Below are 60,948 nucleotides of genomic sequence, written 5' to 3' on the forward strand. Positions count from 1 at the left end.
ATTAGCCACAAGGGCATGTTATTATATATATATATATATATATATATTACACACTCACTGGCCACTTTATTGGACCCCTAAAAGGTGCTGGAAACACTCCTCAGAGATTTTGGCCCATATGGACATGATGGCATTACGCAATTGCTGCAGGTTTGTCGGCTGCACATCCATGATGTGAATCTCCCGTTCCACCACCTCCCAAAGGTGCTCTATTGGATTGAGATCTGGTGACTGCGGAGACCATTGGAGTACAGTGACCACACATTTGTGACATGGTTCATTATCCTGCTGGAAGTAGCCATCAGAAGATGGGTACACTGTGGTCATAAAGGGATGGACATGGTCAGCAATAATACTCAGGTAGACTGTTGCATTTAAACAATGTTCAATTGGTACTAAGGGGCCCACACTATTACACACACTATTACACCACCACCAGCCTGAACTGTTAATACAAGATAGGATGGATCCATGCTTTCATGTTTACGCAAAATTCTGGCCCTGCCACTTGAATGTAGCAGCTGGAATGGAGACTCATCAGACCAGGCAACGTTCTTCCAGTCTTCAATTGTCCAATTTTGGTGAGCCTGTGTGAATCGTAGCCTTAGTTTCCCGTTCTTAGCTGACAGGAGTGGCACCCGGTGTGGTCTTCTGCTTCATGGTTCGACGTGTTGTGCCTTCAGAGATGGTATTCTGCATAACTTGGTTGCAGGGGCGTAACTAGACGCCTCAGGGCCCGGGTGCGAGAATCTGTTAAGGGCCCCCCCCACCCCCTCACCCCCCCCAAAAACATGATTTTTACCCAACAATTTTTTTTCAACAAATTCAACAAATTAAATTTACATATTGAATCATATCTGTAAAAAAATCAAAGAAAAAGGGGCGCATGTACAAAGGGCATAATCCAGGGGTGTCCAAGTTTTTTCTGCAGTGGGCCACTTCATCAGAATTGTATACGTGCGCGGGCCGCACTCATTTTTCACTGTGACAAAAAATATGGCCTTTAATAAAATATGCAGATTAAAATAAAGTAAAATGACACAAAACCTTTACTCTTCCTCTCACTGATTTCTGGGCCTTGAAAGTTTTGCGACTACAAATTCAGGATTCCCTAGATTTATTCTAGGGATGAACTAAAATGAAAATTCTGGACCAAAACATTCAGGGTTCACTTAGCCAAAACCAAAAATGACCCCCACCTTTAAAAATAATAATAAAAACTCACATGTTTAATAAAAGTAGGTAACACACAATTGGACAAAATTAGCAATATGACTTGGCATGATAGGAGTGTGATTGCTAACAGCAATCACACTCCTATCATACCCAGGCAACCAGTAAATGCTGGTACCTAGGCATGATGGGACTGTGCTCGCTGTGATTGCTGTTAGCAATCACACTGCTATCATGCCAAGTCAGCCAGTACATGCTGGTACAGGGTGGCTGTAAGTGATGTGCAGACCCCATACTGCTGGCAGCATCACTACACAAGGGGGGCAGCTAGCTAGGTTTCAGCATGTACTGGCTGACTTGGCATGATAGGAGTGTGATTGCTAACAGTAGTCACAGTCCCATCATGCCTAGGTTCCAGCACTTACACATCCATCCAGTAAATGCTGGAACCTAGGCATGATGGGACTGTGATTGCTGTTAGCAATCACACTCCTATCATGCCAAGTCAGCCAATACAAGCTGGTACAGGGTGGCTGTAAGTGATGTGCAGACCCCATACTGCTGGCAGCATCAATACACAGGGGGGGCAGCTAGCCAGGTTTCAGCATGTACTGGCTGACTTGGCATGATAGGAGTGTGATTGCTAACAGCAATCACAGTCCCATCATGCCTAGGTTCCAGCACTTACACATCCATCCAGTAAATGCTGGAACCTAGGCATGATGGGACTGTGATTGCTGTTAGCAATCACACTCCTATCATGCCAAGTCAGCCAGTACATGCTGGTACAGGGTGGCTGTAAGTGCAGACCCCATACTGCTGGCAGCATCACTACACAAGGGGGGCAGCTGGCCAGGTTTCAGCATGTACTGGCTGACTTGGCATGATAGGAGTGTGATTGCTAACAGCAATCACAGTCCCATCATGCCTAGGTTCCAGCACTTACACATCCATGCTATCACACACACACACACTCATTTATTCATATAATCATTCATTCACAGATTAATTCCCTCAATCACACACACTCATTCAAACACCCTCCCCACCCCCTTACCTGCACTGCAGCTCCTCGATGCCGCTCACAGACTTCAGCAGGGGGCGCGGCCTCCCTCTGCCTTCTCTGCTAAAGCACAGAGGAAGTAGGATGTCACGTGAACTCGGCTTCCTCTGTGCAGTCCAGAAGACCCTCCCACAAGTAAGTAGCAGGGCTTGAGGTGCGGCTCGCGTAAGATCGGTTGCCCTGGCTGCCGATCTTACGCGGGCCGCACCTCGAGGTCTCGCGGGCCGCATTTGGCCCGCGGGCCGCATGTTGGACGCCCCTGCCTTATTTAAAAAAAAAAAAAACGGAAAAAAGATTTCGGGCGGCCCCTTGGCTTGGGCCCCCCTGCCGCCGGGGCCCGGTCGCAGTCGCGACCCCTGCGACCCCAGTAGTTCCGCCACTGCTTGGTTGTAATGAGTGGTTATTTGAGTTACTGTTGCCTTTCTGTCATCTCGAACCAGTCCGCCCATTCTCCTCTGACATCAACAAGGCATTTTCGTCCACACAACTACCGTTCACTGGATTTTTTAATCTTTTTTGGACCGTTTTTGTAAACCATAGAGATCATTGTGAGTGAAAATTCCAGTAGATCAGCAGTTTCTGAAATACTCAGTCCAGCCCGTCTGGCACCAACAACCATGCCACGTTCAAAGTCCCCTTTTTTCCCCATTCTGATGCTCGGTTTGAACTTCAGCAAGTTGTCTTGACCCTGTCTACATGCCTAAACACATTGAGTTGCTGCCATGTGATTGGCTGATTAGCTATTTGTGTTAACAAGCAATTGAACAGGTGTACCTAATAAAGTGGACAGTGAGTGTATATACACTGTATACAACGTATTCTTAAAACAATCTTTACTTTGGCAGTGATAAGGCTGTTTCTTAAGTGTAAGTAAAAACCACTTGGAGACTTTCACGTGTATAGAGAATGGGTCTCCCTGGTGTAACCCCTGCTGATTTACTGAAAATACAATTTGTTGCAGCCTTGATGGGTTTACTATATACAGTAAGCTGACTTAAATTGACAGTCTAATTTCCCTGTGACCTCCTCTAAAGAAGAATACATATTAAGGCACTCTGTGAGTACTTTAATATGCATCTCATACTCTGTGGTCCAACATTTGTTGCCACTGATTGGCTGCTTGACGCTGGTTGATTAAAAGTAATTGGTTTGCTGGCCATGCATGTGCAAAGGGGTCTGACAGGACACCTGACTCAGGGCCGGCCCGACAATGGAGCTGAGTGGGGCAACCGCTCCAGGCTCAAGCCCCTTTTTTTTTAAAAGCGAAAGAGAGAGAAAGGGGCGCAGAGTGGTTTTCGCTTACCAAGCTGTCAGTACCCGCTCTGCGCCCCTCTCTCTCTCTCCTCTGCGGCGAGTCTTCCTGTTCGGTCTCGGTGCCGGCTTGTAATGCTGAGTGCCGGAAGATTTCTGGCGCTCAGCATTACAAGCCGGCACCGAGACCGAACAGGGAGACTCGCCGCAGGACTGCTGAAAGGTAAGTACAAGGGGGGGGGAAGGGTAGATAATGGGGGGGCGGCGAGGAAGGGTAAATAAGGGGGGGGGGCGGCATTTTAAAATTTGCCCCAGGTGGCATTTTGCCTTAGGCTGGCCCTGACCTGACTGCAGCTTTCCCCAAACCGGCCCTGGAGTTGGCTGGAGGTGAGTATATCACATGCAAGGAGAATACATCTCCTGAACAGAAATTAGATGGGGGGGGGGCAGGAAAAGGGGCAATGCATATAGGGAGGATTCTGTAGAATTCCCATACGTTTGTGGAATGGACACCATGACAACGGGATAAAGGGGCTCTGCAGCTATCATATGCATTAAAGTGGCTGAAGTTTTTCTTTAAATACTCCTATAACTAGAAAAGGCAAGTTATTCACTTGAGGCCAAATCCCAATGAAGCCTGAGGCAAGTTTTCAGTCATCTTTGGTTTAAATGCAGAAAACAGTTAAGGAAATGGACCTCCTTATGTTTTATTTTTTAGTTTTTACAATAGTACCAAAACATCAAATATCTGCCTTCAGAGATTGATCCAAAACATTTAAGGACCAGACTATTTAAGGCATTATATGCATACAGACACCTTCACATCAAAAGACCACATTATGGACATTTCATGTAATCATAGCTGTAATGTAATGTAACCCAACCTAAATTTGGGATCGTATATTTCAATGTTTACATTATTTTCCTTTGTTTAGTTTTTTTAATACACAAGATATTCTAGTTTAATTTAATTATTTATCCATGCCACATTGCCCTGTGTGACACCCCTTAAAACTTTACTTTGGCGTATTTTCTGGCAAATTCTTACTTAAATGCCATTCAAAAGACCAAAATATAAATTCAATAAGTAGGATTTGACAGGTAATTCAGTATGTAGGGTTACCAGACTGCTCATTGAAACTAGACCCCTATGATTCTGGATGGTATGGCCCAGGAAGCCCTTGTAAAAAGCTTTTGCCTTCTGGTATGTAGGATGCCTAGACCCAGTTTTCAAAGGATTACCTGGAAACCCTGCTGAGAAAATTTACATTTCTTAAAAAAAAGTAACTGGTTGGCCCACCTATGATGATTACATCACAAACAAAAATCTACCATGGAATCACTTTGCTATTTACAGATCTAGAACAAAATTGTGATGCATTATTGTTGTCAAAGACAGACACATGCCTTTAAGATATAGCTCCACAGACAGAAATTCTCTGACATGTTAAACCATAAAGAACAGATCACTCACTCTTTTTTTTTAACCGTGATTTCCAGAGCACTGGCAAAAAGAGACTATGACAGGCTCCACTTAAGCACAGAACACAGCATTGTATTGTCATTATGTTGATCTGGTGCCAGAAGGAAACAAGTACGTTTTAAAACCACAAAATTTAAGATACAATGAATAGGTGATATGGACCCCAAGAGCAGTGTGCATTGTTGACTCATATTAAATGTTTTCCCTTTTAAAAGCCTATTCTAAGAAAATCAACTCTGAATATACTGCTGCAAACCCTTAGTGCATACAAATCACCACTTGAAATGCATTTGCGTCATCACTGGTTGATATATTATACAGAAAATTATTACAGCGTCTGACAAAAGATTTTAACCTTACCCTGTACTCACCATCTAACTGAAAAAGAGAGATAATGGCAATACAACAGTTCTTATTAAAGACAGTAAGCTCGCCCTCGCCTCCTTTTGTACCAATATGTCTTAAGATGTGTTAATGTTATTGTCAATCCCGTATAGGGTCAAATTTAATGTCATTGTTAAATATTTTCACTGTTCTCGATTGCAACAGCACTAAGAAATCTGCTGGCATTATATAAGTAAATGTTATATACATTTTAAAAAGTGTTCCATTCCCAGATAACTCTGGATTTGATGTTAACTATTTGATTGTCTCTGAGGTAGCGTCTCACCATATATTCAACTGTTACCTCCCATATAGCAGATACCTGAATTGTATACAATACACTAGACTTGTGCATTCGTATTTGGGCGATCATGAAAACGAACACGAATAGTGTGCTTTTGTTGTTCAAACCAAATACCGAAGAAACGAACATGGTGGCGGCAAAACAAAGATTCTTCGTTTCTTCGCGTTTGTCTTCGTTTTCACGGCGCGCCCCCCAATTTTTCCAAGAAGAGGATTGATTGAGTGAGCGGATCTTCGTTTGTCCAATCAGCTCCCTCTTGTAACATCATGCTGAGGGCTCGTCCAATGTCTGTGCTGCTTTTTTTTTGAAATAGGAAACAGCCTTTATAAGAGCAGAGCTTGCATGAGATCCATTCATTTTCGCTGTGACTGCTTTTGCAACACTCCTATGCTGCATCCGAGCGTTACAGAGAGAGGAGAGATTGTTCTGTGTGAGACTGGTAATAGCCTCAGCCTGCCATTTCTCACAGAGTACTTTACTGAAGTAGGATTTTTTTCCAGTAATTATGTGAAACTGTCAACTGTGTAGTGCTGTTGAGCTGACAGTTTGCTGCACACAGTGCCTCACTGGCACTGCAGTGTCCTGGCCCTGGGCTGACCGTGCCCACGGCCTACTGCTTGCCTACTGTCTTCCCTTAGTTTTTTTAAATCATTTTTAAAACTTGATTTTGTAATTTCAGTTCAATTATAAAAGGGTTTGTACCGTGTTAGCTGTTGAGAAAACAGGAGAAAAGTATAGTTAAAATGATACAATATTGGCTAACTGAGAGTTTAATTGCAAGCTTTCGAGACCAAGTTGTTAGGTCCCTTCCTCAGGCATCAATCTGTGTAAATTTAAAATAAAAAATATTGCTAATAGCTTTACTAATAGTTAGTGTATTATAATAGTTAAACTTTGGTTAATAACTAATAACACCATTTAGTGGCTTTAGGTAAACAATGGTAAATAACTCGAGCACACGACAGAACAGTGCAGTTGTGCATAGTTTTTCATCAGTAGCACTGAAGAGAAACTTCCTCTAAATTTTTGGGGTTTCCATATTTTTTCCTTCTTTCTTTTCTTTCCTCATATATTTCTCAATTTCATTAATAAACTATTTCCCCAGGTCCCCTACTGTTGAACACAACATAAAATTTGAAAGCACAAGTACCACCCTCGAAGTTAAAGGGTAGCACAACTGTTTAGACAACAAACTGGGAAACAATGTGCAATCTCAGTCAGCAGTTGCTAAGGCCAGTATTGGCGGTATTGTCATGTATAAAAAGGGCATCAATTTGCGGGATAAAAATATAATTTTGCCCCTTTATAAATCAATGGTAAGGCCACACCTTGAATATGCTGTGCAATTTTGGTCACCTATTCTAAAAAAGGATATTATTTGTTTGTGTGTGACTTACATAATGTAATGCACAGATGGATACAGAAGGTGGAGACAGTCACTATTGGAGTGTCTCCACTTCCTGCGATAGTCAAAGGTCCAGTAGTGACTCCACCTCCTCTGACTATCGCCTGGTTCCACTACTTCTAACTGTCATATGGGGCAGGCCATGAAACAATCTGGGAAGCAAAGCTAGCAAGAGACATGTGCATGCTTGGCCAATAAAAATAAATTGTGATGCTGTTTCCAGTAGTCAGTTATTTGGTTTGGTTGCACTAGTTCAAGTAATCAGCTGTTCCAGGTCAACCTGGCAAATGCCATTTTAAGGATTTGGTAGGTTAAGTGGACTTAATTCATAGTATGGTCAAAATGTATAGCAGAGTTCCTTGTTCTTTTTCCAGCAGGATGAAACTTGCATGTGCTCGTAATTAAAAAAAAAAAATCAAGTGCTTGAAAGCTTGTATAAATATAATATATACAGTATATATATATATATATATATATATATATAATAAATCTTATAATAATGCACATTCAAACTCTAGTTGTTTAAAATAAGGTGATTTTAAAACTTGAAGGTACTAGTAACAACTTTAGCCCCTTGAGAAGCTATGATTGGTTATGATCTTTAGCTTTCTTTGAGTTGTGTTTATAAATTTTTTTTCTCTCAGCACAATATATATTTTAATATCTTTTTTTGAAAGATATTTGTGAAGGATCTGTTGACAGTGCTTGTGTTAAAAAGAAAATGAAAAACAAAACAAATACATCATCCTAAGTGCTAAATGCATATTGTGAGCTGTCTTTTGCCAATCTGCTGATAGAAAGCGATGAAGGCCTTCCTTATGTGAAGACAGTTTGAGAAGAACATATAAAACAGGATAAAAATAAACAAACATTTTTGGTTTATTCAAGAGCCGGTGAAAAACACAAGAGGAAAGGATTGCAGAATTTGAGGGCCCAACAGACATTAAATGGACCAAACCTGGACAAAGTTGGCTGAACTTGTAGAAGCAGCAGATGCCTTAAGCATTAAACTGGTGAAATATATATATATTCTAAAAACTTTATACTGAGTAACACCTAGTCAAAGGGTGGAGGAAAGTTTTGCATTTGCTCAGTTACCCTGCAGTATGTGGGATATATAAACTCACAGAAGAGAATAATGGGGATTTATTTAACCCCTTAAGGACAATTGGTGGTCCCTAAGCCCATAGAAAACAATGCATTTTGAGCCCCTACATGTACAGGCTTTGTCATTAAGGGGATATGCTGATCAACAACACGTGAATTCTGTATGGGTTCCAAAAAATGACCAATGTGATCACCCTAGCAGAGACAAATGATTAGGCAGCATAGTGAGGAGAAATGGGTAACTTTTGTTGTTACAATTAAAATAACAAGATGCTATAGCGCTCCTTAAACTAGGAACACCGCCAGTATTGAGTACTCATTGCTACACTGTACTTAGGAACAAATGTATATGACATCTCTGATTCCAAGTATTCAATACACAAAGCAAGTACAAGTCACAAAACTACGTGGCTAGTTAAATGAACTCTCAGGAGTAATCATTCCAAGGATTGCAATCAGCACAAGAACAAGCAAATAGCCCAGTTCCTGGCAAATACATAAGGGAGAAGGGAGAAGAATATGGACAGCCCATGGCAGGAGATTAGGAGTGATGTCTTTATTACTGGCAGTCAAAAGAAAAAATGAACCTATGACAGAAGGAACTAGAACACATAGTTCCAAAATCTAGAAAAGATCACATGGTAGAAGTATGGAATAAAGAGTAAAGTCTTAAGCTTTCTAGAAGTGCAAAAGCAGACATTATGCACAAAGCTTTCTATCTGAGAATAACATTGTTGTTGTGGAAAAAGTCCCAATTTGCAAGTGGTCTGTGTGTAAATAAATGTCTGAAGTGTGTTTGCTTAGTCGAGCTCTACAGATCAAACATTTCTAGATAAAAACAGCTCTGTCTTCTACAAGCACCCTGAGAATAAATATATGGAAAAACAGGTGGAAATGGTAGAGTAAGCTTTAATGGAAGGAGAGTGGCAATTACAAAGTAAGAGAAATATGTTACAGGAGTCACTTATATCAAAGGGTGAGAAATATGGGAACTGAAGCCTGGAAAATATTCCAGCATAAGCAAAGAAAGAAGCTGTAACTACTGAGGAAAACTTTTTTAACATGACCATCTGGCAGAAAACAATTCTATGGTGTGCAATAACATGCTATAAAAAATAATAAATGGAGAATATCAAAAGTGATACAAGATACCACGACTAGACATAATATTTCTGGTCATAGATGTCACTATGGCTGGTGAAACTGATTTTAGACAAAGAAAGGGCCCTTCAGCAAAATAAGTAGAGCCAAAATCCACATACCTGTGAAAGTGCTTGAGCACCTATCACTTATGATAATACATCCACAAAGGCACTGTAAAGATACTTCTTTAACTAATAGAATACATTACATCCCATTGACCTGGTTTTCAGGCACTTTTCCACTTTCCTGGGTAGCAAATGCTACCGGAGCTCCAACTTGACCACTTCCTGACACTCTGCAGCAGAGAGTGTATGGTGGGCAGGTGATCTGCCCCAGACCCTGTGTCCTCCCACCTCCTGCTACACTCCAACACTCCCAATTTGAAGAACTGCAATGTAGGACAGAATTCAAAGAAGGGCTACTAAGACGGTTAATGGTTTGCAGAATAAACATGATTAAGGAATCTTAATATGTATAGCTTGGAGGACAGAAGAGAAATATAGGAGGTGTGATAGAAACATTTAAATACTTTAAGAAATTTAAACTATGAGAAGAGAGTTTATTTCAGAGATATAGACTAGAGCTTTTAATTTGAGAAACAAAGAAAAACTGTTGCTGCTATTAAATGTCTGAACATTCAAAGACAACAACCATTGTTAATTATCCTAATTGTACATGATTTCAAAGGACAACTGTGAAAAATGGAATGGAAAAGAACTCAGCATCAAGGAACCATTTAGAGGTATTAGTCTCTCATGGTTAAAATCTGATAAACCCCTTATCCAAAAAATAACATATTCATTCTCCATTTAATGGGTCAGAGTACTATGTACACACATAGCTTGGCCCACAGCCATCCTCAACACTGGTCCATTCTGTTAAGTGGAGTTGGGAATTAGAGTCATCTTGATGCCATAATTTGGATGCAGTTGGCAGAGTACAACAAAACAAGCCCGAACTCCTGCATTTCACGTGGATAATCCTCATTACCTCATTACCTGTATCCGTGTTTCATTTATTTCTTATAAATTATTTGAATGTCACTAAAGAGATCCTTCAAATAAGAATTTTTTATATATATTTAAAACTTAAGCAAGTTTGGTCTGATTCTGACAAAATGCTACTGGCAAAAAAATCTATCTATTCACCACCATGCTATAAGTAACTTAGATTAGATGAATCAGATATCTACTGCTTTAAGGGTTTCCTGAAATGTTCTGTTTACGATGTGGTTACAAGAGTAAATTGTGAAGACCTCTAAAGATGGCTTTAACTGACTAATGCCAATAGATCAGACCAAAGGTATTTTTAAGGTTGTCTGGACAAGTTTTACACAAGGAATATGCAGATGGGAATCTGAGAATGAAGCTTATCCTGGTGATGGGCAGCTGGGATACAGAATACGATTATAGTTCTAATGTTACCTTCAATGGCAATCAACACTTCATTAAATATGCTTTCGGATGGATATTAAATCTTTTTATTAAGTTGTAGAGTCTTCTTTTATTAAGGTAGGTGATACAATTTTAATTGCCATATGATTTCTCAAGAGAAGTAAAATAAAAAAATCTAGTAACCTAATTTAGTCTGCATTTACAGATGATGTAAGATTATATAAAATAGAGCCGGATTATTTACATGATTGGATTTACATTTTTGTGGTAGTGTCCTTTCCTAAGTCTGGTCATCCAATCCCCCAAAAGCAAACAATATTTTTGGGGAAATACCCTGATTGAGCCACTTGTGCTTTAATGAGGACATTCAAAAACCTACACTGCTGGGGTTATTTATTAGTGAAAGTTGAAAAGCCTCTGGTATATGCCCACCAGAAGTTGTGTGAAAAGTTTCATGCCAGGGTGAAGCCAATCCAAGTGGACCAGCGATAAATATGGCAAATAACAGTTTTACCTACATAGCTAATCCAAATTTATTGTGTCTGTCAGGTTCATAAAGACATGGCTGGATGAGTCTGGTGCGGTAGAATTTGGGATGAACTGGATCGGAGATTGCGAGCCAGATCTTCTCTTCCAGTACCTGACCTCACAAATGCTCTTCTAGATGAATGGGCAAAAATTCCCACAGAAAATCTTCCCAGAAGAGTGAAAGCTGTTATAGCTAGAAGGGGGGGACCAACTACATATTAATGTCTATGTATTTAGAATTCGAGATATATATATATATATATTGTGTGTGTGTGTGTGTGTGTAAAGAGAAATAGATTGTCTCTGCAATTGTTACATCACAATGGGACACCTTAAAAAAATTATAATTATAATGCCTTGTGGTGATGTCATAAACTGGGTCACTGCAAAGCTAAAATGTATAGATTTTGATGTGTACATTTGCGTTAACCTAACTATATCCCTATGCATCAACATATACTGAGATTGTTTGGTCATGAAAATCTGTCATTTTTTGGCTCTCATATACTGTCTATTTCTTGTGGAACAGCAATAATGTGAACAACAGGCGGTGATCACAGAATAAAGCACACCATGAAACTTGAATTACCTCTTTAGCAACAGTGGTTATTACAATTATTCAGTATGACATATGCTGTGACATGCTATAGTGATGTCTTACAGCAAAAAATACGGTAATATTTTTTTTAAAAAACCATGTCTAGTGTGGGAGGACAAGGAGGCCATCTTGTGGTAAGTGCTCAAACCACATGGAAAAACAATACATGGTACTGGAAATTACAATAGCAGGTTTTCCTAAAATGTCTAAATTAAAACCCCCTTATACCAATGTGATGATGGTTATCATTTATTGTTTTATATAGTGCCATAATATAACGCTGTATAATGGGTAGACAGGACATGATAAGTAGTCTTATTTGTCTTACAGAAACAACAGGTGAGGAGGGCCCTGCTCAAACGAGCTTACAGGCCTGAGTATATTTGTCTCTTAGGTGAATACACGCAGTTTAGCTACTCACTGTTCCTACTCAAATTGTCATTATTTTATACATTTTGTAGCATATTCTAAGGGCAGCATAAGTAATTTTTGGAATCTTACAAAACATTTGACCCCATCAAGTTTTAATTTCGCACTATGATGTCATATCTGCTTCTGGAAGAGGAGAAACACACAAAGAGACACAGGAGGTAAGTAGATGGTCTTCTGCATTTAGTCGTCATTCTTTCGCCACAGTGTTAAAATGGCAGTAAGAGGTGCAGGCATAGTGTTTAGTATACCCCTTCTATTTACTACACACACATTTAGATCATCTAGACAGAATTGTGCTTTCTGATTGTAGATTTTTAATTGAAACATTTTTGAAGATGGTCCTTGGGTCTTCCCAACAGTGAAATTTAATTCTGAATACAGATTTCACCAGCACAGAAACTCAAGTGTTATCAATGGTGCAAACATTTGCTAAAATCTGTAGAATTGAAAGATCCATCAGTTATTATGCCAGGTACCCTCCACAAACTGCAATACTTGTGGGTCCTTAAGACCAACGCTATTGTGAAAATCAATATCCTTTTGTACAATGGAAATACCTAAGGATCATTTTGTTTGTCATGAAGCTGTAGGGGACATAATTCAAATAACTGTACAGAAAGATATTCTTGTTTAACCAAGTAATAAAAACACAACACATAAATTGGATGAATGAGGCCGTGGACTTTTATTTAGTTTTACCATCACATACAAATAACTTTCATTTATAACTTGAAACTTTATAACTGATACATATATAAACAACTCCAGCCCTTGGCATAAGCCCCAGAGCACATCTTAAAACACATCATCTTGCCAACTGCCCTATAAGACAGCTGGCATAACTCAAATATCAGTTCACCCCATAAAATTATAGGGTAACCATACTCCAATAAAAGCCACGACAAATAAGTTTAACAAAAAACAATTATAGAATATAAGGGAGGGTGGGCGGGCGCATCTTCATAAACTCATCCATCTTCAGCTTACCGCTTCGCCACTGCTCACCAGCCTCAAGGACAGTGCAGTATCGGCTAGGCGGTTTGCCAGGTAAGTAAACTAGCCCCCTCATGAGCCCTCTATTTATACTTAGTTTTCCCGCCCTTAGCGCAGTGCGAGATAGGGCGCGGCACACCTAAACCCAGTGCGAGGCACCCACGAGACGGCTCGAGGGGGCCAAAAAAGGCGGCAAAGCGCTAGCGCAGGGGCAAAACACAATTTCCTTATATAACAATTTTTTTTTTTTTAAAACACTGACCTTTCCATGACCCTATTTCCATTAAAGTCAATGGAATTAAAACCTACTACCTTGTCCCCACATCTTCATGTCACCCTGCCCTATTTGTGCAGGCTTTATCATTATTAAAGAAATAACAGATCTGTGAGATGTCATGGTTTATTTAAAAGTAGAATTATTGTAATATACAGTGTTCTGTGGCCATCAGATGAATAGTGCAATAGCCGTCAGTGTGGTTCTTGGTTCCACCATGTTCAGCAAGGTTTCCAACACAAATGGAAATGGAGTCATTTGATTCATTAGGAGCTACTGGGTGTTTGCATTAAACAACATGCCTGTGGCTGCATCAGATGAAAGAATGAACACCTTGGACCTATACGTTTTCTGTTAAAATTAAAGAACAAATATAAACACAAAGGTTAGTTTATAGGTTTTGTTTGTCTCATTGTCAGCTATAATGTCAAACGTCTCCCCAATAATGTAATAAATGTTTTTAAATATGGACTATTAAGGGGCTACTACATATTTATAAAAGTTGTGCTTAATGAATAACAATTTGGTTCTTAAGCTGTGACCAATATTATAACAATACAGAGAAATATACTAAGGTCTGATCATTGGGGTCTAGGCTTGTTTGTATCCCCGGCATCCCATCTTCTGGCAATCTATTCTAAATTATAAAAAGAACTGCTTGCTTGGTGGTCTTCGGTTGGTTGTTTAGAGTAAGTATTCTTGTCTATGACTTCATAGGATTGAATCAATGACCCACCTACCATTAAGCAGTGTTAAAAATGCTTGATTTGCCGTTCAGATCCCTTACTAAACCCTTATTCTACAAGACAACCACTAAAAACTTAATTGGATATAATTTTACATTTACATTTTAGACCATGAAGGTTGGGGCTTGATTCAGAGGAGTTCACAACAATATAACATGGGCAATATAATCCTTTGAACGTCATATTAAATTCATTAAGTACGTATAAGCATTGAAGGCACTAGGGGGCTCTTCGTGTTCGTCTTCTTGCTCGTCTTCGGGGTGAAAAAAATCTTCGTATTCCGCGAATATTCGCCCCTTCCCGTCTTCTCTTCGGGCCAATATTCGTGGACATTCTTCCTGTTCGGTTTTTCTTCGTTTCCCCGGTTAAGTGGTTAATACGGGGTTAACGCAGCTCTGGCGCCAGGAGTTTAAATGTACGTATGAGCAACTCTATTGGTCGTCAGCAGGGGGCTCATCTGCCATTGGTTGATGGCAGACGAGCCCCCTGCTGGGGACCAATAGGGTCGCTCGTACAGACTGTTAACTCCTGGTGCCGTAACTTACCCGGCACATCCCACTGGTCTCCCTCCCTGTTCAATTAGTTAAATGTACGTACGAGAGACCAATAAAGTGATTTGGATGCACTCATTAAATGCATATTAAACATAGAAACATAGAATTGAATGGCAAATAAAAAAAATTGCCCCATCTAGTATGCTTATACAGTATATACTGATCTAGAGACTCACACCTTAATCAGTCCTTGGTCTTAGATTCAGGATAGCTTTATGCCTATCACATCCACGTCTAAATTCCCTCACTATATTAACCTCTACAATGTCTGATGGGAGCTTTTCTGTTTATCTACCACTATCTTGGTAAAGTAGAACTTCCTTACATTGCATCTAAATCTCTGACCGTCCAGTTTTATTCTATCGAATCTCCCCTCTCTTTTCTTTGATTCAGGCTCTCCATATTAGGAGCCTTTAGTCTTTCCTGATTTTTATCCTGCAAACCACTTATCATTTTTTTTTATCCCTCCTCTGAACTATCTACAATATGTCAATACCGTGCCGGTTTGGGGTCACCAGAACTGTACGCAGTACTCTAGGTGAGGCCAGAGATCTGTAAAGTGGGAGAATAACCTCTCTCTTTCGTCTACTAATGCCTCTAGGTTTTTCCGACGCCTTATTGCATTGTTTGCGTACCTTTAAATTCTGAAAAAATTTGACCAGTTAGCTGATTTGAATCGCTTATAAGTGAGTATGAGTTTAGTGTACAATTAGTTTTATTAGAAACAGACTTGGTTTTAGACTTCATAGAATTAGCCCCATCTGCAAATGTTTAGACATGTCTACAGAAATGTAGCTCATCATTAAACGCTGAAATAAACACCCTGCAGAGAGAGAGAAACACAGCATACCAGTGACAATTTAACCCTCTTAATGTCATAGCATTATAAAAGAGCCACCTTGCTACTACTGCATATAAATATATGCCACGGAGTCACAAAAACGTATTTATTACCGCAGTACATTCACAGTCACTTCCTTGTGGATAATTTCTTATCTAATTACATATTTTCATCAACATAGTTAATGCATAACTATAATTGTTTTTAGAACATAACTATATTGGTTGATACATTTTATTAGCTGCAAAAGCAAAACAGGTATATTCATTTAACATGAAATGATTAGACATCAAACATCAGCTAACATCATCAAGCACTAGAGTAATCACACTACTGGCTGTATCACATTGGTTTTAATGAGCTTCATCTGTGACAACTACCTGTGCTAATATCATTTAGGTGCACAATGGTTTAGATGTATAACCACTGCATTGGGCTGTGATCATGTTTTATTTTTGGATTTGTGCCCAGAGGGTTGACTTTCTCCCTTGTGTTTCATTTAAGCATGGTATCTTAATTTCCATTAAGCATCTGGTTGTAACCTAGTGTAGGTGTGCTATGGAATCTTCCAACATTGTATAAATAAATGTAATGTAACAGGAACCCAGGTTACAGTCAGTTCCTCTCTTTGATGTACTACCTATTCACCATTATTCAGTAAAGCTGTAATTTACCACCACTGATCCTGGGAAATTTACTCTGGGATTAAGAACCGACATTTATTGTAGTCACGACCAGACTGGGGATAATAAGCTAGTCAGTTGGATATGTACAGCCACACATTATGTTTTTATGCGCATGTAGTAGGTGTCCGAACATATCCAGCCAGCAGGCCACACACTGTAGCCCCCAATTTAGTTCTATTCATAGACATTTTAAGGGCTGCCCCCATCCTCTGGAATGCTCCTCCCTGGCTAATTCAACTATCCCTTTGCCTTTACTCCTTCCTCTCCTACTGTCGGTCTGTACGATTGTCCAGCAATATTATTTATTTAGTGTTTACAACAAGATAAGCTTATTTGGCTAGGACTTTTGCCTCTTGTGTTATACTCCAACTTCTTCTAGACTGTAAGCTTGCAGGGCTTGTTATGCTATGGAGTTTATGTTATGCACTTTCTTATGCCCTGTTGACTCATTGTACAGTTCTATGGAATGGGATGGAGCTTTATAATCAATAAAAAATGATAATAGTAGTATATGCCCATAAATATTGCCAATAAATCTGTAAACTTTTTTGTCTACTGTAACTCCTGGTGTTTCCTTGTTGAATGCAAGGTTATTTATAGACATAACCAGGACAATACAACAGCAAACATATTGTTCCATGTTTCTGCAATGTATGTCTGTTGTATGACACAGTCTATTCGCTATACGACTGGCCCGAATTTTCTTAATAGATAAAAGTGTGACAAAATATGCACATAAAATGTGTTCTATTGCTGTTTAGTGGCACAATAAATCTCAGTTTTACTAATATAGAACAGTTTCATCATTAGTCACAACAATGTTATTTGTTCTTCTGCATTCCCTATATTGGATTAAAATACACTTAGTGACTAAATACAGAGAGTTTTATGATACGGATATATAGCCTATATATTTATTGTGGTAAGGTTGCCCTTGACCCCATAGTTCAAATCAGGACATTTGTCTATGATGTTCAGCAGATACCTGTGGGTTTGACCATTATCATGGAGTGAGAACAATCTCCACTGCAGACAGACTTCCAGTTGATGTAGCCCTTGGCATTCAGATTTACAAGCTGGCAGTTATCATACCACCATCCCCCGTAGCTGCTGGCACAGTGAGAGCTGCTTCTATCCTGGTCCTTGTCTTTGGTTGAGAACTTCATGTTATCATGTATATTACCTGAATCATAGGTGGTGAGATAATCTGGGGCTGTGCCTGAGTATCGACCCAGACGAAGGGAATATCCGTTAACCTCTTTGTCAATGCTGAATACATCGTAGTCCGCATACCACTCTTGATCTGTCTTATCTTTCAGCAAGAAGCGTACCATGTAAACCCGCTGGGAGGTAAGAAGGTGGATATATTCATTGCCCAACCAGTAATCCTGAAGCACATTGCCAAAACCATATTTAAAGGTGGACCAGGACTCCAGCCAAGTGAGTTCAGTTTTCAGGGAGTTCCTTTGCACCACAGTCCAGCGGTTACCATCTTTATCAACTTCACAGTGGACTACTAAAGGTGGTGAAGAATTGGGCTTGATCACATACACTCCGCTGGGACTGTCTTTGGGGAGTGCATCACAGTCTACAGGGAAAACTATACACCACAAATAATTTAGACAACAGAACTAAGAAATTATACCCTCATTACATAACTTAAATGTTCTCACAGGCTCACTTTTGAGCATACAACTAAGGACTCTCAGAAGCTCAGGCACAGCTTTTAGGGGGCTAGAAAACAGGACAGAGTCCCTGCACAAACCTGTCACCCTGTTGGAGGAACCGGGGAGAGCCTGTCCACGTGGTATGCAAAAGGACAGAGCCATGGCATGCACAACGTAGTCAGCCTCTCCCCCATTCCTCCAGTCTGGAGAGAGGGCTATGTGGAGGCTCTGCCCTTTTGGGACAGAAGGAGACATGGGCGTGGAAGTGGTCAGCAGATAGAGAGAGTGTTAGACTGAATGAGAGTGTGAGAAAGACCCTATGATGCCTATCCAGCCATAAGTAGTTCTTAGCAGCAGTATATCGATTGAAAGCTATGCTGTGCAACTATTTGTCTGACTCATTTTATAGTAATGGAAGTTATGCTATATCTAGGTAAATGTCTGACTCAGCATTTAGTGATGGGAGTTATGATGTACTGCCATCAGTGCCTGGCTCAGTATATCGTAATGGGAATTATGCTGTACTGCTGTCTGTATCTGGCTCAGCATATATTGATGGGAGTTATGCCATATTGCTGCCTGTGTCTGACACACTATACAATGATAAGAGTCTACCACCTCCAGTGTCTGTATAACTATATACTATGAGTGTCTAGCTCAATATATATAGTAATGGGATTTACGCTGTATAACATATTTCAGGATCACTATGTGCTTATGCTCACTATGAGCTGCACTGCATTATATCTATGTCTGACTAACTGTATACTGAGGAGGGCTATGGTATAGCACCTGCAAATGCATAATGGGGATTATAGTACACAACCTCTAGAGTGCCAAAGGTTACTTTATTATCCCATTCTCCCTAATGTCCCATGAGGCTCATGCAAAAGACTTTCTCAGGCCTCAACCAGCACAAAATATGACTAAATCAATGGGTTTGGAGAAGTTTGTTTTAGTATTTTTTTAAAATCCTCTTAAGTTCTAATATTATTATTTTCCATGTTATTTACCTATTTTTGCTAAAACAAAAAACCTCTGTACAAATATAGCGGGTGGCACATTTTTCTCCTCTCTTAAATTATGACCTTAAGAATATTCAAATAATAATACATTAATAGTTCGTCACAAATATTCTATTGATATTCATGGAAACATTTACGAATAAGGAGGTGAATACATTTTGTATTAAATGACATGTTTCAACTGTAATATAACAATAAGAAATGCATCTTTTGGGAGATGATACCCTGGGACTCAGAATCAAGTTCTGATACATATCAGATAGAATGTTAAAATATCTTAACGCATGGTAAAATTATAGGTATAACATAAAGGATAAATATAACACAATGTTTACATATTATGCATCTTTACACTCAAATTACCCTTAATTACAATACCATGGGATTCGTTCTGTGGCAAATGTTGTGTATGGTGCTGGGAAGTCAATCACTTATACTCGGGGGATATGAACCTGAGTGCATAAAATGTATTTCAATATGTAGGTGCCTATTATATTCATTGGAGAATCACTTTTCAGGGATATTCTGCGCCATTATGAAGGAAAAAATACTGTCTTCAGTTATGGTACTTACTTAATTCACAGATCTATATACACTTCTAAAGCTTGTTTCCAAAGCAGACAGTTCGCTTATTTTACAATGCAATAAATTAAGAGTAGTGGAGCTTAACATTTAGTGTGACGCTGGGCCGACCGCTAATAATATGACCCTTACACTGGCAGTAGTTGGCTAAAATTAAAAACATGCATGTATTTAACACAGGCTTTCATTTAGACATTTTGGTTTGTGCTCACATTTTTCAGGAAGCTCAGGAACATTCTGTTCTTCATCCACTGAGTCGACTGGTGCCACAAAGAGGTATACAACGGATACTGCCAAGACCCAAAATAATGCCAACAAGCGAGGGTAAGCTAAAAAGGAAGCACAGTGAGATAAATGAAAAGAAAGGCAGAGGTGAGAAGAGAAAATGCTACTGAGGCTGGGAATCTCAATTTGTTCACAAGGTGATCTATATTGAACCTCAGTGTGTTGAAGGACTTTCTAAGTATCTCACCCATTGCCTGTTCTGGGTAAATGTAATGTAACCAAGCAATGTTGATCCATATGACACTGAATAGTTTACCCCCCTTCACCCCTGCACCTACACCCATGAAAGTGCACACACAAACTCAAAGAGAAGAATCATGGGGTTATTTGCAATTAAGTTGTCTCAAAGTCCACTGTTTGTCTCCAGTTTATGGAGTTTACTCTTCTAACCAAAGGTTATGAGGCTTACTATTGTTGGGAAATGTTTAATAAGTAACATCTGGCACATGGTGCTTTATAACTTGAGATATTAATTATGTTGTGACTAAATCTGTTTATAGCCAACCATGACCTTAATTAGTCATTTTAGGGGTGAATCTAGGCATGGGGACTCTCATTTGAAAGCACTTTTGGACAGCTTTTGTTCTTCTTAGGTTTAACCTTTCAGCACACCCCAAAGTGCCTGTTACCAAAATGTCATGAATGATGAGCTATTATAAGCTATTATATTGCGTTTTGCCCAGTTTTTCTGTAAGTAGCATTGATTACAGAGCTGTCACTTTCATGGTTTTTAGCATAAACTACATGGAGCTTGCGTTTTTTTTCCCCCCAGTTGTAATTACTTATAAGATGTTTCCTTTCACAGTTAACCTAATGGAAGTGGAGTTCTGTGACTCTGCTAGTTTAACCTAATCACTTTGCAGTCCTCAAATCATCCCCATTCTCATCCCATCCATACAAAGGCAGCGCAAAGTGTGACATGAGCCTGAGTGACATCACCAGGGGTGCTCTGGGGACAGGACTCAAGCAGGATCCAGGGGATGTCTGCCCTCCAGTTAATCTCTGCAATAAACAAGTGTTGAAAGCAGCCCAGTGTTGAATGCATTTCATGACACAAGCCAATCAACAACAACCACCAACTTAACAACAGGAGATAAGTTAATGGGGAACAATACATCTGTAGATTCTTGAGAAAAGCTTTATTGAATACAAAAATTTGAGAAATGTAGGCTCTGGGAAAAGTGAGAGTTCTGGCAATGTAGCCACAAAGGCCCAAGATCCTGGTGATATAATGACCAGTGGGTTATATGTATTTATCCAATGGAAATACACACATTTCCCACCCATCCCCTCAGCTAAATAATTTATTATATATTTTCGTGTGACAACACTGAAGAAATGACACTCTGCTACAATGTAAAGCAGTTAGTGTACAGCCTGTATAACACTGTAAATGTCTTTGTACTCCTCACCCGGTTGCCACCACACACACTTGACACCATCTTAACCAAACAAGTTTATCTTGGTCTCATCGGACCACAAGATATGGGTCCAGTAATCCATGTCCTTAGTCTGCTTGTCTTCAGCAAACTGTTTGCTGGCTTTCTTGTGCATCATCTTTAGAAGAGGCTGACGTCCTGGCCGCATGCGGATAGCCGGAGCCAAGAAGTTCCCAGGTATGATTACTTTGGTGCATTTTAATTTATCTCTACATTTTATTATAAAAGAGGCAATGATAAGGAAAAACATTGTTCCTCAACATTTGAACTGTAGCTAATGAACTTGTATCAGTGGTGTAGTTTGTTAAATGGAAATTATAAAAGGTAATAAATGTTACATTTTTAAAGAAATCCCTTTCTTTTCAATTTAGGTTAAATTATACCTAAATATCGGCCATGATGCATTATTTAAATATTTGCTTCATGCTCACCTATACAAAACAGATATTTTTTATATATATTTTTTTCATCCTGTGTTTACTTGTAGATTTTTTCTACCTGGGAAAAGTAGAGAGAAGTAAATTGGAAGTGGATACACCCTGTGGTGTACACAGCTATCGTAGCAAGGTCAGCTGAAATGATAAAACAAAACAAGTGTTTATGGGCTTTGTAAATACCTTAAATCTAGACTTTGCACTGATTTTTTTTCTTTTGAAAATCGCAATAGTTTCTCCAACAGTGATAAGGAAATCGTAAGGACAAGTGGATTGTGTTAAATGGTAAGACTTCTTATCCAGACATTTCAGTGCTAAACAGGGACAATGAGCTTCATCAAAATGGGTAAGTGCTCTAATTTGGTGAGAGATCGACATATCCCAAAGTTTGCAGGCATTGCGACAATTCATTCTGCTTTATGTGCTTTTATAAAGTTCATGGTAGGAAAATATAGGCACATTTCTGAGTCGCTGTATGATCATAGAGCTTACTTTGGGCTGCTAACATCATGTTTTCCCTAAAGCATGTCTAATCTTACATGTATGTTGTATGTTGGTGTGTAGGTATGCGGTGGTGCTGCAGATAGGTTGTTCCCTGTGTTTGCAAGCAAATGTATATAGTTTAGCTTGCTTACTAACCCTATGGCCAGCCATTAATCTGTGTCACATTGCAATTGTAATATATTTTAAAATTTAAATAAAGCTCAATGTATATTTGAAATATATATATATATATATATTGTGGTAAAGTGTATGGGAAAGTGGTGGATGGGGTATATATCTCACCTGGTTTCCTCAGCCAGGCACGGTAGCAAACCCAGGAGCCCTCAGGTGAGGCTTCCTATGCCTTAAAAGAGAGGGCTGTTGGGTTTGCAGGGTGGAGGAGGGACTGAGGCAGGGAGCAGCTACAGCCAGCGCTGCAGCCCACCAGGTATGAAGCTTTACCCATGGACAACCTGTTACTTTGCTTGGTGCCAGACTTTAGGCTTGTAGAGAGGTATCCGAATGTTTAGTTAGAGCCGGACAGGCTTAGAGTTTGTTTTATTTTCAAGGTGCTCTGTGCCTACATCATCTAAATAAACACGCTTTACGTTTGAAACCTGTGTGAATACTGTCATTGCTGCCCCATGTGTGAGCTGTCCCCTACAATATATTCAAATGAGGAAAAAAGGTTAAGACAAGAGGTCATAGAAGACCAATTTGAAAACTAGACTAGTCAAGAAATGCTATCCTAAATAAAGGACAAGACTATGAACCAATTAAAAGTTTTCACAGCAGACGCGATGAGCCAAATAGTTATTATCTGCTGTCAATTTTACATTTCTATATTAACAACAGAAAATATGCACATAAGATTTTATTTAAAAAAATATTAAAAGGTTAAATTATTTTGTTTTAAAAAATGAAAAACAAAATGACACAAAAAAGGAAACATGGTCAGATATTGCATAGCCTACTGGCTTGAAGGTCTCTCAATTTAGTCCTTAGGAAGTGCTAAGCAATTTTCCTAAAATATTTTAATACTACTACTATGTACATTAATTACTTTTATTTTACATATCTCATTATTAGGAGTTCTCCGTTTTCTGTGGATAATTGCTTTCCTCAGCACTGTTTCAACAAGACACGCACACAGGAGGCCAAGGAATAATGAGGAGAAAGAAGGGCAAAGTATGTGTGATTCATGCATACCCGTGGGAAATATTTGCAAACCTATTTCTGAAAATATTAGTTATTTTAAAGCATGAGTAGCCAGTCACAATATGGGAAGCTGGATATTACTATGCTACCTTCTTTGAGACTGCGAGTGTAGAGCTAAAACTCCCATTATGATAAGTCTCAAATAGATTTGTTTTAAATTATTTTTGTTTGCTACTTTTCTATGAAAATTCTAGCTAGGCATTATTGGAATTGCAGCACCATAACAGCTGGGAGGCTACATGTTGTCTATGTCTTCCAACTGATAAAGTAAATTGCCAATAAAACTTAAGTATTCATTTTATTTATTTAATTTTATTTTTAATCATTATTATTATTTTATTATTTATTATTAATTATTATCAAAAATCAATAAATCAGGATTCCAGTGGGGTGGATGGGGATCTAATATCTTATTTTCTGAACTGCTGATTTTTATATGTGTTCTGAGTCAAGAACATAGTATTAGTTAAACATATTATTATGTCCTAAAATGTTTGAACTGAGGCCAATGACAAATACCAGTGAATGCCCAATAGAGCTGGACTGGTGATGATGGGGCGGCCCTGGCACTTTAAGGGCACGAGCCGGCTGATGACATGCGTGGCTGCATGCTATTTGTTTTTGCTCACGTAGGGTGTGAATGGGCATGTCCATCTGCTGGCCACAGGCTACCAAGTATTTGCCCAGTCTATGCCTGCTGCCCAAATAGTAGTTCAGGCATTCTCTTCTGGGGGTGTGAGTGCTGAGCCAAAAAATAAAGTTTAGAATAGAACTCCCAAAAGGTATATACAGAACCTGCAGGGATCTACAATGACTCTCCCTCCTGGCTGATAACACATGCTGCAATCAGCAATGCAGGGCTATAGAGTTGGTCAGAGCAGGGGATGGATGGCCCAGCAGGCAGCAGTACAAAATTCTTCAACGGGGCCAGCCTGACCTCAATCAGCAGGAACACAGTGAGGTTAGAGTAAAGTCGCGGCTGCTCACACAGTGTACGAGAAACTTTAAGGAAAAGCCCTGGGCAAGGTAAGACAGAGACAGAATTGTGTGAGATAGAGTAGGATATGACAGAGTGAGTATATTTTAGTGTAAGTATGTGAGAGGGTGTGTGTAAGTGTGTGTTTGTTACAGGAAGTGTGTGTATGTGTTATAATGAGTGTGTGTAAATGTGTATATTAGTTACTGGGCGTCAGGGGCCATGGTGCCACTCAGCTATACCCACTATAAGGTGTGGTTATGAGAGAAATCCCAGATTGTCCCCAAAAGGGATATCCGGTCCAAAAAGTCAAACAAATAATAATGATAAAAAAACAAATTTTTTTTTAAAAAAAACCTCACTGCCCCATAACACGAAGTTTTTAAACATAAAAACACTTGGATAGTATGTAAGGGAGCATTTGGGTCATTTATTTATCTAATGTCTAAAAACAGTATGAAGAAACCTTACATGTCCTTGAACAAAAACAACATAAACTTTGTGTGGGAGCACTAAACATGCAAAAGGTGAACCATGGTAAAAATATTAAAAAAGAACCAGTCACTAGGTTGTGAAAACCTTGGTCATAAAAGGCATTATTATTAGACTTGTGCATTCGTCTTTGGACGAACATGAAAACGAACACGAAGAGTGCGTTTTCGCGTTCGTTCCGAAGACACGCCAAAGAGAAGACAGCGGCGATAAAACGTAGGCGAAGACGAAGACTCACACCACGAAGATCTTCGTGATCGTCTTCGTCTACCATTCTCCCCCCCCCCTTCGCGGAAATCCGCAGGTTTTAAAACCCCAATGCTGCAACTTACCCTGCAGATGCCACTGGTCTCCCTCCCTGTTCAATTAGTTAAATGTCCGTACGAGCGACTTTATTGGTCGCTCGTACGGACATTTAACTAATTGAACAGGGAGGGAGACCAGTGGGATGTGCCGGGTAAGTTACGGCACCAGGAGTTAACAGTCTGTACGAGCGACCCTATTGGTCGCCAGCAGGGGGCTCGTCTGCCATCAGCCAATGGCAGACGAGCCCCCTGCTGGTGACCAATAGAGTTGCTCATACGTACATTTAAACTCCTGGCGCCAGAGCTGCGTTAACCCCGTATTAACCCCTTAACCGGGGAAACGAAGAAAAACCGAACACGAAGAATATCCACGAATATTCGCCCGAAGAGAAGACGGGAACGGGCGAATATTCGCGGAATACGAAGATTTTTTTTCCCCCTGAAGACGAGCAGGAAGACGAACACGAAGAGCCCCCTGGTGCCCAAGTCTAATTATTATTAAGGAATAGTTATGTAGATACTGCAAACAGGAAGCAATAGTACATACATTTATATGCTTTATATCTCTACTACTTCATAGATTTACTTATTATACTATAAGTATATATTTATGTCTATGTTTTTTTGCAGTATAGGTGAGGAGTGACACAACAGGTTTGAATTCAGTGCAAAAAGTATAGCTGTCCAAGGTTCTGAAATGTAGAAAAGACAGAACATGTTTGCATTGTGTTGCAGATACGCAAGTTCTCGGGATCAAGCATGTAGACCTTTTGATCTTCAGAAGAGAGCTGGCCCCGGGGACAACTGACCATTTAGTAGCCCAAATGATATTTGCCAGAACACAATTCACAATATCCAGTCCTGTCAAACACATATTCACAAAGCAAAACACACAGGATAAAAAGCATCCAGCTACCCAAATGTACAATAGACACCATACTAGATATATATTGAATTGCAAAGCAATGCCAAAATTTTGAGGCCTCCTCTGATGATATTCAACCATAACTTCTACAGTCTCCTGACTGGGGAGTCACTGGACTTTTAAATACTATACTATTAATATGAATTATATGAATATGGAATTGTGTTTTATTAATATTTATATTACAATTGACAGGATTTCTGTAAAGTGTAATATGGAAATGTCAATTATTATATAGTCCTCTGCATCTTCAAAGTTAACAATTAAGTGCTAATTATGCTGTCCTGTTCCCTACTATCTTGACTAAATTTTCCCAATTACAATTTACCCTGCAGTTTAACACAGAGGCCTAGGCAGAGGACTAGTTTACTGGTATGGTAGGGATAGCCCTGCTATTTGTTGTGTTATTGTGTGGCTATGACAGTATTGCAGTGTCTTGGTGCTATGTGTATCTATTTTACAATGCCACTATGAGATGTCCTGTTCTTGTATTGTAAAATGTGGCAGTGAGTAGATGTGTTTTCTAGCTATGTTATATAACTATGAATGGGCCAGTGTGTTAATCTTAGCATGGCTGGGAATAGATGCAGACTCGGTCCTCTTTTATGTGGGAAGGGACCTGACAGTCCAACCTAGTAGCCAAGTTCAATAATCTCCCTGTATACATTTGCCCCTTTGCCCATCCCCTTGCTATTTGCTTGCAGAAGATCTGTTTGGCTGAACACGTGGTATACTTACCCCTAGTCCAGGGGTGTCCAATCTGCAGCCCCCCAGCTGCTGCAGGACTACATCTCCCATAATGCTCTTTCAGCTAAGGAGCTGGCTGAGGAGTATGGGAGATGTAGTCCTGCAGCAGCTGGAGGGCCGCAGGTTGGACACCCCTGCCCTAGTCAGCTCCAGCACTGTTTTTTCAATGGGAGCGCTTTCCTGCTTTAAGCAGCCAATCAGTGGTGCAAATAACACCACAGAGGAGATAAAGCACCGCATCTCTGGAGCTGTAGCTTCCACCATAGGTAATTTCTTTTTTAAATTTTTCTTTCAGGTTACATTATTTGTTTAAAAGGTTGACTGGGACCCTGTAGTGCCTCTTTTAGAAAGGATTACAAACCTAATATCATAGAAAATAGATCAGTATTAACACATAGGACATGTGAATTTTTTCTGTGGATCAATAGTCTTTTCCGTATGTGCTTTTCCTGTTTTAGAATTACCAAAAGACTGCAGTGAGGTCAATGGATATATGGCAGATGGGGTGTACGTTATCCAACCCGAAGGCATGCATCCATTGGTGGTATATTGTGATATGACTACAAACAGTGGAGGCTGGATTGTTGTTCAGCGCAACAGCTTCAACTCAGAGATATCTTGGGACGAGTCCTGGAGCACCTATAAGTATGGTTTTGGGAATGTGGAGAAGGACTATTGGTTGGGGGCAGAATACCTTCATCACATCACCAAGCAAAAGGTGTATCAGGTACGTTTTGTAATCTTTGACCAAAACAATGAAGAAAAGTATGCTAACTACAACCTATTCAGTGTAGAAGATGAAGCTCATGGTTACACATTACGACTGGGCACGTACACAGGCACTGCAGGAGATGCAATGTCTTCTACACAGAGTGGGACCACACATGACAATATGAAGTTCACAGCCAAGGACAAAGACCAGGACATTTACAGTGCAAACTGTGCAGTTAGCTATGGAGGTGCATGGTGGTATGCTGCATGCTTTGCCTCTAAACTCAACAACAAAAATGGTATTCACTGGCATGGACTGTGTACTGGGAACTGCAAAGGATCTGCTGTTTTAATACGGCCAGCAGATTATTGCATTTATCTTTGAGTTTAAAAAACATGCGCCAAAAAACACATATTATACCCAATCAACAAGAATGTGTAGCTATAAATATGTATATATATGTACTTGCTAGGAGACTCGCTACTCACATACATCACACAGACCATAACATTGAAATGGTATTATCAGGGCCGGACTGGACATGCGTTGTCGCATGCTATGTTTTTCTGCTCACACAGCACATGGCCGGGCACATCTAGCCACTGGCCCGGCATATCTAGCCACTGGCCGCATACCTCTGGAGCAGCAAATCGGGTGAGGCTGTCCAAGCCCAAGTATTATAACGCTTTAAGTGCTGGTTATTTATGCAAACGGCACTCATCTCTCTGCCACAAAAAGTTATTAACATATGGCTGATGGTTAGATGACATCCCTAATGAAGAGGTAGCATGGCAAATAATGATCAGGTTTCTTGTTACAAGTTAATATAACAACACATATTTTGACATTCTCTAAAATGTGGCAAAGCCAATAGCTAGGATTACAGTTTCTTTTTTTTTTTTACTTATTGGTTTTTTCCCCATTTGTATTTTCCACATGTTTCATGTACCACCTCAAACTTTTTGAATAACCTAATAAAAACTGATTCACAAAGAAAGCTTTGGTGTCATGTTACAGTAACAAACCCTACTTACAAACTCCTCAATCACAAACATGCTTATTTCAAAAGAATAGGAAAAGTCATAATCTAAGGCTAGATTAAAGCATAGATAAAATATAAGGGAGCTTCCGATCAGGGGAGGGCAGGCAGCCTAAGGCCTGGGGGCAAGTCTAATGAAGTGGCTCATTGCTCCACCTTACTGAATCAGCCCACTATCCATGCCCATGTTTTCCTGATTTTCTAACGCATATTGATATAATGTGATGGGATTGGGAGTACATCAATAAACTAAAAAAAAGTCATCATACACGGAAGGCCTGAAGCCACAATTTAGTGCCACTAATCCTTTTTAATAAGATATGCAGCTTGGAATAGAGTAATTAACACAAAAACTTTTCTGCTCACTGATTTCAGGGCCTAAAAAGTTTTGTCCTGAAGTGACTACAATTTCAGGAGGTTTTTTTTAATCTCTAGATAAGTAAAATTTAAATAGTTCAATTTATTCCCACAGTAAGTAAAGTGCCAGGAAACCGACACCCAAACACACACACCAGGCCAGGCTCTGCCACGCTGACAACCAGTCACACACACCAGGACAGGCTCTGCCACAACGACACTGAAACACATGTACCAGGACAGGCTCTGCCACGCCGACACCCAGACACACACACACCAGGACAGGCTCGGCCACACCGACACCCAAACACACACACCAGGGCAGGCTCTGCCACACTGACACCCAAACACACACACATCAGGACAGGATCTGTATTTTCCACACTGCTTTGTCTTGACCCTCCCCATTTGTGTTTTTGCCCCCAGCCTGCCACTCATAGTTACATAGTTGCTTTAGTATTGATTTATGTAATGGCCCCAGCTGCCCCCCTGTATTGATGCCGCCAGCACAGACAAAACGCTGCCCTGCACTATGGGGAATGTATATCTGACTAGTTGGTTCCTTCCATAAGTCTATACATCTCTCATACGGGGCAGCATTTTATCTGGGCTGGTCAGCAATATGTAAAAGTTATGTGTGTCCTGGAAAACATGGCCGATCTGGCCACCCTAATGTCCCCACACCCTTGTGTATTGCCCCAGCTAGCCCCACATTAAATATCTGTCCCACCACCCAGCCCCCCTTTGGTATTGATTTATGTGATGCCCCCAGCCTGCACCCCCTTGTAAATTAATGCCCCCCCCTTTAGTATCATGTCACCCCTGGCACCTTGATTGCATCCACATGATCTGCCCAACACCAAGATTGGAACCATAGGACTTGCCATCCTTGCCCACAAACAGGCTGCCTGTGGTATCCTAGCCGGCTTCCCTGTGCCTACTTACACATACATGCCATCACACACATATTCATTCATTTACTCATTCACATTCATTCACTCATTCATATACTCATTCATTCCCTCAATCACGCATACTCGTTCATACATCCTCCCCCACCCCCTAACCTAAACTGCACATCTCTCGGTGCCACTCGCAGACTTCTGCAGGGGCCTCTGCTTCCCTCTGCGTCGCTCACACTCTCTCTTGTCAAGCCCAGGGTAAGCAGGAATGGAGCAGGGTCATTTGATGTGACATACATTCACGTGACGTCGCTGGGTTCCTGCTTCCCCTCTGCAGAACAAGAGACATGGCTCACACAGTGTGTGCGAGCAACGCACAGCTACGCAGCAAGGTCCTGTGGAAGTGATAGCAGGTGCTGCAGGCGTTTGCTCTGCATGAAAGACGGCCTTGGCCACTTCAGTTTAGATTTAGGGAGGCCTGGGGGGGCAATTGCTCCCCGGCCCAGCCAGTCCTTGCTTTAGATTACTGAGAGGATGCATTCATAGGATATGCATACATGCAACATGCATAGGATAGGCAGATATCCTGAATATAAGACCAAGGACTGATTAAGGTTTGAGTCTTTATTCGGGCAGACCAGAAGGGTTCTTATCTGCTGTCAAATTATACGGTTCTATGCAGATTGTGGGGAAAGGCAGAAGTAAAGTACAAAGCTTCAGCAAAAATCAGGAAACATTACTTCAGGCTAGGTAACAGTTGGTTGGCCTGTGTACTCGTTCCTTGGCCTATGATACATTACCACGTCAGTCTGAGACCAGTTTTGCTTATGTGTGTTTATTTTTCACATTCACAGCACATACTAGAAATGGATTGTTTTACAATTTTTACAAAAACACAAGTAAAATGAACATAGGTAAACCAATAGATAATAATAATAGCCAATATATAGCCACTTGTTTTCATACTCAATGAGAACATTTACAAATGTAACTTTTGGATAGAATTTGACATAACCTAAAACATCCAGTATTACTTTCCAACAGCCTCTTAAGACTGTTTTTTTTTGCTCCTGTTGCTTTGGTTTGTCCAGGCTCCATTCCCTCCTAATAGGTGACAGGGTTCAAGAATTAACAGGGGTCCGTTCTCAAAACAACATTGGAAGTTTATTACACTTTGCAGTTAAGATTTTATGTGATTAGGGTACAATGCAGTCAATGCAGATCTGTTTTTTTTTTTATTAAGCTAATGTATGCCTTATCTGAAAGGGAACATCATCGTTGAGATATTACAGGATTATATTTACTAACCCAGATTAACACTATATTAAATGTACTTTAATATGTTTTGCTAATATTCATGTCTACTACAGCAAGACAGCCGGTAGACCATGAACCGCAGATTACAACAAGATATTTATGGATGTGGCAAATGATTTTTACTGTTAAAAAAACTGTCAACAAGTTCTAGATCACAATTTGATAGCATATTTACTAAACTAAAGATAATGTAAGGCTTCAACATACACAGAGTATACACACAGGAAAGCATTTTGCAAACAATTTGCCATTATGACCGTCAGTTGGTATGTGTGCGCTGAATGTTTGTGCAAATGTAATCCTAAAATACTTTCAAGATAATTTTGGCACAGCCTCCCTCTCATGGCTAATAAAAATGTATTGCCGTGTTTTAAAATAATAAGCGATTATATTCTATACTTTTATAGAATATAGAATATATAACGATTATATTCTATACTATTACGATTTTATTCTATACTTTGAAGTTTGAACTACTTTGCTCAGTTTGTTGTTCCATTTAACAAACAATCAAGGTTACCCTGTCTATCAAGTTGTGTATATATTTATGTATAAGGCGTTAGAGCAGTGTGTATGTAAATGTAAGTGTATGGTGGTAGAGTGTCTGTGCGTGTATGTATGCATGCATGTATGTGTAAGTGCATGTATGTGTAAGGTGTTGGTGTATGTACGTATGTTTTTATGTATGTATCTATGTATGTGTGTAAGGGTAAGTGTATGGTGGTAGAGTGAGCAAATGTGTAAGTATGTATGTATCTGTAAATGTAGAGCTGTCCCTGACCATCATCATACCCCCCCACTTCATACATAGCCCCCACTACAATCATTTTCACCCAACCACCAAAATTTCCATTCCCTACCATCATCAGTCCATACTGCATCACAATCACCCCCCTTTATCTTCATGCCCCCTAATGCACCTCATCATCTCCATACCCACCGAGCATTATTCCCCATCATCTTCATACCCTACCGCTTGCACACCCCCTTCACATTCATACAAGCATACTTCTCACCTCCCCATCCTTGGCCTCTGAGTCAGGCACTCTGCAGTGCGGTGTTCCCCTGTACGTTTGCCTGTCAACGCCACGCCAGATTTGACGTCATATCCGTTGCTGCGCTGACAGGCAGAGGAGCAGAGGAAGACTGCACCGCAAACTGCTAGAATCAGAAGGCAAGGACAGGGAGGTGAGACATACTGTTTGTTTGTAACCTTTTGCGTGCACATAAATTTCTGTTGTGCACTGGCTACAAAACGTGTGTGCGCACACAGCTTAGAGGGAACATTGATCACTTGTTCAGTTTGGAATAAACTACCACCATTGGTTATTATAGTTATGTGACCAGTCGTGAGGTTGAGTCCAGCACCTGGTTTATCAAAAGGGTAGAGGTGCAAGCCAGAGCCAAGCTAGCTCAAAGGCCCCATCCCTTTTTGGTATTCTCTACAAGCTAACGATTGGCTCGTTTACTTACAAATAGTTATTGTTGTTAGGCCTATAGAAAGCTGCATAGTTAAATTTAAAGTGTCAGGAACTTGCAGCTATCAGGTCACTTTTCAAGTTCCTACCGATGTCAGTTGAATCCGAACTAAACTGATGGGTTCTAACTTCAGCAGGGCTTTATGCTACAAAGAAAATGAATCCGTTTTTGTTACCTAAACTGACAGGTAAGCATGGTTTAGTAATGACACATTATGACAAGTTCCAAGTAGAGATTCTTCAGCAGTGCCATGCCAACTTGCTGCTTCGTTACTTTCAAGGACATTCTGCAGTGGTCACTGTTTTTTCCCATGAGCACCCATGCCCAAATGCAGTGTTTATGAGTCATTAGTAAAGTCAAACAAATCATGTTGCAAAAAGCATCGGGCAAAAAACAGGGCCATGCAACACTGAATAAAAGAATCATGGAGGTGACCTGGTCTCTTTTATAACACTGCTATACATCCAAAACACCTTTAGTGAATCCTACCAGTGTTGTTAGTTGTGTAGTGGGTACCTTGAAAAAAAAGGACTTGGCATCAACAGATGAAGAAGAAAACAGGATGAGTAAAACAGTGGGATCTAAAACAAGCTGTAAGTAACATGTAGCTGTTGGTAGAATGGGGCTCTCATGATGCTCTGATGTCTCAGAACTGGACGTGACAGTTTCACTGGTGGCCTTTTTTCCAGGATAAGCTTCTAGACAGGTCTTCTCAGTAGCAAATTAATTAACTTTTAGTGTTTTGGGGAAGAGGACTGGTGCTCAGGAATCATTTTAGATATCATGGAAAGCCACCAAGGGATATATACGAGGGGTGCAACAATATGTTAACGTGAATCTTTCATTTGCCTCTGCATCTTCTGCAAAACCTCCTGCATCCTTCGCAACTACACGAAAAAGGAGAGATAAATAGATCAAAATAGTACATGAATGTTTAAATCAAATAGAATATTTACTCCACGGTTTTCTATGTTTTTTAAACTATTTGTATATAGGGGTGCCTTTTAACTTTTCTGACTATTGGGCTTACTTAAGTGTCTTTGTTATTTTGCAATTTTGTAATCTAATTTGTCACTCGGTTGCTATTAGGTAAAATGAGCATAATTTCATTCTCTGAAGGAGTGCCCATGGTATACCCCCACTTTTTCCATACAGCTATAATAATGAATTTTTCTGACACTAAAGTTAATGTAATACTTTTACCTATGAAAAAACACCTCTTATTCCAAACTGAGGAAGAGCAGGAATTGTGGAATAGACCAGGAATAATCAGATAAATATACTTCGAAAAGTAGTGCCAAGTGAAATGCTTATCTAGTTTTCCCAAAATACTTTATAACAAGGGTGATGTTATTAGCAGCAAAGTTGCATACGAACATATAAATTGGAAAACAGTAATATTTAGACTTCTGTTTATATAGCAACTTTTATTAACAACCTAACATGTTTGTTTAAAAATACAGTTTCCTAATATGGTAAATATATTTTGAGTTTAACTAATCTGTCCAGTTTATAAAACACTGAGCTTGAAAGACCTAATGAGGATATAGGAAACATACAAATATTTCCAATGTACAAGAAATAATATCGTGTAGGAAAAGTACTATTTAATGTTCCCAGAAAACATTGCCTCTCAGTTTTTTCCTCAAAACGTTATTCCAAAAATACATACTATTTTTTTCAGACCTGCAAGTGTTGAAAACAAACCAGATGTCTTATACCACCAACCATATGCATAATGTGTCCAATTAAATGTAATTAGCACTGTAGTGTACAAATTGCTGAGATATGTTTGAAATCGCTAATGTTTATGGTACTGTTCCTCCAATACATTCAGCAGTTTATATATATATATAAATATATACACATACATACTGTATATATATCTCTGTATATTTATGTATCTATATCTCACAGGCGGTGATTAGGGTTATTGCTCAGTAAGTCTGAAGCATAGCTAACATACCCAAGACTGGGAAGTATAGGAATTATTCTCTCTTAGTATATTATAAATAAAATAAATGGAACTCATTGTTACAGCGTTCATTATTCTTTTAATCCTTATGGTTTATAGACGTTTTGAATAGACCGGTATCCTTCTGTGAAATGTGAGGACTATGTCGGGACATTGAATAATCACTATGCGTGCACTCACCTCCTCATCTTTTTCCCGAATCAGTCTCTGGGTCTCATGGTCTGGTGATGGAGGCACACTGGGGATTGGGAAGTCAGTCCCACTCTCTCTAGTCAGCTTACTACAAGGACAGACAAACAGGGAAAGGTAGTCATCAGGATCATGTTTTATAATGTAGATATCCAGATAAATGGCCAACCATGATGAGTTCATCCAAAGTGGCTCTTAGTTGACCATAGTACAAGGCTGGGAAAAAGTATTTGCCCCTTCCCAATTTCTTCTGGTTTGCATATTTCTCACACTTAAATGTTTCAGATAATTCAACTAATTTAAATATTAGACAAAGATAAGCAGAGTAAACACAAAATGCTATCCAACCCTACCAGCCCGCTTAGTTATTAAATCAAGCAATTAACCAAATGGAATTGATAATGTGGTTCAATTTCACTAGTCACAACCAGGCATGATTGCGGCCAGCTTTGTTGAATCTAAACACAAATTAAACAGAACCTGTCTTGCAATGAGAAGTAGGCTAAAAGAAAAAAAAAAACACATAACGCCGAGATCCAAAGAAATTCAAGAACAGATGAGAAACAATGTCATTGATATCTATCCCTCTGGAAAAGGTTACAAAGTCATTTCTAAGGCCCTGGGACTCCAGCGGACCACAGTGAGAGGCATTATTCTACCAAAATTCAATGACTCATCCAAGAGGTCACAAAAGAACCCAGACTAACATGTAAAGAACTGCAGACGTTGTTTGTCTCAGTCAGGGTCAGTGTTCACGATTCCACAAGACGAAAGAGACTGCAAAAATGGCATCCATGGGGGAGTTGTAAAGCTCAAGCACAGTAGAGTTATGATGCAGAAAAATGATCCGAGGCGCACAAACAAGTCCAGCTCTGAATACCTCAAAATAAACAAAATTAAGGTCCTGACTTGAATCCAATTGAGATGCTGTGGCACGACCTAAAAGCGATAGTTAATGCTTAAAAATCCTCCAATGTGACTGAATTAAAACAAGAGTGGGCCAAAATTCCTCAACGGTGATGTAAACGACTCAAATGTTTGATTGCAGTTGTTGCTGCCGAGGATGGCACAACCAGTTTGGCATTTTGTGTTTACTCGCATTGTCTTTGCCTTATATTAAAATTCGATGGATGATCTGAAAAATTTAAATGTGCCAAATAGAAAAAAATAGGATAGGATTCTTCTTCTGACCACAACTTTATACACATATTAAGGATCACCTAGAATATACATAAATAATTAAAATAATCACATAATTATCCTACACAATTATCCTACACAGTACTAGAACAATAACCCCTGAACACGTCTTTCCAGGTCTGATCCTCATCCAAGTCATCATTTCCCGTCTGTGAGCCTCAGTTATCCTTCCATGACCATGATGATCACCTTTGGGCCCCTGCCCTCCCTCCATACAATGTCAACACAATGTCAAGTTACGCACTGAGTGCCCCCTTCCCACACTTGGTAATCCCAATTTGAAAAAAAAGCAGACTGGCTTTCCTTGTAGACATTTGGCTCATCCCATCCCTGACGGTGATGTCAGAATAGGTTACACAGAACATGCCATTATTTTGAGTATTGGGTAGATTGTGGCAAAAACAGAAAAATGTGCGTATACTTATCAGCATTTTATTTCATTGTTAATAGTGTGTAATCACAATATGCAATTATTAAACCAATCAATATTTTATTAAACTTTCAACCAGAACGATTTTGATATATAAGGAATGATGCATTCCTTATTGCAACAGCTATTTCCATTCTACATGTACGATATAGTTTTTGGATACCTGCTCCACCAGGAATTACTCTGTTTTTTCCTTTGGAATTTCCACCTTTTTGTATTAGGCAATGCAAAATGAAGGTATTTGTAAGCAGAATCCCAAAAGTAGTTTAGGTCTACAAGTCAAGCAGTTTAGCTTTTATAAAATAATTGCTGTGCTAACAAGCATCAAAACGAACATAGTAATCCTGAAATTTTGTCTCTTCTCTTCGTCCCGACCCTTGAAAAGGCCCATAATCACTAAAGTTCCATCAATGAGGGACAGTGAGGAATAAATAAATATATGGATCCACCTCTACCTATTGGGTTTAAGGTTTCAGCCACACCTATCGCTAACAGATGTATAAAAGCACATGGACAGCCATCTTCATAGACAAACACTGGCAAGGAATACTGAAGAAGAGCTAAGTGACTTTAAGTGTGGCACTGTCATAGACGGTCACCTTTTGCCACAAGTCAGTTCATGAAATGTCTGCCGTGGTCCACTGTAAGTGCTATTATTGTGATGTGGAAGGACACAGGAGTAGTAACAGCTCAGCCAGCAGGGCTGCTGGGTGCTGAAGCACATAGTGTATAAAAATATTCTGTCCTCTGTAGCATGTCTCACTAAAGAGTTCCAATTTGACCCTGGAAACATCAGCACAAGCACTATATGTCAGGAGCTTCATGGGTTTTCTTCAATGGGTTTCCATGGAAGATCATTACGCGCAATGACAAGCGTTGGCTGGAGTGGTGTAAAGCACACCAACCACTGGACTTTGGAGTAGTGGAGACGTGTTCTGTGGAGTGATAAATCACACTTTAATATAAAGTCTGGTTTTGGAGGATGCCAGGAGAACACTACCTACCAGAATGCATGCTACCTACTGCTACAGCATACAATGACTATGACTGTGCCCCTGCGCACAAAGCAAGGTCCATAAAGACATGGTTTGATGTGAAGGAACTCTAGTGGCCTGCACACAGCCATGGCATCAGTGCCAGACCTCACAAATGCTCTTTTGGTGCAAATTCCCACAGACACTCCAAAAAGCTTTCCCATAAGAGTGGAAAGTTGTTATAGCCACAAGGTGGGGGAGGTGGCTCCAAATTAATGCTCATGGTTTTTTTTTGGAATGGGATGTCCAACAAGCTCATATAGGTATAATGGTCATGTGTCTACATACTTTTGGTAATATACTGTAAGTGACAAGAATGAATGCTAGATGCATATTAATAAAAATGATCTCAATGGGAAAGAGGTTATCTCGTAGGCAAACCATAATGAAATGTGATCAACAAAAAGGGTGTTCAGTTAACCCCATATATCTTGAGGAAAGGAAGAGGGAGAACCAAGGAGAAAATGAATAAAGGACCTGGTGGGTTGAGCACTATAGGGTTATAACACTTATAGAGCAAGAACAAACAGATGGGGTGGGGTTGAAATATGATCAGGAGAGATTGGGAACACAGGGGATGATTAAAGGATACCAACCCCACCTCCTTGTCTGCTTCCTGGTCGGGGAGGGTGTCTGAACTGAAGGCCAACAAAAGAATGTGCAGCAGCAGGTGAAGTGTCTAGGGACAAGAGCCAGGATTCAGCGAGGGCCAACAGACTGTGTGTTCAATTGTATAACAAAAACATGTATCCATCTGATACAGTGTGCATGTCTTTAAAGATGGTGAAAGCCCATATGCCAACCCTTATCGATAACTATTTTAATACAGTGAGGACCGTTCAAGGACATAATCAGTTAATCAACCAATCAGAAGTACCCAGCAGAAGAAATTCTTGCACGACTGGAAAGTGCTGCACTGTGTGCCACCCTGTCATTATGGTTGGTTTTATATCAGGTTCAGCATATGTTTACAGTTTGTTTTAGGAATATCTTTGGGATTAAGTCTTAAAAAGGTGCCCAATGTCTGAGGGTAAAAAAGCTGGGACATTGGGGACATGGCCTCTTCAAGGGCTATGTCCCCACAGCATACTCTCAGATTGCCGAGTATAGCACTCAGGAATTTTGGATTATCCCACTGGAGACAAGACTGTTGGGGTTTGGATTAGTGGGAGGATACATTTGTGATCGCAACCTCAGAATATAGACGTATGTGAAAACAGACATCTACAACAGATGAGAACCATTTGGCCCTATTAGTCTTTCCCATCAGGTCTATCCCATCACCATGAGGTATTTGAAGGGAAAGTCAAACTAAAAAAATATGTTCTGTCAAGTTTTTAATACAGGATTGTATACGTTAATGTAATGCAGTACTGCAGGAAAGGGTTTTTCTTCACGCTGTGAAACTATACCGAGCTGTTCATGGAAGAGAAAATGCAATCCTCCTTCTGCCAAAGAAGTCCATATTAATTCATGTCCCAACAGACCTTCGTTAGATGGTTAACTAAGAGAGACATTCTACTGTTTACCAAGAAAAGGTTATCCTGCGAGAAGGGGGCCAAGCTGGCCCTGTATGATGTATAATTTAGTCGGCGAGGTGATATTCAATAAATCTCACTGATTTATCTAAAAAAAAACCAGGGAAAACGTGCCTATTCAAAGAAGAGAGACTCACTGGGAATGGCCCTTTAAAATACATGTAATCTGTGGAAAACAGAGTAATTCTCCTGCAAACCCCTGCTGTAACGAAAAATATTGTATTTAAATATTTACAATACTAACACAGGAGTGACACACTTTACTAAATCAAAATTTACATTTGCTGAAGAACCAAAGGAAAAAAAGAAAATTGGGCTGAAAGTCAGACAGTAGTGCTGTAGCTCAATGGTGGGACTGTTTTCAACATTTTTTGTTAGGTTTTGATTATTAATAGCAAGATACCACTAAAGGGAAGATTACACACACATGTTATGCATTCGGTTTAACAAATTGGTATCTGCCAGACATTATCAGGACACTCCAGCCATCATATCTTTTTTGCATGCAAATGCATGGAGGGTTTCATTAGAATCACCTCTTTGCATTTGCTCACTTTCTCACCCCCCCCATCTATTTGTATTGCAGGAGATGCATTTGGCTGAACGCGTTTCTTACATGTGTGTGTGTATATATATATATATATATATATATATATATAGTCCAACATTTGGTATGAACAATATATTTAGAGAAAACTAAAAACGTAGACCCCCTAGAATGCCCCAAATTCCCTTTACCCACCGATCAATCTAACCTGACACTAAACCCCCCAAAATACTGAAATAAAAATGTATATAATAATAGAATAGAATAGAAAGCTGTGACTAGGACTGGATTAAATGTTGACAAAGATTGGTTAAAATGTACATAAAACTAAATCTCTTTTGTTCCATTGAGTATTGGTAGATGACAAACCACAGTGTATGTAACATGCTCTGCCCAAGGATCTAGCATGGAATTGGTCTGTTTAAATACCTTAATCAATTGATGTACTTGGGTAACTTTAAAATTACAATCTCTATGATATGGGCAGGAGTTACAAAGATTTATTACATCTCCAGACACTATGTAACAATCATCCCTCTACATGCAAACTGCCCCTTTGCACGTACTTGCGGTTCCTTTCTCTGACCACACGTTGGGTTAAGCTCTGAATGCATTGTGCTCGGTAGTTCTCGTAGTGGGTCTCACGTGTGACATCTTTCAAATCCTGCATGTGAGTGCGGATCAGCATGGTTCGTAGCTTCACAAAGTCACAGTGCTGCTCATTTTCCACTGAGTATAAGATGAAGAAGGATAAGTTATGGTGAGGACATGCATGAGTGACTGATGGGTGATCAGGATATATTAGGATTACAAGAAATGCAGGGACCTGTTAAAGGATCTTTTTTAAAGGCAGTTTGTGAGATTTTGTGCATTTGTGAGACTCATGTGAGAGGAAGCAGTAAACATAATATGTGGTATTCCTAAATATGCATTACATTTGTGGCAAAAAGCTAAATCAGCCACAGAGAAGTCGAGAGTGAGAGGTACAGGAGTCTACAGAAACAGCATAGGGGTTCAATAAAAACCTACTAGGACTTTCTAGGACTCCGGCTGCACATTATGGAGTCCTAGAAAGTAATGCTGCAATAGTGTTTTCAAGGAGGATCCAGTTATGTTGATACCTATACTGTGAATTGCCCCAATGATTCGCACACGATTAAGGGAAGAGATACTCGGGACAGCTGGAGATCAAAGAGATCTGTGGGGACCAATAGGCAGCCTCCCAACTGCTGCTGATCTACAAATGATGGGAATATTGTTCAATTCCTGCCGAAAATCAACCCATCGGTTGCTTTGCTGTAGAGGACTATTGAGTAAGGCAAAGTATGAGCAAAGGGTACTGATTAATGATCCTTACCTTCCACTACTCCCCACGGATATATGCGACCCCTTACACGCCTACCATTCACTTCCACGACAGCATTGGAGCCAATCACAGCAAAGGGAATGCTTTTCTAGAGGGGAAACAGACAGGTCACTCATAAAAGAGAGTCACCAAAATCAGGAATCTGCACTCACTCCCCACAGGAACTCAGGTGCTTAGCTGTGCCGGGAAGGGCCAGCTCCCCAATAAATCAAAATAGAAAAAGGCTCCAGGCACTCATGGGTTCGTCGAAACGTTGTTGTTCGTCTCTTCCAATAAATCTGCCTGATGGAACCCATGAGTGCCTGGAGCCTTTTTCTATTTTGACTCATAAAAGAGAGGCATCCTTAAAAGAAAATACATATTTCAGTTTATTTCTGCATTGTACTCGGTGGGTTTGCAGTCTATCTATCCCTGGGCTTGTAAACGATTTAAATTCTATTACTGAATACATAACATAAGTTTCATGTTGATCCAGAAACACTTTTACTTCAAATCAGGATAAATTCAAACATAAGGTATATTGGCAATGCTATCCCTTTAAAGCTAATCGGCTCATGTGTTTTAGAATTCCACCAACATGTATAATTTATTCGGGCTACAAATTGTATTTTTGTATATGAGAACTGAAGTATTAAAAGCAAAGAGGGGTTTGAGTCAGATAAAGCCAAGCGATGGACTCCAGCCTATGTGGTTTCACTCATCTATAAAGACAAGTAATCTTTAGATCTGGACTATTTAATCTGTTGTGGGCATCCTGTGCTGTCACCTTCAGCTCCATGTCTTGCATTTTGAACTCTTCATCTTGGTCTGAGTCACAGTCGGGGAATTGATAAATCCGGATTCCGCAATAATCCAACTCATCGCGTATCTACAAGAGAAGAAAATGATCACATGAGTGGAAAAGTAAAAGAAACATGTTAAAAGAGCAGCACCAAAAGAAAAGTCATCCGTCCACAGAAAATTATCCCAGGGGATCATCAATATGTTTTTTGGCAAATGTGAGACAAGCCTTTTCTTTTTGGTTAGCGGTGGTTTCACCTAGCAAATTTGCCATGGATGCCATTTTGCACAGTCTCTTTATTCATGTGGAATCATGAACACTGACCTCAACTAAGGCAAGTGAGGCCTGCAGTTCTTTACATGTTAGTCTGGGTGACTTCCTGGATGAGTTATTGATGCGGTCATGGAGGAAGTTTGGTAGGCTGACCATTCCAAGGAAAGTTCACCACTGTTCTAAATTTTCTCCATTTGTAGATAATGGCTCTCACCATGGTTTGCTGGATTCCCAGGCCCTTAGACATGGCTTTGTAACCCTTTCCAGACTGGTAGATGTCAATGACTTTGTTTTTCATCTGTTGCTCATTTCTCAGCATCCTATGCTGCTTTTTGACCTTTTATTCTACTTCACTATGCAAAACAGTTTCTATTTAATTTATGTTTAGATTCAACATAGCTGGTTGAGTTGGTTGATTTAGTAACTAAGAGGACAATTACTTTTTTCATATAGGGTCAGGTAGGGTTGGATACCGTTTTTCTTCTATACATTAAATTATCATTTAAAAACTGCATTTTATGTTTACTTGGGTTATCTTTATCTAACATTAAAATTAATTTGATCATCTGAAACATTTCAATGACAAATATGAAAAAATATAAGAAATCTGGAAGGGGGCAAATACTTTTTCACAGCACTGTAGGCCAGTGGAAAATATTTAGGAATACTGTTTTCCATCCATGTGACAAAGCAATGCTACTTTGTTCCAATACCTTATTTGCGTCGATGACCAGATGGTGATGTCATAATAAGGCACCGCCAACCATATAAAAACATTTAATTTTTATCTCTACTTAACAATTAAACTAGCAGTATACCGTGTATTTTTCATTCTCCAAGGAGCATGTTGTAAGTATTCTGTCATCTGACATCCATTGTTTGTTAGTTTCTTTGTAACCCTGTTCTTCAGCTCTGAAGTATGTGCTCTTTATGAATAAATTATCCTAATTCAGTGAAGTCATTTCTTTTTAAACACCTGCAGAGAACCATAATCTTTTTCCCTTGTCTAGGATAATGAGATGTAAATCCCGATGAACATTGGTGCAGCCATATTATTGGTGGATAAACAAGTTCACGGAGGGTGGCAGTGATATTCAAGGATGATTTTATGCTAGTGGACATTGGTTGGAGAAATGCCCTACCAAAACACTTACACGGGCACCCCTGATTTCTTTTCTGCCTGATCAGCAGTAGTGTTTGTATTGTTTGAAGTCTATAGCACTGTGTTATTAAAGATGCCCGCAGCATAATGAGCTCCAGGGTCAGACTGGCAAATTCAATTACGTATTTCCAGCCACCTGCAGCCCACAGCCACACATTAAAAGACCTGATCTCCCACATGAGCATCAGCAAAGTACCATCTGGCACCAATCCACTAGGCTCCACAGCTTTATTACTTTTAAAATATCTTAGATTGTGTTGAAACCTTTGACATACAAACAATTACACTTATGCCACAGCGGTAGACGGTAAAGATCTTTAGTGAAAGTACCACTTTAAAATAGTGGACCCAGAGACTTGGCTTCCACAAAGACAAGGGCTTATTTGCTTATCAGACTCACCCTCTGCTTTTTCTGTAGCAGCTCGGCAGTTGTTAGGCTGTCAGCTTTCCCCAGGATTGGGACAATGTTGACTCTGTCCTGCAGTGCACGCAGAAACTCTATGTCAAGAGGACGCATCCTGCAGAATTAGACCTAGTTAGTTATAAAGCTGTATTGCAGAGTCTCTCATGGTATATCCTATTTAGAGCTAAGCTATCAAACCTGAACAATCCGTCTTTGGAGCCTGTAACTTCTGTGGTTTTACAATTTAATTGCACATTCATTAATATGGGTTCTGAAGGTGACGTCTCCAAGTTGCTATCTAAGTTGGAGTTGTAGAATAAGCAACATAGATCACACAGTTTGTTTACAAGATATCGGTCAATGACTATGGTGTTTCAAAATCAAGGTCTCAATTCAATGACCTATCCGAAATTTCCTAACCTCTCTGTGCCTTGTAGAATAAAAGATAAAAAAACTTTCAAATGACATTAGAGCAAGGCAAATTACCACAGCAGAATCTCATTACAGGCAATGAAGTACAACCAGTAGGATGAGTGCTTTTATATGAGTACACACAGTATATACATCGATAGCGTTATGACCACCTGCCTAATATTGTGTAGGTCCCACTTTTGCTGCCAAAACAGCCCTGACCTGTCGAGGCATGGACTAGACCTCTGAAGGTGTGGTATCTGGCGCCAAGACATTGCCAGTAGATCCTTTAAGTCCTGTGAGTGGCAAGGTGGGGCCTCCATGCACGCATTCCTGGTGCCATGTGTTCTCCAGGAAAGAGATGCACCCGGCCATCCAAGTAATGTAAAAAACACATGATTCATTAGTCCAGGCCACCTTCTTCCATTGCTCCATGGTCCAGTTCTTATGCTTACGTGCCCATAGTACAGCAATGAGCCTTGGCCGCCCATGACCCTGTCGCCGGTTCACTCTTTTTTTATACGGACCACTGCAGACTGGAAACACTCCACAAGAGCTGCAGTTTTGGAGATGCACTGATCCAGTCGTCTAGCCATCACAATTTGGCCCTCGTTAAAAGTCACTCAGATCCGTAGGTTTGCCCATTTTTCCTGCTTTTAACACATCAACTTTGAGGATGAAATGTTCACTTGCTGCCTAATATATTCCACCCTCTGACAGGTGCCATGATATCCAGATTATCAGTGTTATTTACTTCACCTGTCAGTGGTCATAATGTTATGGCTGATCAGTGCATATAAATATAAATATATTTATAAGGTATTCAGAGTTTTCCTATCTTCTTCTGGTCTGAGGCAATACTCTGAATAACACAGGAAAACTCTCTACAGCTTGTCTTTTAAATATCATATTAGTCCAAAAAAAGGTATCATTGCATACTGCAATACTCTGTTTTTCATATTATATCTACTGGACTAATACTGCAAGACCCTATGGTCATCCCTATAAAAAATTTACCAGATGTTGTTGAGACCCAAGCACAGAACAGATCTGCAAGATGGGCCCTAATCTGCAGCAAATGATTTTTAACAGGGGTATTTGTTGAAAATTAATTATATTTTAAGGAGTCATATACCAACACATGTGATAATTTGAATGCATTCTTAGGTTACCTATATTTTAATTGCAGGTACACAGTGAAGGACTAGTTTGTTAAAATGCTATGATGCTAACCAGCTGTAGAACATAAGGAGTTAATCCAAGGTATTTATAATGTGCAGCTTCTACAAAAGAAGAGGTCAAAAGTGTTTCTTCATTTGGGACCAGACCACCAATCTGAGTTTGATAACAGCCATAGTAGCCACAGGTGACACCAAATGCAACTTTTTTTCCCTTTTCCTTTAAATAATGGATATAGGGGTAATAAAGGGTAATTATTGGATTAAAAACTCAGTTATTAAAGACAACACCAGATGGGTATAAGAATTCTCTCAGCGGGCGTTAGTAATTGCTGGTCATGGGAAGAACAGGCTGTTAAGACAAACTGTATCCTTAGAGTATATCATTTGTCACCAGCCCTGCTGTATAGAAGATACAGGTTGGAAAGGGTTAATTCACAGCCTTTATATGCATAAATCACAGCAAGAGTCTGAGTCAGATTACCCCAGAGAACCACAGATAGCTGTACAAAAATGTGTAGATCAGGGTTCAACTAAGATCATAGCTTCCCAAAATGCACTTTTGTAAACAGGATTTCTGATTTAAAATGACACGTGATCACCTTACCTACCTACTGTATGTCACAGTGTATGGGAAGAAGCAGTGATGTATGAACAAGTGTTAGCACATACCCGTGTCCTAGAGGTGACAGGAAGTACAGGCAACAATGCACACGGGTGTCCTGCAAATTTTTACGATTTAATCCACTCTCGTCCCTGAAGTACTGCTCAAATTGTTGATCAATGTAATCAGCTATTGGCTTCCAGCTAAAGGAGAAATAGACAGCTCTGGTAACAATCAGCATGGGATCTGCTTTATAGTTTAAGCACAGACAGCATGGCCAATATCTCACCAGGACATGGGATAAAATAAGGTCCTTAAAACAAGATTTCAGATGGTAGATGAGATGTCTTAGCCGATGTAACCTAACTTTTTTTTCTGTGCTGGCTAAGGTATCTCCATATTATCTCTATCCTCTAACCTCTGCCCTTCACCCCCAGACTATGATCCTCTAGTCTTTCCTCCATTGCTTCAAGAAGAAGAGCCTACAGCACTCAAGTTCCAGCATCCCGTTACTATCATACTACGTACATACTATCATGCTGTATGTATGCTGTGTGTAATAAATTAACATATTTAAGACATAGAGGCTGGGATTCAGATTGATCTTTGTTCACTGAGACATTTCTCACATATACATACCAATTTTCATTATTTACAGCATCCCCATAGCCTGGGGTATCAACCACTGTAAGACGCAGCCGGACTCCCTTTTCTTGGATATCCACCGTCTGCTTCACTATCTCCACAGTTTGTGTTACACATTCTGCAAATAAATAACAGCATTTCCAGTCTTATTCAGCAAAGATAGAAACAAAAACGTGACCAAGAAATGTGGTTATTTGCCAAGTACTAATTGTCTGAACGTGAAAGGTAACATTGGGGAAACCATGACAATCAGATTTACATGGACAGGGATGGGCTGGCCCGGCGGCAGACAGGCAATTTCCCCCGAGCTGGTCCAAAAGGCTTCAAAAAGTTCAGACTGTGAAGTTCAGATTGTAAACAAATTTGGACTGACCCAGGGAGGTAGGAAAGCAGATTCCTTATTTTATCAAGAGGGCAGGTATAAGGACAATAATAGAGATGTTGTAGGCCAGAACTGGGAAACTTGGAGTTCTCCATCTGTTGCTGGCCGCCAATTCCTATCATGCACTGTTTATGATCAGAATTGTATTTCAGCTCCAAGACCGTATGTTACTTGTCACTCCAAGACTGTATGTTACTTGTCACTGCTGTACATTGAACAAACTGAATGTTCTACTTGAAGCCGACAAAATAATCACATGTTTAGTGGTCATCATCATCACTTGACAATACCTTCTGGGCATGGCAGCTGGCGATCCTGATACAGATCCGTGAGGAAGAGACTGTTAATCAGAGTTGATTTTCCAAGCCCCGACTCCCCTTTTGAAATAAAGAGGAAAAGAGTCAGTAAATGCTGCCAGCTTAGGACCCGCTTTTGTGAGATATACATTTAGTGAACACGCTGAAGCACAAAAGTATAGGGTCTTTGATGCATTTGCAGTATCAAGTGGGCTCAGCAAACTTCTACTTACTCTGCTGACTTCAACACCGTTGTAACTAAATTACATTAGTCCTATTACTGTTGAATGCCCAAACCTTTTGGAAAATAATTCTAGAATCAAGTAAAATTTTGCCTCATCGATATTTTTGCTGGGAATATGTAATTAAATAACTAGCACTCAGCATGCACCAGCGTACTTATCATCACTTCGTTATCACTGCCAATTATACAGTGCAGGGCAATTTTATGCAATGTATCGGCTGGTAGGACGCCACCTACGACAATTCAGCTGTCACCTTCACATTTAATTCAATTGAAGTATGCAGGGCAGCACCCGTATAATGTATAGAAAGGACTCCTATTGTAAAACCGGAACCCCACCACACTATGCAATACATACTATAGGTAGTAGAGATACAGTAAGTCCCACAAGATATTGTTTAGAGGATGACTTATTCTTGTAATGTTACTTTGATTTGATGACACAATACTTCAGTCTACATTTCTATGAACTTCTTCATTTACTTGTCATATTTTTCCAACACTGATTTGCAGTGTCATACGCTTTAGCACATCTAATAAAACCAGCTAGCTATTTGAAGACAGTAGTTGGAACAATGTCGTATAGGGGAATATGAATATAGCCCTGAATGTATAAGCCAACATGTATTCTGTCTGAGCTCTGAGTCAGCCAAGTGTGGGAGTCATAGCTGTCACTGACATGTAAAGGGCTTCTTAACTCTGCCGCTGATTTAATTACCTGCAACCATCAGAGTGAATTCAAAGCCTTTCTTCACATATTTTCTGTGCACCTGGTTGGGAAGGGTGGCAAATCCAACGTAATCCCTGTCCTCCTGCAGGGAGAAGATATACATTCATCAGACACTTTATATTTGGATGTACTAGACAAGGCATTCCCATGTGTTAATATATCCGCTCTCCAGAGCGGTCACAATCGGTTGCTTACAGGTGGGGGATTTAAGAAGGAAATGTGCAGACACAATCGTTTTAGTTTAGCTATTCCAAATCTGAGCTGTTTAAGGCTGCTTTGTAAAGGACCTAATATTAGGGCAAACTGTAAGTAAGTCTACTACTGTAAAAGAAGAGCCCGCCAGGGACCCCCTCTCATTGCAAATTAATCAAAGATGTGCAAAGAAAACATACTGGGGTGTTTGGTATAAGGAGTGATCAATAACAGAGCCAGCTGGTGAAATTTCCAGTAAAGTGACCATACTGATGAGGACTGTAGTGTATTTAAATCACTGTACTGTGTCCCAAACACACAGCTGTCTTGAAGCTATCAGATCTGAAATAGTATTAACTGAGATTAGGAAGCATAAACAGCGGCACCATGTGGTAGAAACTTGGAAGTGAAAGGACAGAACACATGGCTAGAAGGCAGAAAAGCAGAGCAGAAAAAGAGAGATAGGCCTTCTCATCCAACATCAGTGCCTGACCTCACAAATGTTCTACTGGATGAATGGGCAAAAATTCCCACAGGAACACTCCAAAATCTTGTGGAAAGCCATCCCGGAAGAGTGGAAGCTGCAAAGGGGGGCCAACTACATATTAATGTCTATGTAATTAGAATGTGATGTCATAAAAGCCCCCATTGCTCTAATGGTCAGGTGTCCCAATACTTTTGTACATATAGTGTATATATATATGTATATATATATATATATATATATATATATATATATATATATATATATATATACACACACACAGATGGTTATTAAGACCCACAGGTATAACCATTAGAGCATCATATACAGGCTAGCTTAATACTCTTTTATTTGAGTCTTGGTTGGATTTGTCTAGATTTATAATCTATCTGTGTCATTTCATGAACCCACGTCCATGTGGTAATGGACTGTGCAGTGTAGCCGAAATAATTTGACAAATACATTTTATAGAATTAGAGAGCTAAGCCCTGAAGGTGCATTCTGAATCTATAATGACTTTTGAGCTCCAGTGCGCCACCAACTGTATAATGGAAGGGTATGAGACATCATCAAAGTTGAATATTAAGTTAAAATAATATTCGCATAGAGAAGTTAAACAAAATGAAAAAGAAAATTAGGAAAAAGTATGGTGTACAAACATATGAATGGACGACATGAAAGATGTCCTTTGTGAATAAAACACCAACTGGGGTACCATTGTTATGTCAAAATGAACTCTTCTAGCTACCTTCTGGGTTTTTTTTGACAAGCATGTGAAATATGACAAGTTCCCTTTTGGCAAACACGGCAACATTGTAGTTTATGGTTCTTTTGTATATCGTTGTGGTTGTTGCATCAATAATGGATGCGCCCATCACAATCTTAGGTAATTTATTTGGGGTATACAGGCATTTTTTCGTATCTGTGGGCATACAGTAAAAATGGATGATGTTGGGATGAGAGGCATGCAGTTTTGTTTTTAATAGATAAAATAGGACATCTGATCTCAGAATCATTCAGGTATATGAAATGTTCTGCTGTTTTAAATGGTGCTTTTACAAACCATTTGAAATTAAATCAATACACATTTTATAGAAGTCATTTTATATTGTGTTTAGCCAGAAACCCAAATTCCCACTTAAATCAATGTGTCGGTATGCTAGAAACAAGCTGCAACTCTTGTGCTCTCCCAAGTTCAGCGTTGCTTTTTGCTATCAAAGTTAGACAAGGGACTTTACAGTATGTTCTTCGGCCTTTTTCTTACCTCACATGAGTCGTATGGATCCAGCTTCCCCCATGGACTTTTGGGTCTGGATGGGCTGGGTGGAGGCATCACAGGACATCCCCACTTTGGGGGCATCACAGGGAGAGTCTGACTGAAATCCCGTACCTCTTCAATGTCATCACTGATGTGTCTGACAACATTGGAAATCTCAGATTCTTCATTGTTGTGGAAGTGTTTCTCGGGCTCCTTGAGATAGCTCTCCTCCCTTTGCGCCAAGTAGCATCTCTGCTGATCATGCTTTGGTCTTTCCTCTTCTACCTGGCATTCCCATTGAAATTTCTCCTGATCCATGTGAAGCTTGTCTTCTTGACTCTGCCATAGCCTTACTTCTTGCTGTCTCTCTTTGCGAAGCCTCTCTTCATCTTGCTGGTCCCTTCGTAGCTTTTCATCCAGATGCTTTCTGCAGAGCCGCTCTTTCTCCTGATGTTGCTGTTCCCTGGGGAACTTTTCACCATCCTTGTGTTGTTCTTCCCTGAGCTTGTCTTCTTGGTGCTCTCGTCTAAGCCTCCCTTCTTCGTCTTGGTTTTTACAGAACCTTTCCTCCTGTTCTTTCTGAAAGCCTTCCTGCTGCCTCTGGCTCTTCGTAGGACTTTCTCCAGGGAATGCCTGGATTAACTCTGTCAACTCTGCCTCTTCCGAATCATTGCGCAGGAAATGTCGGATCTACCAGATAAAGCCAAGTCAACATGTTATTTATACATTTATTACCTTTTCTGATTAAAGTTCCACACTGTGGAACAATAGCTGAAATATAATTGAAAGAACCTGACAATATACATTAAACCGGTAAATTAAAACATGAGTAGATGAGTGGTCCTTAAACTTCTGTCCGTATATCTGGGCTCCAAGATAGATATGGTAGCAACTGTGTTTAACTTCCTGATACATTTTCATTCTTTATTTATAAAAACACACCTTGGTTAAGATTGACAATTGTGAGTTTTATTAAGATACATAGTGATGCAACCACCAAAAATGACATAAATTGCCTATTTTTTTTTACATATCACCTTTACTAAACCCTTTAATGGCATCCCTTTCAACTCACACGTTCAAAGTGTTATTGGTGGTAATTTTGAGCTAAACTGCAAACTGGTGTCTGAGAAACACTTGTGGTATCCCAAAAGGCCTTCTAAGATTTAGCATATTGTAATTTTCATCACATTAATAGTATATTTTCTGGCTTTTCATTATATTGCCGATGTTGAATTTGTTGATGGAACTGTTCTGAAGATGAGTGCCCATTGATCACTTCCTGAATAAATCAGAGTGCTGCTTTATTAGCTAATGTTTCCTGATCCTGGTTAAGAAGAACATTAAATGGAAAAGTATTGACGGCGTCAGCTAAATCAGAAAGCACGGGCTACAAAAACAAACAATCAATACACTGCATGGTAATTACATCAAAACCAATGTGACATTGTCCCCCCTTCTGAAGACTAGCCTGCCTCTGAGGCCAGCTGCTCCTCACCCAGAAAGAGCTAACAGTCTGTTCTTTTACTCATTCTGAACATCTAGGCTTTCACTTTCCATTCATAAGTCACGCTGTTCACCTGCCGTAATATCTCATGATACTCACTCACTGGAAGGGTTTCATGAAGCCCATGGAACAGCGCAGCTTAGGTGGAGTGGGCCTTGACAGATCTAGGTGGTGTGCATAAGGAGTGATTTAATTTAATTGGTTCAAATTTTTTATGGGTGGGGTCACTATCAAGCTATATAAGTGGCAACCATTTTGTAAACGGTCGCTTAACTGCTTTTCCAAATCCTGGTTGTCCCACCCTCTGTCCCTTTACTAGTGGGTTGCGAGGGTGACTACCCCGTTTTGTCACAGCAGCGGGGATAGTTGGGGATTATTGTTTAGTACGGTGGATTTTCTGGTTTGGTTTAATAATTTGACTTGGTTCAAGTTAGTTTGGTAGGTTTCGAGCTGGCCTGTGGCTCAGAATCTGGGGTGGTGTAGGGGTGTCTCGGTATGCCCTTGCATTGGTGGTTTGGTTAAGTTGGTGGTGTAGGGGTGTCTCGGTATGCCCCTACATGGTTTATAATTTGGTTAAACGGTCTTGGTATGCCCCTACTGTGGTCAATGTGTTAATGAGGAAGCACCTGGTACGTGTGGGTGCCATTGTTATAAGGTTAATATGTTTATTATGGGGGGTTATTGTCATTGTTAATAAAAGGGAAATCTGTTATTTATAATGACCTTTAAATATTGTAAATGTTAATAAAGCTGTGGAAATTATATTTGCACCTAATAAAGTGTGTGCGTCATTATTGGGTATAGGGTACGGCCATCCTGGGCACAAATTCAACAATGCGATTGTCATGCTCCTCGTCCTTGTGACTAAATGATTCCTATAATTGCAGGTATAAAAACCTCATAATGCAGGAGAGCGCTAAATTTAACGCAGCTCTGCAATGTTAAAGACGCCTTCTGGTCATCCTACCTTACATACATCTTGACTGACACTATTTCCTGGCAGCCAGTGCTTTCACACAACTGACCAGTAAAAGCCTACTAAAACTACGCTCTCACTGCTCATTAACAGCCATCACTCTCAAACATTGCTCACTAATGGCCAGCAGTCTCACACCGCTCACTAGCGGCCAGCGCTCTCACTCAGCTCAACTGACCAGTAAAAGCCTTCTTAAACTACACTCTGCTCATTAACAACCAGGGCTCTCACCCTGCTCACTAACGGCCAGCGCTCTCACCCTGCTCACTAACAGCCAGTGCTCTCACGCTGCTCACTAATGGCCAGCGCTCTCACCCTGCTCACTAACGGCCAGCGCTCTCACCCTGCTCACTAACGGCCAGCGCTCTCACCCTGCTCACTAACGGTCAGCGCTCTCACGCTGCTAACTAGCGGCCAGCGCTCTCACGCTGCTCACTAACGGCCAGCGCTCTCACACTGCTCACTAACGGCCAGCGCTCTCACGCTGCTCACTAACGGGTCAGCCCTCTCACCCTGCTCACTAGCAGCCAGAGCTCTCACTTTGCTCATTAACACCCAACATTTTTATACTGCGTACTAACAGCAAGTGACACTGCTCTTATAAAACTCCTACACTTCTCACTCACAGCCAGCGCTGCTCGCAAGGAACTCCACACCTACCCCTCATGCTCATGTTTACTCCTTTTTACAGTAATTATCTGTCCAGATATTCTAAGCATTAATCAAGTGGGGTTCCACTCCTCTCTCCACTCTCAGCACGTCACCTCTTACCCTAATGCCTCTTACGTCCTCCGATGCCTGCTGTGCCCTTGTGCCTGACCTTTACACTGTCTGATCCCATCAGCTGCACTCCATCCTGTTTGCTACCATGTCACCAAATCAATAGAGGGAAACAGGGTGCAGTCTAATGGAGAAATGAGCTTCTAGTGTCCACAGTTTCGTGTTAAGTAATCAATCACGATATAAAAAAAATATCTATAAAAATAAAAAGTGTAAAAAGTGGATTTTTTTTTTAATACTTAATATAGTGGCTTTCACTCAAACCGAGATTTTAAACATCTAAAAATAAGGCAAATACATTGTCCCCCCTCCCCCCAGCAAATTATCCATTGAAAAGAACGGCATTATAGGATGGAGTGTTTTCAATAACCTTTATAGGAGGGCTGGGTTCTAATTATCTGTCACTTTTTCAAAGTTACATGAGACCCTAAAAATAGACAAATTACAAAAAAAAAGATTTATTACATAAATAACAAACCAGAATCACGGTAACATGGTATCAGATACAACAATAATCCTACACTAACTCTAACTCAACATTTATCTCAGTGGCGGTAAAATATTATTAATAATAATAATATTGTAATAATAATGACAGCAAAAAAATTATAATAAAAATAATAATTGTCTGTAGAACAAGTCAATTTCTCAAAACTAATAAAACTCAAACTTCGGCAAAATGTCAAATGGCTTTTTCCCTCTGCTACTCCAAACAAACCTGAAAATTATCTTTTAACCAACCATCCATATATACACAGTGATGCATATTTACATAGAGACATTATCTGTCTATGTAAACATCATAAACAAATTAAAAGAACGGAACTTAGCTGCTTACCTCCTTCAAAACCATAAGCTAAGGCTTCTATTTCTAATCTTTGACATCAACAATCTGTTGACAATTATTCACTCATTTAAAGTTGGCACAAAGACTTTAAATTAGTGAACTCAAACTTGGCCAAACTCAGTCACGATTCATCTCTAGCAGAAACGAAGAAGAAACGAATATAACAAATATACTCAGCAAAGAGCATGACATTTCAGCAGAATATGCCTCATTCTATTTAATATTTGGATATATGATAAGAGGTCGAGGTTTGAAAGACTGCTGAGGAAATGTGTAGATGTATCAAATCTTTACATTTCAAGCATGTACTCACTCAAAATCCAAATCGTCAAGGAAAGCAAGGGATCAGGTGATCAGGAGTAAATTTAATGGTTAACTCTATATTTGTAATACATATACATAAAGGCAAACTGGGACCTGTATAACCAGGCACATAAATTTGATAAATGTGACCTCGAGCACAGAAACACTTAAAGAGCTTTCATGATCTTTGAGCAGTAAATGTCTACGCAGTCTTGCACAGTTTCTCTCTAAGATACATTGCTTGCACTAAGATTGCAAAATATTATTTAGTACTATACTATAGTGGGGGGGTCATGGATGCATAGTTGGGGTTTGTACATAAGGTGATGCTAGAGAGGAAACACTCACCTGGCTCTCCTCCTCTCCATTACTCCCTGTTTCGTCACTACTGTACTCCATATCCAAATGCAATGTCCCCGGGGATCCTCACGGCTTATATAAATATATACATCAGCTCTGTACAGCCAGGAGGAAAAGCAAGCATCCCGCCTGCTCAGAGACACATTACACCAAATAACCTTCCTGATGTATCGCAGTACCACAAAGCAATTAACACATACCACGCCAGATGACTGCAATTCAGGACATCAACAGGAGTTCCATTCTAAATGTTAGAAATACAGAATAATCACCGATCATCATCATTCCTACCAATGCAATGAAAGTTAGCACAAAAAAAAGCAATATGTTCTATTAAGTCTGAAAACATCTTAGTATATCTTAAAACAGCTGACAGAACTTATTTAAATCATTTTATTTTATTTATTAAATTTTTTTTTTCAATTTAATTTCAGTCTAAATGCAGGACACTTTTGGGGAGGTCAGAAGATGTTTTGCATTTTCTACAGGAATGCCTATAAAAGAAAAAAAAAATCTCCAGGCTAGTGATTTATCATTTGGGTACACGGGGTACTTGTGGGTTGCAGTTAGTGAGCAGACCACAGTATATTTGGCACTCAAAGGATTACTATATAGATGTTTATATAAAAATATGTAATATGTTATATTGGCAATATGTTATGCTGTCCCTAGTATAATTAAAAATGCACACAATATGTCAGCGTATTGATTAAAGCCTGCCGGGCACAGCATAGCTCCTATTGCCAATGGTGACAAATCCTGGGAGAAGATCAATATATCTAGAGACAGGTGTTGGGTAGTTTTACTTCCTAGGGTTGTCAGTTTATTGTGGTCACATGAGAAGGGCTGTTTGGTTGAAGACTGGGCCATGAGAATACATTGGGAAGGGAAGCCGCTGCCCTGAACAGTTACTATCCATTGTAAGTAGTAGTAGAGAGTGGGCTTATTTACAGATACATTCAGGGGAAGAAGTTAAGTGCAGTTTATTTAAGTTCTACATATTAAATCAGGCTTAGTAAATTACTGTAGTGCTATAATAAAAGTGGCTCCATTAGTTTTCTTTTAAAGTTGTGGAACTCTGAAGCTTGTTGAATGACTGGTGGTAGGAAGATCTAGATATACGAAACTGAAAATTAAAAGGATTTTAGTTGAGATGGATCAGTAGGTGTTAAAGTATTAGCGAGGCACCCACTATGGAGAGAAGGATATGAGAGATGAAGATATAATATTGGATGGGGCTGTGAGTTGGGAAGCATTGATGTAAGAAGGAGGATTTGGAAGCTGATTCACTGTTTTATAGTAGTTTATGTATTCGTGTAGGGCGTAAGTAGTGGTCTGGATGAAAGAACAAAAAGTATTTGCATGTTGTCTTCATCAGTCTCCCATGTAAAACAGTCATGTAGTTCACTCATCGAATGTAAACTCATCACAAGTGTTCGGATGTCCAGTCTTGACTTCCATTCCGGGCTACCCTTCACTTTTTGTCACAATCACTCTAAACCTCCTAATAAATTGTAGCCTTGCAAAAGCTCTTTCTGCACCAGTATGTCTTATGATCATGGTTTTGATAATACTGCATTTTTTTCAATGTTATTAATCTTTTATCTTTCCCTCTCTGTAATAAAGCTGCAGTATCTGTTGGGCACCAGGGGAGAGCTTGTTAAATTCAGCCCTGGAGACAAGTCCCACTAAGTGGCCCAACCCAACTGAGCGAAAATACAGTCACTACACGATATGGAAATTTCCAACATACAATCCCCATGTACTTCATAGATAGCATAAAGGAGCCAGTTAGTATCCAATCAGAGTGTAAAATCTGCCAAAAGTTCTTGTTACACTAGAAAACCAGTGGCTATATACTGTACAGAATTACAAGTAAAACACATATATGTCAAGAAGTTACCAAAATCTTCAAATTGGAGCAGTCCTTGGGGCAATATATCCCCTTGTCAGGTTGTACTGCGGCGCTTGATAAAAAATATTTATTAATAATAATAATAGTAATAATAAAAACACTGTATGGAGCCTTACGACTTAAGAATGGCTTTCAATTTTTATTATTTTTTTTTAATAGAATTGATCTCCAAGGATCCTATTAAAATTCTCAAGGTTGTATTAAAATTCTCAAGGTTTGAAATTGATGCCAATGTTCTAGCTTATGCGACCATGAACTCCAGCCACAGTTCCCTTACTCTGGTAATTATATTTCTTTTGTATTCCATCCTACTTTTTACATTTCATAGTTAAATTTACCCAATTATATATATCATTAAAACGTATGTTTTTTTAAAGCCTGAAATATGAACATCGAGTCGGCTTATGAGAAATGGATGAAATTACAGACTATGCTGGATGTTATTTAACTTTTTGAAAATGAAAAGCTATCCAATTACATTCAGTAATAAAAAAAAAGAGTGAGCTTTGTGAACTAAAATTATGTACATTTTTTTGAACTTTATAAATCAGTCATGTGATAAAAGCAGTGTTAAATAAAGCCGAATCCATACAAGTTTTATTATAATCCAAAAATGAGGATTAAGTTCAGTCTTAAAATAGAAGGAAATGTATTCATGTTCCCAACCTCCCGACGAATTTAGCATTTCCTACTATATTTAACTCTCGAGAATTAATTTTAAACTGAAATTATAAACTGTGGAACAAAGTTGCTGAACACAACATACCAAGACATTTTGGACAATGCTATGCTTCCAACTTTGTTGCAATAGTTTGGGGAAGACCCTTTTCTATTCCACCATGACTGTGCCCCAGCGCACAAGCAAGGTCCATAAAGACATGGTTGGATGAGTTGGTTGTAGAAGAACCGGACTGGCCGCACAGAGCCCTGACCGCAACCCCATCGAACACCTTTGGGACGAACTGGAATAAGTTTGCAAGCAGTGTTCCATCTAAGGTGTGCGCTTGTTCGAGAGAGCGCACACGTCGTAAAATTGTGCGCACAGTACCTAACGGGGAGCTGGGGGGGCGGGCAGTCCGTCCAGGGTGACGCTGGCACTCCTCCAGAGACGGACAGTAATGTCCGCCGCTGGAGGAGCAAGCTCGGTTGGGGAGATCAAGGATCTCCCTCCAACCGTCTTAAGATCAATCAAGGGAGCGGGAGGTCTGTTAATACAGACCTCCGATCCTGCTCCCTTGCGATGCTCGCGGCAACTGATGCTGTGCGAGGGGATTTGATGTCAGATCCCGGCACACAGCACTGAAGCCACGCCCACCTTCTTTACTGCACCGGAAGGACAGGACACAGAAGAAGAAGAAGAGCCAAGAGGAAGAACGAAGAGGAGGAGGAAAAGTAACTAACAGAGGAAAGGTAGGAAAACATTAAGTGAGAGTGGATTAGTAAGTGTGTGAGAGTGATGGCTGTTATGCTGTAGTTTATGCTGAATGTTTGTGAATGAGTGTGTGTGTGATAGCATGGCATAGGGAGGCTGTAATCACATTAATATGATGCCCAGGTTCCAGTATGTACTGGCTGCCTGGGCATGATAGGAGTGTGATTTCTGTTAGCAATTATATATCTATATATATATAGATATATAATATTGTTGTTGTTTTTTTGTCCAATTTTGGTGTGTTATTTTTAATAAAGTTTTTTTTTAAGGGGGGGTTATTTTCAGTTTCGGTCAAGTGAATGCTGAATTTTCGGTCCAGAATTTTCATTTTGGTGCATCCCTATATACTAAGCCAGACACTGAAGCGGTAGGCCTACACCACATCAATGTTTGGCTTAGTATATAGTGATAGGGGTTATGCTACATTATTGGCAATGTCTGGCTCAATGTATAGTGATAGGTGTTGCGCTGTGCCTCAGTATATAGTGATAGGTATTATGCTGTACCACCGACAGTGCGTGCCTCAGTATATAGCGATAGGTGTTATGCTGCCCCACCGTCAATGAGTGCCTCAGTATATAATAACAGTTATGCTGCACCACGGCCAATATTTGCCTCAGTATATAATGATAGGTGTTATGCTGTACCCCTGTCAATGGATACCTAACGACAGAAGCTATGCAGCCCGGAGACCCCGCTCCTGATTCACTCCTAATTAACTTTTGCAGTGAGAATTTCACCTTTAAAATAGACCATGGGGTCAAAAGGGTTGGAAATATATAGCTCCACCCCCCTTGCAATGTGATTTTTTTTTCAGTTCCACCAAATTCGTTTTATATGGACTGTAGAAGCATATTGTGCGCACAAAATTTTGGCTCTGGGAAAAATGTTGCACAACAGAAATTTTCTGTGCACATCACCCAAGAAAAATTAGAGGGAACATTGATTGGAAGCCAAGCCTTCTCATCCAACATCAGTGTCTGACAAATGTATATATATATAAATAACCTGTCTATTGGGGAACAAGGGGCTGCTGAATAGAGAAAGAGTACCTCCTTTTAACAAACAATGTAAACTCGGACAAACTGCAGGTAAAAAAATATCCCATAGTTTATGGATTGAACAGAGGTTTATACTGGTCATTCAGTGTCAGATTGGGTGCGACGGTGTGCGGCCAGTGGCTGGATATTCCATATAAATACGTGGCCAGGCACATCTAGCTGTTGGCCGCACTTGCGTCTTCAGGAGACCCACTGTCTCTAGCGCAGCTTAGATTGAATATACAATTCAATCTACCATATAACCTACCATATCACCAAATGGATGACCCACTGCTGACTGTTTCCATAAGAGCAGAACGGCAGGGACTATTTTATATAAGGGACAGTGAATAAATACATACCCTTCCTATTCCTTTATTGCACATTAAACAATTATGATGTAACAGCATATAGAGACCATAAAAGATTCATATAATAGAAATCTCTTTTTTTAAGTGAGCTTTCATACTATTATGGCATTGCTCCTGTAAATAATACTGTATAATACAGACCCTTCATTACAATTGTTTTCTTTATAATTCTAGGTGCTTATGGAAAATGTACACTTCTGGGCTATATAATCACTGCTACCCTGCACAATGATTCTTTTTATAACTGTATGATGGGTCTAATTTAAATACAGGGGGTTGACAACAGTAATGTTGCTTTGTTCCGCTAAACATATGTCTATTATAATTGTGGTCTGGAATGTGATGTAAATCAGCACTACTCACAATCTGATGCAGAAAATCCTATAATCCTCTTTGTGTAGTAGAAGGTTTTCAGCTCCAGATAACCAAGCAAGGGTTTGTCAATGAGTCAGTTCGATACAGGCTCGACATCTACCTTCCCTGAAACGCGTGGGTCTGATTTTTTTTTTTTTAAACACTGGAATTACGTAAATAAATCCGTATTTTCCTATTCCGTAATTGTAGCAACATAAACCCTGTAAATATGTTACTAATCTGTGTTCTGCTATGCAAATTTTATCTTTGAAATTGTGCAATAAATTGTGATAAATGCATGTAAAAGTTTATTCTCAAGATTACAATGATTTGAAACACTTTAGGGAAATGTCAGAGATTCTTCTAAGCAAGGACCTGAGTTGAGTCTGCATAATGTGTAGTTGGTGAGATGACTTGTAAGGACTCCCTTTAATTTTTTGTGGTGTCCTCTATGCAAATGCATTTACCCCCCCCAGATATTGCCATTCAGGAGATGAGTTTGTTCAAATACATTGATTTTATGTAATGGATTGCCTGCTTCAAGCAGCAATCCGTGGCCTGAAACATCAGGCCACAGAGGGGGCGTTTTTGCTGCAGCTCTGGCGCCGCAGCTTCTGCTGAAAGTATTTACGTTTTCTTTTTTGCATGTTAAATTAATGCATTTTAAAGTACTTACAAAGTATGTCCATATGTATTGTTTTAGCTATATGTAACGGGTTCACCAAGAGAGCTGTAGTAACTCCCAGAGATCACCCACATGTATCCTCCTGTTGTCCCCGGAATCACTTCCAGCACCAGCCAGCATGCGCACCTTGGAACCCTGCTATCAGTAGCGTACCTAGCGGGGGGGGGGGGCGGTCCGCACCGGGTGCCGCTCATCAGGGGGGTGCCAACTTGCCGGCACCCCTCCAGAGACGGACAGTAATGTCCACCGCTGGAGGAGCAGGCTCGCAAGAGAGCGGTATTGGAGGTCTTGTCCATATAATGTATAAATCAAG

The 60,948-nt window shown here is 39.9% G+C and overlaps 2 protein-coding genes across 2 annotated transcripts; one reads left to right on the forward strand and one right to left on the reverse strand.

The window, feature by feature from the left end:
- Positions 1-21,503: 21,503 nt before the first annotated feature.
- On the forward strand, positions 21,504-28,033 carry LOC149289715 (fibrinogen-like protein 1-like protein). The gene is made up of 2 exons (XM_089490238.1): positions 21,504-21,534; positions 27,396-28,033. The coding sequence occupies exons 1-2, from the start codon at positions 21,504-21,506 to the stop codon at positions 28,031-28,033; spliced, it is 669 nt and encodes a 222-aa protein (XP_089346364.1).
- A 5,537-nt stretch (positions 28,034-33,570) lies between these two features.
- On the reverse strand, positions 33,571-54,877 carry LOC149289716 (septin-5-like). The gene is made up of 12 exons (XM_089490239.1): positions 54,827-54,877; positions 50,072-50,755; positions 48,120-48,213; positions 47,152-47,238; positions 46,474-46,597; positions 45,903-46,037; positions 43,639-43,756; positions 41,789-41,890; positions 41,014-41,110; positions 40,223-40,385; positions 34,899-34,998; positions 33,571-33,630 (listed from the first exon to the last, which is right to left on the reverse strand). The coding sequence occupies exons 1-12, from the start codon at positions 54,875-54,877 to the stop codon at positions 33,571-33,573; spliced, it is 1,815 nt and encodes a 604-aa protein (XP_089346365.1).
- Between the last annotated feature and the right edge of the window lie 6,071 nt (positions 54,878-60,948).

Source organism: Sceloporus occidentalis, unplaced genomic scaffold, assembly GCF_023333645.1.
Source record: "Sceloporus occidentalis isolate IW3139 unplaced genomic scaffold, rSceOcc1.0.p SCAF_43, whole genome shotgun sequence".
Taxonomy (NCBI): Eukaryota; Metazoa; Chordata; class Lepidosauria; order Squamata; family Phrynosomatidae; genus Sceloporus; species Sceloporus occidentalis.

Coding starts and splice junctions, on each gene's coding strand:
- LOC149289715 (XM_089490238.1), top strand. CDS start 21,504: ATGCGGATAGCCGGAGCCAAGAAGTTCCCAG. Junction 21,535..27,395: donor CGGAGCCAAGAAGTTCCCAG/GTATGATTACTT, acceptor TTCCTGTTTTAG/AATTACCAAAAGACTGCAGT.
- LOC149289716 (XM_089490239.1), bottom strand. CDS start 54,877: ATGGAGTACAGTAGTGACGAAACAGGGAGTAATGGAGAGGAGGAGAGC. Junction 47,239..48,119: donor ATTCACTCTGATGGTTGCAG/GTAATTAAATCA, acceptor TTATTTCAAAAG/GGGAGTCGGGGCTTGGAAAA. Junction 34,999..40,222: donor GTCAGAGAAAGGAACCGCAA/GTACGTGCAAAG, acceptor CTGTCCTTGTAG/TAAGCTGACTAGAGAGAGTG.